The sequence below is a fragment of the Arachis stenosperma genome, chromosome 7 (genome assembly GCF_014773155.1).
Source record: "Arachis stenosperma cultivar V10309 chromosome 7, arast.V10309.gnm1.PFL2, whole genome shotgun sequence".
In the NCBI taxonomy this organism is placed as follows: domain Eukaryota; kingdom Viridiplantae; phylum Streptophyta; class Magnoliopsida; order Fabales; family Fabaceae; genus Arachis; species Arachis stenosperma.
In genome coordinates this window covers 73919234-73991322 of record NC_080383.1, presented here as the reverse complement: position 1 = coordinate 73991322, position 72089 = coordinate 73919234, and the positions used below count along the sequence as shown (strand labels likewise).

Here is a 72089-nt window from a genome sequence, read left to right as displayed (position 1 = left end):
AACTTACTCCTTAGGTTCAGTTTAACTTGTCACCGTATACAAATAAAAGACAACAGAGGAAGTATTAATTTCATTTTCATTGATCCTTCTCGATTGTCTACAGGATATATCAAAACCCTGTTATTGTTAAGGTTGCTACTAAAATTTTCTGGACTTCTTGCCAAGTCATATATTGATTAGTGTTAGATAGGTGTTTTCTTGTGGTCAGATTCTAGTTAAGTCATGCCATTGTCCAAATTTGAAAACTGAAACTATCATGCGTTATTTTGATTCTATTATTAGTCACATTCCAATATATACTATCCTCTCATACTTTTATATGATGAAATTCATAAACAAAATTTATTTACATGCATGACTCAATCTACACAATATTTGTTCCTTACATGTTTTCAGAAATTATTTATAGCCCTCAATAGAGGCTGCAATTCTTTTTGGTCACTGTTTTAATTCAAAATTTTAGGTAAAGAAAACTCGTTTAGTTGACCAACTTGTTTGTCATAGTGATGCATGTACATTGAATTATTGTAATGTCAACAAACTTTGGATTCAAACAAGTGTACCACCAAATTATGTGAATTGGTAATTTTCTTACTTCTTATTGGCTATTTATTTAGAGGTAAGGAAGTACATTGATAACACAAAAGACCATGTCAATGTCCAACTTTCAAAATTTTATATTTATAGAAACTAAATCTAAATGAAAGTATTCAGCAATTTAAGAATTCAGCTAAAGATGACAACTTGACATTGACCATTGCATTAATTTATTATAACCACTAGAGCTTTAATTTCTATTATATTTAGTATGAATCTTCAGTGCCCATTATTATATGCATAAATGGACTGAAGACACATTCTGGGCCTAAATTGTAATCCTCTTTGTTCATCTTTGTCCACGAGAAATATAATTTCCTTTTCTTTACAAAAAAATAATATAATTTCCTTTTTTTACTTTTTATAATAATATTCATGCTCTTCTTATTCATACTTAACAAAACAAAACTATGATGAGAATGAGGATATGCTTGCGTAAAAGACATTGAAGTTTTGTGTAAATAATGACAAAATAGTTTCTTAATGCTCATATATCAACTTCTAATAGTACCCAATTCTTAAAGTGTGACCCTATACATTATTGTTATTGTTTGATATAAGTAATATAGTTTTCTCTTATTTCTTTGATAAACTGCACAATGTGCACCATTTATTAACATGGAACTCTTTAATTATATTTCTTACTATGTTTTTACAGATATGAAGAGAAAAAGGCCAATAAAAAAGTATCAAAGTCCTAAAAAATCCATCAAAGATTTTGAATATGCTAAATTAGTGTCATCTCCTATACAAGAGAAAATGGTCATATCTCAATTTTTAATTTTACCAAATTCTTAAAGTGTGAACTTATACATGATTATTATTCTTTCATTTAAGTAATATAGCTTTCTCTTATTTCTTTTATATTTTTACAGGGATGGAGAGAAGAAGGCTAATAAAGAAGTATCAGAGTCCTAAAAAATCCCTCAAAGATGTTGAAAATGCTAGACTAGTGTCATCCCCCAATGCAAGAAGAAATGATCATATCTCAATTTTTAGTTTTACCCAATTCTTAAAGTGTCATCCCGTAATATTGTTTTTCCTTATTTTTTTTATATTATTGCTGGTATTAAAAGGAGAAGGCTTGTACAATTCGAGGAAGAAGATGATGAATATATTGAACCAAATATTGTATATGCTAGAGAAAATGTTCATCTCTCAAATGATGAAAATGATTACTATCTCCTCTTTTAGCATACTATGATAAAAATATTGTGAAGTTTCTAATTTCTTTAATTAGGTTTTTTATTCTTTTACTTTGAAGTTATTTTGGCACAAAAAAAGACATCTTTCAAGTCATTCTAGGTTAATATCTTCTAAAGGCACCAGTCAACAAGAATATATAGCTCAAAGTTCATCCATTCAAAATAATTGTAAGAGATTTGCAGTTTATTATTGCAATTTTTAGTAACAATTAGGGTAAAGTAACTCTATATATATGGAAAGAGTAAAGTGCATGCAATTATTGTGTTTTCTTAAAGAAGGTACCTGTTCAAAGGATCATAAAGGAAATTAAGAATATGATATGATCCAGTCAAAATTAAAGTTACTCACCACAGGAAAAATTAAGTTCATCTAGGAGTCTGTTGACATTGTTGAATGCTGAAACTTAAATCAGTTCATATATTTATATTATAGTACTCATTAATAACACTGTTGGAAATATATATATAGTTGGCTTAGAGATTTTATGTTTTTATAATTTAATTCAATTTATTTTCCAGAATAATTATATATGTAAAAAGGTTTTAAAAATATTTCTTATTAAGAAAAATTATTTTAAAAAGAATATTGATTAAACACAGTACAAAATAATAAGTAGAAAAGATTAACAAATGAAATGTGAACTAACATGGTGCATATTAAGGATAATATCTGATCGGCCAATAAATACATATTTTTGTTTTTTCTTAAAGTGTCATTCTCTAATATTGTTTTTTCTTATTTTTTTATATTATTGTAGGTATTAAAAGGAGAAGGCTTGTACAATTCAAAGAGGAAGAAGATGAACATATTGAACCGAATATTGTATATGCTAAAAAAATATTCATCTCTCAAATGATAAAAATGGTAACTATCTCCTCTTTTAGCATACTATGATAAAAATATTGTGAAGTTTCTAATTCCTTTAATTAGGTTTCTAATTCTTTTACTTTGAAATTATCTTGGCACGAGAAAAAAAGACATCTTCCAAATCATTCTAGGTCAACATCTTCTAAAGGCACAAGTCAACAAGAGAATATAGCTCAAAGTTTATCGATTCAAAATGAAGTTCATAGTCATAGTGTAAAACCCGGTTAATTAACGGCTAATTAACCCATAAATGAGAATTTATTCTAGAAAGCCTAAAATGTGATTTTTATGGCTAAATGTGATAGAGGAGACTGAGACGAGAATTTCGGTACCAATTTTATAGAATTCGGACCAAGATTGGACCGAACGGGCCAAATCGGGCCAACCGGACCCAAAGTGGGCCCTTGGCCCAACATAACTAAACCAAAACCCTAGTTTTCAGCACTCTCTCTCTCCTCACACAACACACACACACGCTGAAAATTGAAGGGAGGGGAGGAAGAACACTCTCTCAACTTCTATCTCTCACTTGATCTTCAAACCACCATAACTTTTGATCTAGAGCTCCGATTATCGCTCCGTTTGCGGCCACGCGTTCACCGCGGAGAGCTCTACAAAACCCATACAATTAATCTTGAGGTAAGCTACGTGTTTCTGTTCGAAATTCCAGCCCTTATTTTCGAGTTTCATGGGTAAAATGTTGAGATTTTGGGTTCTTTGATGTTATAGGACCCAACTCTCTTGAAGGAGAAGGTTAATCTTGTCTCCTTGGATCTTGGGTGTGGTAAGACTCTCAACCCTAGTGTAATTTGTGATTTTATGATGTTTGGGTTTTGAGATGTTGTGTATGGGTATGATGGTTGTGGCTTAGGTTGTGTATGTGTGGATATTGGAGCTTGATTGGTGACTTTGAAAAGCTTGGAAAGGGTTTGGTGGTGAAAAATCTGTTCTTGGAGGTGTTGAGGCCTTGAGAGCTTGTGGATAAGTGGTTTGGAAGTGCTCCGGGGGAGCTTGGGAAAATCGGCTAAGGTATGGTTTCGGTTTCCCGTATCTAATATGTAATGTGGTAGGAAATACTTAGGATAGAGGCCCTAAGATAGGCATTGAATTGTTGATGTTGCTGAATGATTGAGATATATGATGTGGTCATATATGTGATGATGATTATTGATGCCTTGGTGGTATGATGTATGAGAAATATGCATGTTGTGATATATGCTTGATGATTGGTTATGGTTGAATTGTGGGTTGAACCATGTTGATGGTGAGTATGATGTTGATTATGTACAATAATGATTTATTGGAATTGGTGTTGTTGAGAATTGGCATGAGGAATAGTATATGATATGTCAATGTGTTTGAGTTTGAGCCACTTGGGTGAAGTGGGGTAAAATGATGAGATAGTGATTTTGGTAATTTGTGGTAATGTGTCAATGTGTGAGTTGAGGAGGCTTGATGTTGAATTTGATATATTTTGATTGATTTCAAAGAAAAGGGATGAACTTGGCATGTTTTGATTGGTTTTGAAAAGAGTTGGAAATGGCTTGTTTTGAAATTGGCACTTTGTGGTTTTGTATGAAAATATGGTTTTTGGGCACACTTTGGCAGGACATAACTTGGACTACGGATCTCCGTTTTGTACCAAATCTATTTAGAAATGAAATTAGATCCGGGATGTCCATGCCGTTCAAAGAACGGGTGAAAAACGATTTAAAATGAGGAAGTTATGTCCGTTGGAAGATTGGGGTTTAAATCTGTGAATTCTGCAGCTTTTAACTTAGAAAATTTTTAGCAGAATGACCCCTTGCGCGTGGGCGCACCTGGCGCGTACGCGCCGATCTTCCAGAAAGCGCCATCCATGCGTGCGCGTGATGTGCGCGGGCGCGCCGATTGTGCTGCACCCAATGCCCAGCCATTTTCCAGAGAGTTATGCCAGAACTGTGCCAGTGTTGTGCCTGGGGCACGAGAACACCCGCGCGTACGCGTGGTTGGCGCGTGCGCGTCGATTGGCAAATCTTTAATCCACGCGTTAGCGTGCATGACGCTTGCGCGTCGATGAGTTTTTGAGGCCATCCACGCGTGCGCGTGGAGTGCGCGTACGCGTGGCCCTGTTTTCATCCCAAAGTTGATTTTTGAGTTTTAAAAGCCAAATCTCATACTTCTAAGCCTCCGATCTCACCATTTATGTCTTAAATCATTATGACCTGCCTAGCTATTAAAAAGGGGCTAGTGAATGAGGTAACTTGCGAGTGAAGCAAGGGAAAAAATGAATGATCAATGAGGATCAAGATGATTATGTGAGATGCGGAGGATGGTGGTGGAAGTGCTTGTTATGCCATGGGCCGAAAGGCTATAATTGTTAATGAAACGGTTGGTTATGGATTTAACCGTGAGCCAAAAAGGCTGTGTATGATATGAATATTGGCTGGTTCTGGACTGAACCGTGAGCCGGATGGCTGATATGGATGTTGATCCATGGATGAGAATTCATGCATGTTTATGCTGAATTATTGATAATTGAGATTTGCACTTCCACTATCAGAGATACGAGTTTCCCTGGGTAGTAGCAGTGGCTAGCCACCACGTGCTCCAGGTTGAGACTTGATACTCTGTTGACCCTATGTCGTAAGTGTGGCCGGGCACTGTGAAAGACCCGGATGAGCTCACCCCCGAAATATTCACCAGTGAGGGTGATGGATATTGATCATGTTTATGATCAATTTTGTAACGAGTATAACTCGGGTTGGGGATGCGCGACAGAGGGACAGTCCAATGGTTAGCGACCAGGACTTGTCGGGTTGGCTCTATAACCGACAAGATGATATCACCGGCCACTAGGGACAGGCATTCATCATATGCATACTATGTGAACTGTTTGAGATTGCCTATTTGACTGCATATTACTTGCTAATTGTCTAAATGTCTTAACTGCTCCTATTTGTATATTCTTTGTTTGATATAATTGTGTTTGCTACATTATACTCCTGCTGGTGGTTGGGAGGTGAGAAGGAATTGGAAAGGGAAGTAATAGTTAGACTGAAGAATCTTTAGTCAGATGCCCTTATATGGTTTAGCTTGTTTATAAGCTTTGAATTATCTGGAGGAAGTTCTAGGATTGCCTTTGGCTTTCCTCTATTATTATGTATTATATATGTGGAAGCTGTTACCATGCTGGGGACCTCTGGTTTTCAAGATTTTGTGGTTTTCATATGCAGGACGTGAGGTTTCCCGCTGAAGCATGCTGTAGACTTTTAGATTCGCGAAGATTCCTTGTTCTTGGGGACTCTGTTTAGTTTATATGTTTTGCTTAGATACTTTTATCTCCATTAAATAATACAAACTGTGATGACTCCTCTTATGGGAGATTTTGGAGAATAGGTTTTATGTATTTGTGTCCCTTTGGGTTTCCTTTGGGGTTTTCCTTATTTTATCATATGTATATATTGCTATGCTCGGACCGGTTATCTTCGCAGCCGGATCTTGAGTCTTGATATTCCTGTTTTTGACACTCCTTTGTATATATATAATCTCGCGTTGGGTTATCCCTGTTCGTTACGTTAACGATCGGAGTGTTGCGCTTTGAGTTGCGTTTTTTTTTTGTTTACCCCTTTTTTTTCTACAAAGGCTCCTAGTTATAATCAATCATTCATACTACTATACGTACTAAATTTTTATTTTAGAGGTCGTAATACCTTGCCATCCCTGAATTATGACTTAAGCATAAGACTCTGTCTGGTAGGGTGTTACATTATGGTATCAGAGCAGTTCGTTCCTATAGAGCCTGAGGGATGGACTGACTATGCTTCTGTGCATTCTCTGTGTGTGTGTTATGTGCTATTAGTATATCTGCTTGATATAATTGGCATAAACGTTCATGAGCATGCATTGGGACTTTGAAGCACTAGACTTCCGATATTGAGACTGATCAACTTAATATCGATTGTTTGGTGTGTATAGGAACCAGATGGCGCCTCGTGGACGCGGTAGAGGTAGTGCGAGAGGTCGTACGAATGCTCGTGCACCGGAGAATAACCCTAATGACCCGGTGAACTTTATGGCTGCGTTGGAGAACATGGCTGCTGCGATGCAAGCCACTGCTGAGGCTCTTGGTCAACAGATGAACAACCATGGTAATGATGGAGGTGGAGTTCAGGGTCCGATGACCTTGGCAAACTTTTTGAAGGTTAATCCGCCTAAGTTCAAGGGAACTACTAGCCCGACTGAGGCTGATACATGGTTTCAGGCTATAGAGCGAGCACTGCAAGCACAAGTGGTACCTGAAGGACAGCGTGTCGAGTTTGCCACTTATATGCTCACCGGTGAAGCGTCGCATTGGTGGCAAGGCATCCGACGTCTTTTGCAGCAGGGTGATGACTATATCACCTGGAATGTCTTTCAAGAAGAGTTCTATAAGAAGTACTTTCCGACCTCTGCTAGGACGGCTAAGGAACTTGAATTGTTACAGCTGAAGCAGGGTACTATGTCCATATCAGAGTATACTGACAAGTTTGAGGAGCTGTTCAGGTTCTCTCGTATGTGCCAAGGGACTCCAGTGGAATATGAAGAATGGAAGTGTGTTAAGTATGAAGGAGGACTCCGGAGTGATATCTTCAGTTCAGTAGGGCCAATGGAGATTAGGACTTTCTCCGAATTAGTGAACAAGTGTAGGGTTGCTGAGGAGTGTGTGAAAAGGGCAACCGCTGAGAAAGGGAGTCACAAAGGTTCATTTCCACAGAACCGAGGGAAGGGCTTTGCACCTAGAGGTCCGTCTTTCAAGAGGGGAAGCTCTTTCAGGAGGCCCAACAACAACAACAATTTCCAAGGGAAGAAGTTTGGGAAGCAACCTCAGAATGATCAAGCTTGCACTAGGTGTGGGAATCACCATCCGGGAGCACCATGCAAGGCCGGATGGGGTTTGTGCTACAATTGTGGAAAAGCGGGGCATAAAGCCGCCAGTTGTCCGGAGAGGCAAAAACAAGGTGCTGGGAAGGCACAACAGACTGGTCGGGTGTTCACCACTTCAGCTGTAGGAGCTGAGGGATCCGAGACACTTATTCGAGGTAACTGTGAAATGGCTGGTCAAACTTTAAATGCTTTATTTGATTCTGGAGCATCGCATTCATTCATTGCATTTGAGAAAGCCCATGAGTTAGGCTTGAAGATTGTAACCTTAGGTTATGATCTAAGAGTGTACAATGCTACCCATGAAGCCACGGTAACTAGGCTAGGATGCCCGGAAGTTTCCTTTAGGTTCAAGCAGCGTGATTTTGTTCATAATTTAGTCTGCTTGCCGATGATCGGTCTTGATCTTATCTTGGGATTGGATTGGTTATCTAAGAACCATGTTCTGCTTGATTGTTCTACAAAGTCGGTGTACTTTATGCCGGAAGATACAGAAGGGCCGGTCGTGGTGAATAATTATTACTTGAATTCGATGATGGTGAACTGTTCTGGAATCGAATGTCAGGGTATCATGTTGTTAACCGCAGGCGTTTCAGGTGATGATCAAAGGTTGGAGCAGATTCCGGTTGTGTGTGAGTTTCCGGAAGTGTTTCCCGATGATATTGATGAGTTTCCACCTAACCGAGAGGTTGAGTTTGCTATTGAATTGGTGCCCGGGGCGGGACCAATCTCAAGTGCTCCTTATAGGATGTCACCGTTAGAGATGAACGAGCTAAAGTCTCAGTTAGAGGATTTGTTGGGAAAGAATTTTATACGGCCAAGTGTCTCTCCGTGGGGTGCTCCAGTGCTACTAGTGAAGAAGAAAGATGGGAGTATGCGGCTCTGTGTGGATTATAGGCAGCTGAACAAGGTTACAATAAAGAATAAGTACCCACTATCGAGAATTGATGATCTCATGGATCAGTTACAAGGAGCTGGAGTTTTCTCCAAGATTGATTTGCGATCCGGTTATCACCAGATAAGGGTGAGGGGTGAGGATATCCCTAAGACCGCTTTCAGGACTCGTTATGGTCATTACGAGTACACTGTAATGTCCTTTGGGTTGACGAACGCTCCTGCGGTATTCATGGATTACATGAACAGAGTTTTCCGTCCGCTTCTGGATAAATTTGTTGTTGTCTTCATTGATGACATACTAATTTATTCCAAGACTGAGGAAGAGCATGCGGAACACTTGAGGACCGTGTTGCAGATTCTAAAGGAAAAGAAACTTTATGCAAAACTGTCTAAGTGTGAGTTTTGGAAGAGTGAGGTGAAGTTTTTGGGCCATGTGGTGAGTAAGAAGGGAATAGCCGTAGATCCAACTAAGGTGGAGGCGGTGATGGATTGGAAACAACCAACCACCGTAACAGAGATAAGGAGTTTTCTAGGTTTAGCTGGCTATTACAGAAGGTTTATCAAGGGCTTTTCACAGATAGCGTTACCAATGACAAAGTTAACCCGCAAAGACACTCCGTTTGTTTGGACTCCTGAGTGCGAGGAGAGCTTTCAAACATTGAAGAAAAAGTTGACCACTGCACCTGTGTTAGTGTTACCTGAGCCGAACGAGCCTTTTGAGGTGTATTGTGATGCCTCATTGAAGGGTCTAGGGTGCGTGCTGATGCAGCACCATAATGTGGTGGCGTATGCCTCACGACAATTGAGACCTCATGAAGTTAGTTACCCTACGCACGATTTGGAACTCGCTGCGGTTGTGTTTGCCTTGAAGGTGTGGAGGCATTATCTCTATGGGGTTAAGTTCCAAGTTTTCTCTGATCATAAGAGCTTGAAGTATCTCTTTGATCAGAAAGAGCTTAATATGAGGCAGAGAAGGTGGATGGAATTGTTGAAGGACTACGACTTCGAGTTGCATTACCATCTGGAAAAGGCAAACGTAGTGGCGGATGCGTTGAGTCGGAAGTCATTATATGCGGCTTGGATGATGCTTCAAGAGGAGAAGTTGCTCAAGGGATTCGAGAGTCTTAAAATTGGTGCTCGAGAAGTATCCGGAACTTTGTGTTTGAGCCAACTAGAAATCTCAAGTGACTTTAAGTTCGAACTCCTAAAGGCTCATCAAAATGATGAAGCGTTATGGAAAGTGTTACCAGCCATTGAGCAAGGAAAACAGTGGAGAGTGTTGGAAGAAAAAGATGGGTTATGGAGATTCAAGGGTAGAATCATTGTGCCGAATGTTGGCACTTTGAGGCAAGATATCTTAAAGGAGGCACACAAAAGCGGATTCTCCATTCACCCGGGAAGTACTAAGATGTACCATGATTTGAAGGCGATGTTTTGGTGGCCGGGTATGAAGAATGATGTGGCAGAATATGTTTCGAAGTGCTTAACTTGTCAAAAAGTAAAGATTGAACATCAAAGACCTTCCGGGATGTTGCAACCTTTAGAGATTCCGCAATGGAAGTGGGAAAGTATTGCAATGGACTTTGTGTCAGGATTGCCAAGGACTAGGGCTGGTTTTGATGCTATCTGGGTGATTGTGGACCGACTGACGAAGTCAGCTCACTTTTTACCCATTCGTATGACTTACACCCTTGAGGAGCTAGCACGGTTATACATAAAGGAGATTGTGAGACTTCACGGTGTACCTGCTACTATAATCTCTGATAGAGATCCTCGTTTCACTTCAAGGTTTTGGGGTGCATTTCAGAAGGCTTTTGGAACCCGATTAAGCTTGAGCACGGCTTACCATCCTCAAACAGATGGTCAATCTGAGAGGACGATCCAAACACTAGAGGATATGTTGAGAGCTTGTGTTTTGGACCAACCGGCGAGTTGGGACCGGTATATGCCATTGGTGGAGTTTGCATACAATAATAGTTATCATGCGAGCATCGGAATGGCTTCGTATGAGGCCTTGTATGGGAGGAAATGTCAATCTCCGCTATGTTGGTATGAAGCTGGAGAGAAAAGCTTGTTGGGGCCAGAAATGATAGCTGAGACTACTGAACAAGTCAAGAAAATCCGTGATAGGATGCTTGACAAACCCCAATTTGACGGTTTATCTTGTATTGAATCTAGGGGATTTTATCACCTTTTACCCACATTTATTCAATGAAATAGCATGGTTTTGTATATTCTCCCTTATTTGTGCTTAGATGTGAAAACATGCTTTTTAGGACTTAAAATAGCTAAATTTAATTCTCCTTGATTCCATTAGATGCCTTGATATGTTTGCTAAGTGATTTCAGATTTAGAAGGCAAAGATTGGATCAAGGGAATGAAGAAAGAAGCATGAAAAGTTGGAGAATTCATGAAGAAATGAAAGAACCGGAAAGCTGTCAAGCCGACCTCTTCGCACTTAAATGACCTTAACTTGAGCTATAGAGGTCCAAATGATGCGGTTCCAGTTGGGTTAGAAAGCTAACATCCGGGGCTTCGAAACAATATAAGATTTTCCATAGTTGCTACACGTATGGTGGCGCGCACGTACAAAGTACGCGCACGCGCTGTTGCTGCCACCTAGTTCACTTAAAGCAACATGTGGCCAGCGATTTTAGAAGCCTTGTGGGCCCAATCCAACTCATTTCTGATGCTATTTAAGCCAAGGATTGAAGGGGAATCAACATACTTTTTATACTTTACAAGTTAGTTACCATTAGTTTAGTTTTAGTAGTTAGAGTTAGTTTCTAGAGAGAGAAGCTCTCACTTCTCTCTAGAATTAGGATTAGGATTAGGTTTAGTTCTTAGATCTAGGTTTTAATCTTTGCTTTCTTCTACTTCTATATTTCAATTCTTTGTTGTTAGATTCATCTTCTTCTACTCTTTTGTTGTAATTTCCTTTATGTTGTTCTTACATTTTGTTGTAGATCTACTTTTGTTCCCTCTACATTCTTTCAATTCCATAAGAGGTAATTCATAATAATTGTTCTTCTTTGCTTTTCCATTGTTGATCTCTTGTCTTTGTAGTTAGATCTCCCTTTAATTCTTGCAATTTATGTTGTTTACTTCTATTGCACTTTATGTGTTTGTTAAAATGTCTCTTTTAGTTTTAGTGTAGATTTTGTTCCTCTTGGCCTAGGTAGAGTAATTAGTGACTCTTGAGTTATCTAATTCCTTTGTTGATTGATAATTAGAAGTTGCTAATTGATTTGAATGCCTCTAAAGCTAGTCTTTCCTTTAGGAGTTGATTAGGACTTGAGGAATCAAATTGATTCATCCACTTGACTTTCCTCCATGGTTAGAGGTTAACTAAGTGGGAGCAATACACAATTCTCATCACAATTGAGAAGGATAACTAGGATAGGACTTCTAGTTCTCATATCTTGCCAAGAGCTTTGTTAGTTGTTAGTTTATTCTCTTTGCCATTTATGTTTCTTGTCCAAAAGCTCCAAAACCCCAAAACAACTCAAACCAATAACAAGACACTTTATTGTAATTCCTAGGGAGAACGACCCGATGTTTGAATACTTCGGTTTATAAATTTAGGGGTTTGTTTTAGTGACAAATAAATTTTTGTATGAAAGGATTAGCGATTGGTTTAGAGACTATACTTGCAACGAGAATTCATTTGTGAAATTCTAAACCGTCAAAAATCCAATCGTCAATGCTTACGGCGCAGAGTCGTCAAAAGAGTTACGCCGATCAAAGGCGAAAGCCCTTAGAATTTGAGGAAGGAGACCATGTTTTCCTTAAGGTCACTCCGACAACAGGAGTAGGTAGGGTGATTAAGGCAAAGAAGTTGAATCCTCGATATATTGGTCCATTTCAGATCCTAGAGAGGATTGGACCGTTGGCATATCGGATGGCTCTACCACCTCATCTTTCGAACCTGCACGACGTGTTTCACGTGTCGCAGCTTCGGAAGTACACTCCTGATGCTAGCCATGTGTTAGAACCTGAGTCGGTTCAGTTAAGGGAAGATTTGACGCTTCCAGTGGCTCCAGTCAGAATTGATGATACAAGTATCAAACGGTTGCGTGGAAAAGAGGTTTCTTTAGTGAAAGTGGCTTGGAGTCGAGGCGGTGTTGAGGAACACACTTGGGAACTTGAGTCGGAGATGCGAACGGATTATCCGCATTTATTCTCAGGTAATTGCATTTGAATTTTGTGGGCAAAATTCCCAATTAAGTGGGTAGAATGTAAAACCCGGTTAATTAACGGCTAATTAACCCATAAATGAAAATTTATTCTAGAAAGCCTAAAATGTGATTTTTATGGCTAAATGTGATAGAGGAGACTGAGACGAGAATTTCGGAACCAATTTTATAGAATTCAGACCAAGATTGGACCGAACGGGCCAAACCGGGCCAACCGGACCCAAAGTGGGCCCTTGGCCCAACATAACTAAACCAAAACCCTAGTTTTCAGCACTCTCTCTCTCCTCACACAACACACACACACGTTGAAAATTGAAGGGAGGGGAGGAAGAACACTCTCTCAACTTCTATCTCTCACTTGATCTTCAAACCACCATAACTTTTGATCTAGAGCTCCGATTGCCGCTCCGTTTGCGGCCACGCGTTCACCGCGGAGAGCTCTACAAAACCCATACAATTAATCTTGAGGTAAGCCACGTGTTTCTGTTCGAAATTCCAGCCCTTATTTTCGAGTTTCATGGGTAAAATGTTGAGATTTTGGGTTCTTTGATGTTATAGGACCCAACTCTCTTGAAGGAGAAGGTTAATCTTGTCTCCTTGGACCTTGGGTGTGGTAAGACTCTCAACCCTAGTGTAATTTGTGATTTTATGATGTTTGGGTTTTGAGATGTTGTGTATGGGTATGATGGTTGTGGCTTAGGTTGTGTATGTGTGGATATTGGAGCTTGATTGGTGACTTTGAAAAGCTTGGAAAGGGTTTGGTGGTGAAAAATCTGTTCTTGGAGGTGTTGAGGCCTTGAGAGCTTGTGGATAAGTGGTTTGGAAGTGCTCCGGGGGAGCTTGGAAAAATCGGCTAAGGTATGGTTTCGGTTTCCCGTATCTAATATGTAATGTGGTAGGAAATACTTAGGATAGAGGCCCTAAGATAGGCATTGAATTGTTGATGTTGCTGAATGATTGAGATATATGATGTGGTCATATATGTGATGATGATTATTGATGCCTTGGTGGTATGATGTATGAGAAATATGCATGTTGTGATATATGCTTGATGATTGGTTATGGTTGAATTGTGGGTTGAACCATGTTGATGGTGAGTATGATGTTGATTATGTACAATAATGATTTATTGGAATTGGTGTTGTTGAGAATTGGCATGAGGAATAGTATATGATATGTCAATGTGTTTGAGTTTGAGCCACTTGGGTGAAGTGGGGTAAAATGATGAGATAGTGATTTTGGTAATTTGTGGTAATGTGTCAATGTGTGAGTTGAGGAGGCTTGATGTTGAATTTGATATATTTTGATTGATTTCAAAGAAAAGGGATGAACTTGGCATGTTTTGATTGGTTTTGAAAAGAGTTGGAAATGACTTGTTTTGAAATTGGCACTTTGTGGTTTTGTATGAAAATATGGTTTTTAGGCACACTTTGGCAGGACATAACTTGGACTACGGATCTCCGTTTTGTACCAAATCTATTTAGAAATGAAATTAGATCCGGGATGTCCATGCCGTTCAAAGAACGGGTGAAAAACGATTTAAAATGAGGAAGTTATGTCCGTTGGAAGATTGGGGTTTAAATCTATGAATTCTGCAGCTTTTAACTTAGAAAATTTTTAGCAGAATGACCCCTTGCGCGTGGGCGCACCTGGCGCGTACGCGCCGATCTTCCAGAAAGCGCCATCCACGCGTGCGCGTGATGTGCGCGGGCGCGCCGATTGTGCTGCACCCAATGCCCAGCCATTTTCCAGAGAGTTATGCCAGAACTGTGCCAGTGTTGTGCCTGGGGCACGAGAACACCCGCGCGTACGCGTGGTTGGCGTGTGCGCGTCGATTGGCAAATCTTTAATCCACGAGTTAGCGTGCAGGACGCTTGCGCGTCGATGAGTTTTTGAGGCCATCCACGCGTGCGCGTGGAGTGCGCGTACGCGTGGCCCTGTTTTCATCCCAAAGTTGATTTTTGAGTTTTAAAAGCCAAATCTCATACTTCTAAGCCTCCGATCTCACCATTTATGTCTTAAATCATTATGACCTGCCTAGCTATTAAAAAGGGGCTAGTGAATGAGGTAACTTGCGAGTGAAGCAAGGGAAAAAATGAATGATCAATGAGGATCAAGATGATTATGTGAGATGCGGAGGATGGTGGTGGAAGTGCTTGTTATGCCATGGGCCGAAAGGCTATAATTGTTAATGAAACGGCTGGTTATGGATTTAACCGTGAGCCGAAAAGGCTGTGTATGATATGAATATTGGCTGGTTCTGGACTGAACAGTGAGCCGGATGGCTGATATGGATGTTGATCCATGGATGAGAATTCATGCATGTTTATGCTGAATTATTGATAATTGAGATGTGCACTTCCACTATCAGAGATACGAGTTTTCCTGGGTAGTAGCAGTGGCTAGCCACCACGTGCTCCAGGTTGAGACTTGATACTCTGTTGACCCTATGTCGTAAGTGTGGCCGGGCACTGTGAAAGACCCGGATGAGCTCGCCCCCGAAATATTCACCAGTGAGGGTGATGGATATTGATCATGTTTATGATCAATTTTGTAACGAGTATAACTCGGGTTGGGGATGCGCGACAGAGGGACAGTCCAATGGCTAGCGACCAGGACTTGTCGGGTTGGCTCTATAACCGACAAGATGATATCATCGGCCACTAGGGACAGGCATTCATCATATGCATACTATGTGAACTGTTTGAGATTGCCTATTTGACTGCATATTACTTGCTAATTGTCTAAATGTCTTAACTGCTCCTATTTGTATATTCTTTGTTTGATATAATTGTGTTTGCTACATTATACTCCTGCTGGTGGTTGGGAGGTGAGAAGGAATTGGAAAGGGAAGTAATAGTTAGACTGAAGAATCTTTAGTCAGATGCCCTTATATGGTTTAGCTTGTTTATAAGCTTTGAATTATCTGGAGGAAGTTCTAGGATTGCCTTTGGCTTTCCTCTATTATTATGTATTATATATGTGGAAGCTGTTACCATGCTGGGGACCTCTGGTTCTCAAGATTTTGTGGTTTTCAGATGCAGGACGTGAGGTTTCCCGCTGAAGCATGCTGGAGACTTTTAGATTCGCGAAGATTCCTTGTTCTTGGGGACTCTGTTTAGTTTATATGTTTTGCTTAGATACTTTTATCTCCATTAAATAATACAAACTGTGATGACTCCTCTTATGGGAGATTTTGGAGAATAGGTTTTATGTATTTGTGTCCCTTTGGGTTTTCTTTGGGGTTTTCCTTATTTTATCATATGTATATATTGCTATGCTCGGACCGGTTATCTTCGCAGCCGGATCTTGAGTCTTGATATTCCTGTTTTTGACACTCCTTTGTATATATATAATCTCGCATTGGGTTATCCCTGTTCGTTACGTTAACGATCGGAGTGTTGCGCTTTGAGTTGCGTTTTTTTTTGTTTACCCCTTTTTTTCTACAAAGGCTCCTAGTTATAATCAATCATTCATACTACTATACGTACTAAATTTTTATTTTAGAGGTCGTAATACCTTGCCATCCCTGAATTATGACTTAAGCATAAGACTCTGTATGGTAGGGTGTTACACATAGTCTATCAGATGCTGATTTTCTTAATAATGAAGAGGTAGATGGAGTTGCTATTTCTAGAAAGACGTGAAACATCACATGGTCTGTTATTGTTGTAGGTATGTTATTTTTTTTATTAATTTACTAGTTCAAATAATTTGTTGTCAATTACTAGTTGTCTTAAATAATAGATCTTTTATTTTCTTTTTAGATGAACAAGGGGTTGAAAAGAGTATGCATCTTAAGGTAAACATTTTTCCTTCATCATAGTAGGAAACGAGTTCTTATAGAATAGAATGGAAGTGGTCAGCCAATTGGAGAATTCGGTGGACTCTTGGAAGGTGTTTTGTGGCTCATTGCAAGTAATTTTAATAATTTTTCTATAATGTACAAAACTTGGCATAAAGTTCCAATAAAATACAAAGATGCCATTTTTGAGAATACTATTAAGGTATGATATTTTTTATTATATTTTTGTTTTAAAAAATATTATTTGTTGTGCTTTCCTTAAATTTTGTATACTAACTACATATTTATGTTTTTTTTTTAAGAAAATATTTGTTGTTAATGATGATGAACACAAAAAGTATATCTTGTCAAATCTTGGAAATAAGTTGAAGAATAATAGATGCAAGCTATTCAATGAGCATTATAAATCGGAACTTAGTTGGGATGCAAATGTTACTTTAACAGTATATAATTACAACTAACTCTCATTCATCATGGTAATTAGATGCTATATAAACACAAATATTTTTGGATCAATTAATAACTAATCAGTATGTATAAGTTCATGGTGCTATTATTTGACAATCAGGTTCAAATGGCTTTAAATATTTGTCTATCTAACCAAGAGGCCAATCAAACAACCTCTTCACTATAACAAAATACTACACAATAGACAACAACTAATGCTGACTTTTGAGTTTTGATATAGCTCTAGTAAAATGTTAGGGTATTCTAGAACACTTTTGCTTTCATTTTTAGCAATCTTTTAGATAAATTCTGTTAAGTTTTATCATCAATGCCTCATTTACAAGTTCTCAATGCCTTGTTGTTGTTCTTTGCAAAATTATTGATAAATTCTGTTGGACTAATATTGCATATGTAACATTATTATTTGTCTATGAATCACTCCAGAAAGACTTACAAAAGGAAATTGGTGAGGGTGCTTCTGAAAATGAAGCATATATTAAAGTATTTTGCAAAGAGATTTCAAGCTATGTTAGAGGTATGAGATTTGGTATTTGTCCATCTCAAGTGATTGGATTCTCATCCCGCTCAAGAGAGTCTATGCAATCTACTACAACTAGTGGATCATCAAGAACTGAATATCAAAACTTGAAGTTACAAGTACAATTGCTACAGGAGCAAGTAAATTTTCTTGTGAATTGTCAAGAGGGTCAATTGCCACCTGGTTTTCCTACTAAGGTAAGATAAGGATATATGTTATACTTAATTTTATAGACTTGCATACTTAATTTTCGTCATCAACTTCTTCTAAAATGATTGTAGTTTGTAATCATAGCCTCTTGTATAACACTTGTTGATTTGTTAAGTATCCTTCTAAAATATTCTCTAAATTTTTTTTCCAATTGTAGGTTGCAGATTTTGAATCACCGACACATACAAGACCATATTCTTCTGCCAGTCATGAACCTCAACAACATAGGCCATCCAACGTTTAAAAGAGTTTTATGATTGAATTGTTAAGTTTACAAGTTTGGATTAAGTTGAAATTTTTTGAATTTACATATGGATTATGACTATGCAATTAAAACTTGTAAAATTCAACTTTTGAAATACATTTTTGCTATTTTTGTAAAATTTGTGGGAATGAATTTGGATTTGTTGAAAAACAATGTCATTTATGGAGAATTCAACTTTTGATAATAGAAATTTTGATGTTTGAGAGATTATGACAGTTTAAAATAGTCACTAAATATAGGAAAAAACTGTCACAGGAATAAATAACTTAGTAACGGTTTTAAATCAAAAAATTGTCACTAAAAATATTGTGACGGTTTAAATAGTCACTAAATATGTCTAAAATTGTCATAAGAACTATTAACTTAGTGACGGTTTAAATAGTCAACAAATATGCCTAAAAACTGTCACAGAAGTTAGTAATTTAACGACAATTTCAAAACATCGCGAAATACAGTATAAAAAACACCTTTACAAGTGTTATAAATTAGTGACGATTTTATACTTTAAAAACCATCACAAATAATTTAGCGACACTCTTTACCAACGGTGGTCCAAAACCGTCACTATGACAGCTAGCGACACTCAAATCTGTGACTTTTTTTTTGCCGTTGCAAAACCATTTAGTGATAGTTAAAATCGTCACCAAGCATTAAAAAAAACGTCGTCAAAATGCTATTTTATTATCATGACATTATCAATAATAAAAATAATTTAAATATATTTTTTGTAGTTTTTTCTTACTATAATAGTTAATAATCCATTGCTAATTGATATATATGAAGGGTAACGAATCCTTATTCATTTATCTATAGAAGAATTACAAAAGAACGAGAGAAGTAGGGGTGTGCATGGTTCAGTTTTTCCCTAAACTGAACTGAAACTGCACTAAACCATTTTAAATGGTTTAGAAACTGAACCAAACTGCTTTGTCACATAAGAAACTGGTTTTAAACCAGTTTATAATACAGTGCACCAGTTTAAACCAGTTCATAAAAAAAAAAACTGGTTTTAATTTAAAAAACCAGTTTAAACTGGTTTATAGGCTAAAACTAGTTTTCTCACCCTCTCTCTCCTCAAAAAAATCAGTTTAAACTGGTTTATCTCTAGTTCTCTCACACCCTCTCTCTCTCTCTCTCTCTCCTCCCCTTTCCTCTCTCTCTCTCTCTCTCTCTCTCTCCCCTCTCTCTCTCTCCCTTTCTCTCTCTCTCCCCTCTCTCTCTCTCCCCTCCTCCCTCCTCTTCTCTCTCTCTCTCTCTCCCCTTCCTTTCTCTCTCTCTCTCCCCCTTTCCACTCTCTCTCCTCTCCTCTCTCTCTCTCTCTCTTCTCCTCCTCTCTCTATCTCTCTCTCTCCTTCTCTCTCTCTCCTTCCCCTCTCTCTCTCTCTCCCATTTTCTCTCCCTTCCCTCTCTCTCTCTCTCCCCTACCCTCCCCCTCTATCTCTCTCTCTCTCTCCTCTCTCTCCCCCTTTCTCACTCTCTCTCTCTCTCCCTCTCCTCCCTCCTCTTTCTCTCCTCTTCCCCTCTCTCTCCCCTTCCTTTCTCTCTCTCCCCCCCTTCCCCACTCTCTCTCCCTTCTCCTCTCTCTCTCTCTCTCTCCTTTCTCTCTCTTTATCTCTCTCTCCCTTTCCTCTCTCTCTCCTCTCTCTCTCTCTCCCCTTTTCTCTCCCTTCCCCTCTCTCTCTCTCCCCTACCCTCCCCCTCTCTCTCTCTCTCTCCTCTCTCTCCTCTCTCTCCCCCTTCTCCACTCTCTCTCCTCTCTCTCTCTCCCCCCTTCCCCTCTCTCATCTTCCCCTCTCTCTCTCCCCCTCTTTCTCCCCTTCCTTTCTCTCTCTCCCCCCTTTCCCCCTCTCTCTCCCCCTTCTACTTTTTCTCTCCTCCTTCTCTCTTTCTCTCTCTCTCTCCTCTCTCTTTCTCTCTCTCTAAATTAAAAGTTGAAAGAATCATAAAATATTTACATACTAGTAAACTAAAGCATAGTCTTACTTTTTGTTCAATGACAACATTCAAAATATCATATAATATGACACTAACCTAAATGAAGTTAAAAAAACTAATTCAAATCTAACACAATACACAATTTGGCCCATTACAATATTCTAATCATCTTCAAGAGAATCAAGCGTGCCGACATTTCTTAAAGAATTTCTCCCTACATAGAAAAAAAATATCTCATTAATTATAGAAAACTAACAATTAGTAACAAACAAGCAATAAGAAAAAAAAGTATATTACCTTGTTCATCTTTTTCAATCTCTTCAAAATTTTCAATTAGTCCAAAAGGGTCATCTATTACCCAATCTTGAGTGCATACAAGAGCTTCCACCATATATGGTGTCAAGGAGCTCCGATAAGGGTCAAATCCTTCCTCCTGTACTAAACGCACTCTCAGAAGCAACTGTAGAAACCGGTATGGCTAAAACTTCTCGAGCCATACGTGCAAGAATAGGAAATCGGGTTGAATTTCCCTTCCACCAACCCAAAATATCCAACTCTGCCGACTTGTTTCTAGGCTCACAATCTTCTTTCAGATATCTGTCAAGTTCAGATTTAGCATCTGAATCACGTCCAGTTGATTGCAAATAAATATTCAGGATATCATCTTCATCCTCTTCATTGATCATTGCATCTTGATTACTTTGAGATTCATCTTCTTTGCCTTGGTAGTGATTATAAAGGGAATTCAAGCAAGTAAACAATTTTGACTTGAGTTCTCCTCCCTTTTCAACACCAAATGACTCATCCAAAATCCAATTTACAAAATCCAACTTGTGACATGGATCAAGCACAATTGCAATTAACAACAACATGTTAATGACATTTGGAGTTCCCCAATACTTATCATATTTTTTGCATCTTGGACGCCATTAATCTTATGCTCAAATCAGTATTTTCACAATGCAACTTGATTTTTTCCGATGCTAAAGACTTCTTTCATATTTATACTAGTGACATACAAACTCCCAGAAATGCGCAATGTAGCATCATAGAATATTTTCAAGAATGGTAAAACTGACTCTGCATAAGTCCAATCATCATCTGTAGGCACACCATAAGATTTGCTCATCCCATTAATATATTTATCATCTTGCAACTCAAGCAAATCAAACGCTGCTCGAAGCTTCAATGCTGCCTCCAACATTAAATATGTCGAATTCCACCGAGTTTCAACATCCAAAGAAACAAGCCCTTTATAATTGATGCTCTCCCGCTCAATGCACGCTTTGAAGCTTTCACATCTCATAGGAGATGACTTGACATATTTGACTGCATTACGAATTCTTGTAATTGAATCATCAATCTCTTTCAAGCCATCTTTTACTATCAAATTTAGGATATGAGCACAACAACGCATATGAAGATAGTCCCCCTTTAAAACAAGACTATTCCATGCATTTAATCTCTTTTTCAAGTATAAAATTGCACCATCATTAGAAGTTGCGTTATCAACCGTTACAGTAAAAACTTGATGCAATTTCCAAGCATCCAAACAACCTTCAATAGCTCTACCAAGTACCTCTCCTGAATGACCCTCAACTCGACAAAAATTCAATATCTTCTTTTGCAACTTCCAATCATTATCAATAAAGTGTGCCGTTAGAGACATATAAGTCAAATTTTGACTCGATGTCGTCCAAGTGTCAGTTGTAAGGCACACTTTTTGACAATGATGAGAGAGATAACTTTGTAACTTCATTTTCTCTGTTTCATAAAAAGAAAATGTAGTACGCGAAGGGATTTTAAACTTAGGTTGCATGCTATGCAAGAGCCTTCGAAACACATTTCTTTCTACAAATCGGAAAGGTAGCTCTTCAGTCACAAACATCTCAGTAAGGATACTTCGAGTTACTGCTTGGTCAAACTTTGTAACACTCGGTGAGGATATAAGACCACTTGTTCCCCCTTCTATCCTTTGTCTCTTGCTCTGTTCGTTGTTCGATTCAAAACATCGCTTCCAATGTTGCCGCATAGCACTTGTTCCCCCCGCATATTTTATTTGACCGTTGTAGTTTTTACATCTTGCATACTTCTCTATCCCTTCGATTGGAATGAAATGTTCCCATATCTCTGATCGATTCTTACGCCCAAAAGATCCACTAGGTTGAGGAGGTAATGAGAGATGAGCAAGAGGAATAGCAGGATTTGAATACTCCTCTCTCTCAGACATTTTTAATATGAGCAACAAACCTAATTGTAAATTAAATAACTAATTAGACCAAGTTTAAAAAGCAGGGAGCAACAACACTTTAAAAAGGAAAATAAATAAATAAAATGACACAAACTATGAAGTAATAAATACATCAGTACATGCTAACACTAACAGGGTTACTTAGACCAAGTTTGGAACTTACCTTTTCTTCAGCAATGCTCTCTTTAGAAATCTGAGAAACGCCTCAAAAAAGGAAGCCGCAGGAACCAGTTTGCAAGTCAATAATGCAAGGGTATTCTAGAGCTCTCTGAGCTTTCACCTCATCTAGTCTACAACAACATCAACAATAAGCAAACGTAAGAGTACTGGAAAGCAAACAGAAGAAATAGCGCAGTTAAGACTAACAGTGAACTGGAATGAAATTATATAGACCAGAATTATAAAACAAAGTTTATAAGATTTGACAGAAAGCTTTTCTACAAATTGCATACCAACACATTAATTGGGCAGAAAGAGAACTATTATGTCTATGTGTATAGCACAAAGCAGAATGCCACAAACACACTCAGGAGTTAGCAATAGGGACAAACAATCCTAAGAACTTCACTACTTATATATACTCATTCACACACAAATGTTTTGGCTTTAAAATTGTAAAGTGGTGGTGATGATGAAACTTTAGCTACAAATGCATCAGAGCCTGCCAAGTGGACAAACCCAAAAGCAACTTGATGAGCATTTATTTATCATCATATCATATCATATCATGTAAAAATAAGGGCCATTAAATGGTTCTACATTTAATTCAAACTTTTTTATAAAGACACATTGACATATACTATTATTTTTGTATTCAACTTTCAATAAATGTTCACTAAGGCGATTATTAACCACGTGAGCCCAAATTATTTTAATCCATATAAAAATATTTAAAGTCTTAAACAAATCTTTGAAAAACTAGTAAGTGAGCTGTATAAATAGACTATAATGACATTACCTATTTCTCACAATCTCGCCTTATAATATCTTATATCCATTTTTTCATTCTATGGTGGTACAGATTTGCATAATTTATACTGTTTTCTTATTCTTCCTTCTTTAAACATCATCTCTACTACAATTGAGAGAAATAACCTGATTCATACACAAAGCAGGAAGATACCAAATACTATTTCTTCTTATAAAAGAATATTCCAAATACAGAGTATTTTTAATGTACTTTGTTTGAACTCAAGGAAAAGAGAAAAAAGAAATTAATCACACACACAAACAACAAACATAACAATTCAATTAATCTAAAAAAAGTGAAAATCTTTTTTTCCTTTTTGTTTTTACCCAATTTTTTAGTGCCTCAACAAAGTAAAATTGTAAATTCAGACCCTACATACTATTATGAATGGCACATATTATAGTCCAATAGTATGTCACCAACGCTATATTTAACAGCATTTTAACTGAAGCAAAAAGCACATCAATAATGGAAAACTTTCTACTTCAAAAAAGGTAAACCATGAAAAACCAGAGAAACAGAGAGGGAGGGAAGGAGAGATTGAGAAATCTTTTACACAACCAAGCTAGTTCAAACTGCATTCCCATCAACATCTGATCAAACAGGTTGACCAGAGATTTCTTCAACAATCCAAAACTTTCTCTAACATCCTTAATGTAAAAAACACCAAATCCATTCAACTCACACTAACAAAAACACAATTCAGCACAGCAAATCACAAAAAATACACAAACCATACCAACCAAATTTCAGGTTTTGGATCTAGCAGGCTAAAACAAGTAAACATCAACAATTCAAAGCTTCCGAATCAGAAAAGAGAAATGGGTAACTGTAGAAATGGCTTACTAATTGACTATGTAAAAAAGTATTGTCTCCCCTACTTCCAATCATAGTAAAACATAAGAGAAAAGATATTACCTACTGTGTTAGATGGCAGCAGCAGGGGTTGGTAGCGACGGTGATGATGGCGGTGGTGGGTTGGTAGCGGCGGCAGCAAGGGAGAGACGAGAGAGGAATGGTAGCGACGGCAGCAACCAGCAAGGGAGAGAGGATACTGTGTCAGATGATGGTGAACGACAGTGAGCGACGGCGGCGAATAGTTCGACGACGGCGGCTCTGACGGTGGCAGCGGTCGGTTGGTTGCGGCGGCAGAAGGGGAGAGACGAGAGAGGATGTTGAAACGCGATTAGGGTTTTTGCGTTTTCAGTTTTCACATTTTCAATTTTTGAGTTTGGAAGATTGAATTGAAGTTACTGATGTGAATAAACCAGTTTTGATTTGGTTTAAAACTAAACTGAACCATAAAAACTGGTTTTTAATAAACTGGTTTTTATAAAAAACTATGATTTCAGTTCAGTTTTTTATTTAAAAAAACTGGTTTATTTAAAACAGTTTCAATTCAGTTTCAGTTTAGTTCAGTTAAACCAGTTTTTTTGCACACCCCTAAAGAGAAGTGCGGTTTTATTAAAAAAATATTAAAATAAAACACACATTAACTTGAGCATTAGAAAATCTTTTATAGGTATTTCTATTCTAAACTTTTGGCGGTCCGAATTATATCTCATCCACGTCTGAGAAGTCGAGGAGAGTAAATAAAGGTTGGACTAGCTAGTTATACCACGCAAAGATAAACCAACCAAGAACATGAGACAAATCATTTTCTTTATTTTATAAGTTTTGAAAGTTTGGAGTGCGATTAAAATGTCCTTTTTCACAAATTTAAAGACTAATTGTCTCAATTTAAAATTTAGAAACTAACCACTAATAACCAAAATTAAAGAATAAAGTAGTCACTCAAAATTTTAATAACAACCAATTTGGACTTTACCCAATAATCATAGGAAAAAAAATGTGGAGCTATACGTATCATACAGATGAAAACGAATTTGAGCTTTACAAATTGTGGATAAATCCGGATGCACAACGTCATTAATGACCATTCATTTTGATACTATAAATCCTAAATCCTCCTTCTTTTAAATGATAATTTGTGTATTCATTTCATATTTTTTATAACTAATTATAGTATACATACATTTAGAGAATCTAAACTAAAGTAATTATGTGATTCAGTTCATCATTAACAACACAAATACTGGGTGCAAACTTTACTCATTTATTGAAAGATATTTGATATGAATTTGAATAAATAGTAAATATAGGGTTCGGTATTAATGTTTTTTTCTACTTTTGTCTTGGAAATTGAAATATTTGAGGTATTTTTGTTATAATTTTTCATTTTATTTAACTTCAATGTAATTTGGATTTTTGTGTTGTTCCGAGACATAATTCCTCCCTTGGAAAAAATTTAAAAAAATAAAAAAGACTCAATTATAAATTCCAAAATAAATAAGACATTCTAGTAATAAGATTTAGTTATATATCAAAATTTTAATTTTGAGACATTGATAATATAAAATATTTTATATAAACATATAATTATATCTATCTTTTTGAATAATTATTCACACAATTAATAAAAATAATAATTATTTTTTAATGATTTAGTGTTACGTAATGATTGAATATACGTATAAAATTATTTTACACTAATAATATATTAAAATTAAATTTATATATCAATACATAGTTTTCAAACATTAATATCTTTTGATGAGAATCAAACCAAATCAACCCGTCTTTGAGAACTAGTAATTTTATTTGCTAAGTTTGTTGATATATTTATACAAAAATATTATGTATAGACTAAAAATTAGTCACTAACATAAAATATATATTAAAATATAAAATATATATTAAAAGTAAATTAAATAATATATATTTCTACACAAATATATAACACTTAATTTAGTGGTTATTTTTAATGTGTACTTAATTGCTTACCGAAAATTCGGTTGAAAGTTTTTTTTAATAAATAGTTAGATTATTATGGTGTAAAAATATTTAATTATTCTGCTATGAAAAGTTTTATTATTTTAATAATTGATTATTCTCGTTGGAAAATATGTATAAAAATATATAACTATACACAAAAGGTAATGATTTTTTGTATTTATAAAATATTTTTATTTTACTATATCTAATTTAATTTCAATTAATTTAGGTTGAACCTTAAAATTTGATACAATGATTTTTATAATTATTTTATCCTTAAAAAGTATTTATTTTTAGGATGTTTATAAAAATGTTGTTTTGATTTTGATTAGTAAAATCTAAAAAAAATTATTTTATCTTTTTTTTTTATTAATTTATTCTATTAAATACTAACCTAATAAACTAAAATGCTAATGAAGCAATAGCAACGAGTATTATATCTATGTTTAGTTTGTCCCACCAACACTTAAAAGAATAGTTAATGATAACAATTAGAGTAAAACATTAAAACTTTTTAAATTTACTCTACAAAAAAAGGTCTATAACCGTGATCATAGCTAGTGAAAAGGGTGACCATAGGTCTATGATCACGGTTTTTGACCTATGGTTACGGTTTTTTTTTTCATGGCTTATTCTCTCGTGGTCATAGATCTATGGTCACGGTTTTTTTATCTATGGTCACGGTTGTAATGTTCAAATTCTGGCACTTTAGGCCACGTTTTTTTACCGTGACTATAGGTTAATCTATGGTCACGCGATAAAACCGTGACCATAGCCTATCTATGGTCACGGTTTTGGCCGTGACCATAGCCTTTATAGTCACCCCTTCTCAAAACCGTGACCATAGATAAGGCTATGCTCACGATTTTGACCGTGACCATAGCCTCTATGGTCACCCCTTCCCAAAACCGTGACAATAACCTTATCTATAGTCACGATTTTGGCCGTGACCATAGCCTCTATGGTCACTCCACCAAAAATCGTGACCATAGCCTCTATAATCACCCTTTCCCAAAACCCTGACCATAGCCTTATCTATGATCACGGTTTTGGCCGTGACCATAGCCTCTATGGTCACCCCTTCCCAAAACCGTGACCATAGCCTTATCTAAGCCGTGACCATAGCCTCTATGGTCATCCCACCAAAAACCGTGACCATAGCCATATCTATGGTAACGGTTTTTACCATGACCGTAGCCTCTATGGTCACCCCACCTAAAAATCGTGACCATAGCCTTATCTATGGTCACAGTTTTAGCTGTGACCATAGCCCCTATGGTCACCCCTCCTTAAACCGTGACCATAGCCTTATCTATGGTCACGGTTTTTCGCCGTGACCATAGCGTCTATGGTCACCCCGCCATAAAACCATGACCATAGACTTATCTATAGTCACTGTTTTCACCGTGGCCATAGCTTATCTATGGTCACCCGTCTTTAAAACCGTGACCATAGCCTTATCTATGGTCACGGTTTTCACCGTGGCAATAACTTTTCTATGGTAACCTGTTTTATTTTATGAAATTTTTTAAAGCATAATCACATTCCAAAATGATGATAATCACAAAATAAATCTAAGAATGAGAAATTCAATAAAGGTAAATCATAAAAGTTTCATTAAAAAGTTGATATCCATTACAACACTAATCAAAATAGGGTGTAATTTATCCATTACATATAATATCGGATAAAGTCTCTTATCAAAATGTAAAGAACACATCAAAATAATACATTTAGATAATCAAAATCATTATAAGACCAATCCCATCTTATATTTGTATAGAACATATTTTCTTCACATCATGTCCTCCTCCTAGCAAAAGAAATAAAGAAGTTAGAACAGAACAAAAATGTTTTTGATGATGCATGCAGTGCAGTTGAGTAATGAATATGGAGCACAAGTTAAGTAAGTCAATCAATATGAAAATTTCAACCACTAAATAACAAGGAGCATTTGCTAAGGTTTTGAGCCATTTGGTAATGTTTATATGTTTTTAATCTATCTTTGAGTGGAACTTCAACTTCCCTGTTGAAGTCGCTTAAAACTAAAAAACAAATTCAGCATAAAGAAACAACCACAACCAAAATAGAAGCTTAAAAAACAAAGTAATACCGAAAATACTATTATTAGCTTCCAACCCATCAAACAAATCAAGTAATCAACATCAGCAAAACAGAAAAACCAAATCGAGTGTGAAATCAATAGACAAAGTCAAATTTAAAATTATAATAATGTTGATTGCTATATATTACTGAGTACTGATTTAATGCTGATTGCTACCCCTTTACCTTCATGTATTATTATTGCTTTATCTATTTTTCTATAACTTCTGAAAAGAATCAATGGTAGGTTATGCATCTTAGTTCGTAATTAGTTTCTTACTCTTCTATTCAATACGTACTCATGGAGCCAATTAGAAGCTTTTTTATAAAAAATTAACAATATTTTGTAAAGATACAAAAGAATAAATAACCATTTTTGATCACGAAAGATTTAGATGTTAACAAAATTAGTCATAAAAAATTGAAACTAAAGTTATACCCATATAAAATAAGTTTTGTTTGACAAAAGTAACTAATTGTTAATTTTTTTGTTTATAATTCCATAAATATCCTCCTCTACCCTAAATCAATTCATCCTTTTTCTCTACCTATAATCGTCGTTGCCTACCATACCTCCTCCAAGAAGTCTCTGAGTTCCGCTACAATGGCTCAAACTCCAACAATAGTTGCAGTAACAACAAGCACTACTCATCATCCTCAACTAAGTCACTGAGTTATAACTCACCAAATATGTCGACGGTGCAGCATTCCCTCAGGTTTGGGACAAGAGAAGCTAAACTGAAGAAGCCATTAATGGTTGGGGAGCTCATGAAGACCAAGATGAAGATTTAGAAGCCATGGATTCCTGCGCGGCATTCGCCGTTCAGGATCTCCACTGGCCAGGTTCCTAATTATTATAAACAAATGTTGATCTTAAGCCTTTTCAAACCCATATTGTTCTTCCTCTATTCCCAGAGTTTTGACGAGGCAGCAATCCCAAAGGCACCATGCTAGAACTCTGTCCGGTCGCTGTTGGCTTTCAGAGATTCGTGACGACAACTATATGGTGCGACGTAGTGATCCTCTTCCTCTCTCTTTTGTGACTCCCCCTGCTACTCAACCATCTTCTTTCCCTTTATCTCTCCCTTCTCCTCTTATACGCGACTCCACCACCACCTGCAATCACTTCTAATTGACAAAGCATTCACCAGGTATTCCCCTCTCCTCTCTCTCTCTCTTTCTCTCTCTCTTTCTCTCTCTCTCTCTCTCTCTCTCTTTCCCTCCCTCCCTGCCTCTCTCTCTCTGAGATTTTACAATGATTTGATTACTATCTCTACTTTTGTTCATTTCAAATAGGATACGATCTGCTTACATTTTAGAGATGTTTCTTTTCCGAATTTGTTTATGCTTTTTTCTTCTTGATTGAATGTGTGCTTATTACAATGCATGTTGAGTAATGGAGTTTGATCTGGCTATTAAAGCTATCTTTTATTAATTTTTGCTTGTTTACTGGTTTATGTTAGCCATTAGGAAATTATTATTTTATAATCTATTTATGGACAATACATATATTAATTATAATCGCAAACTAAGTTATTTCACATTAAATGACTTATATAATGATGATCTCATTTATTGTTATAAATGTTGAATTGAATAAGTCATTATTATTTTTTATTTGAAATTAAATGAGAATAAACTAAAGATACTATTTTAAAAGTTTCAGGATTTAATGAGTGTCACCCTCAAATATAAATAGTAACTTCAGGATTTTGGTCTCCAACGCATCAAAGTCACTTCCATAGCTATTTTTCCATCAGAGGAGTTATGATTCAACCATATTAGAAATACAGAAGGCTATGGTTGAAGAAGATTAAAGAATCAAACTCTCTCAATTATGCTTACAAATTCAGGTATATTTTTACACTCTCAAGTATTTTTTTCCTTAATGATTTAACATAAATGGTCTTAGGATTAAGTAAACTAAGAATTTTTAGCAAGTGGTATCAGAGACATCTATTATTGAATTATTAAAAGAATCAATTTTATTATTTGGTAATTGAATCATTCTTTTGTGATTAAAAAAATAATATCTTTTTGTTTCTATTCACATTTTAAAATTTAGTTCACTACTAGAAAACTAGTTATTATAGACGGATATTTCCAACAGATTTTATCCTATGAAAATGTAGACGGAATTTGCAAGGGATTTTTTGTCGGAAACCAAAAAAATGAATTAGCATAAATTACAGACGGAAAAAAGAATCTGTTGATAATTTTGTCAGAAAAATTAATTTTTTTTTCCGTAAAAAATGGTAACCGACGAAAAATCCATCTGTAATTAAATGAATAAAAATGCTACATTTTATTAAATTATTACAGACAAAAAATCTGTCTGTAACTAAAAATATTCTATCGAAAATATTGAGTTTACCCTAATTTTATCCTCATCCTATCAAGCTCCATTCACACTCACATAAATCAAATGAGCTTATTCCTCTCTTCGTCACCGAGTTCCTTCTTCTCTCCGTCGCACCAGCTTCTTTCACCGCTGTCGCTGCCGCTCGCTTTGCAGGATCTCTCTCTGTCATCCCTTGCATCACACGGGCTTCCTCCGCCGCCGCTCTCGTCCGTCTGCAACGATTCATGAAAATCAGCTCAACTCGGTGGAAACTCGGTTGTTATTATTGAATGGCAAAGCTTAAAGTGAAGCTTGAAATGATAGTTGACTTCGATGGTAACTTCTTCTCCAGCAAAGACCAGCTTCCCTGGTTGTTTCGAGGGTACCTGAAACTGTAGGTCGATCTCGGACGAGATCTGTGGTGGTGGCCGGAGCTGTCGTGTCTGACTTGTTGGAGTTGGTGATGTTGCTGATCCTTCGTCACTGGAGGGTGGTGGTACCTGCAAGAGACTCCGATGTCTAAGTTCGCACGTGCTTTTGGTAGGTTTTTTATAGATTCAGAGTATGAGTTATACCTAGGTGTTCTAGTGAATTTATAGTAGTGTGGAGTGATCTTTCTGGAGATAAGTTAGTTATCTTATCTTATCTTTGAGTGAAGTCATCTTATCTCTAAGAGGAACCGCATTATCCGTCTTTAGGCTTTGCCGCCTTTAGATTTGGGCTGCGTCCCTTTATTTAGGCCCGCTTGGGCCCCTTATGGCAATTTGGCCGAGCTCTTTGTGTAGAGGTCGGGGAGCCTGACCTAAAGAGGTCGGTCATTTTGTCTTCAATCAACCTGGGTCGCACAGCTCGACCCAGGGTATGAACAGTGCCCCTGCTTGAGCTCGGTCTTTCTTTTTGAGGTTGTATTTTTTAGACTTTGACCCCCTTTTTTTGGGGAAGCCGGGCTCGAGCATTTTGGCCCTTTGTCGATTTCTTTGTAGAAGTCCTGCTAGGTTTTCTGCTTTAAAATGCGAAGCATTTCTTTTCCTTTTACTAGTAGCGCGCATTTTTTGTTTCCTTGGAAATGTGCGAGGGTTTTAAAGCCCACTTTACTCCTTTTCGCCATTTCTTTTCATTCCCTCTTCACGATTCATTTTTGAATTTTCTAAAGATTTGCTTCAGTTTCTTCTTCACCTTTTTCTTCGTTCTCTTTGCTGGTGCCCCATTCTCTTGCTCTCAAGCCTCTCCATTTCCTTTCCTTTTGAAAAAGTTTGTTCGGCGCGTTATTTCTTTTGCCTTCGAGTAGTTATCACCTTTCTCCTCTGCAGGTTGGCTCTTCTTCTTATCTCTTTTTTACTTTCCGCACCATCCTTTCTGCATTACTGTGTATAAAAGTTTTTATCTTGTTTTGAATTTGTTTTTAGCAACGATCAAGCCCGACAAATACGAAAAGACTCAAAACAAATTCAAAACAAGATCAAAACTTTTGCACACAACAATGCAGAAAGGACGGTGCGGAAAGTAAAAAGAGAGAAGAAGAAGAGCCAACCTGCAGAGGAGAAAGGTGATAATTGCTCGAAGGCAAAAGAAACAACACACCAAACAAACATTTTCGAAAGGAAACGAAATGGAGAGGCTTGAGAGCAAGAGATCCAGGCACCAGCAAAGAGAACGAAGAGAAAGGTGAAGAAGAAACTGAAGCGAATCTTTAGAAAATTCAAAAATGAAACGTGATGAGGAAATGAAAGGAAATGGAGAAAAGGAGTAAAGTGGGCTTTAAAACCCTCGCACGTTTCGAAGAAAACAAAAAACATGCACTACTAGTAAAGGAAAAGAAACGCTTCACATTTTAAAGCAGAAAACCTAGCAGGACTTCTACAAAAAAAAATCGACAAAGGGCCAAAATGCTCGAGCCCGGCTTCCCCAACAAAAGGGGATCGAAGTCTAAAAAACACGACCTCAAAAAGAAAGACTGAGCTCAAGCAGGGGCACTGTTCATACCCTGGGTCGAGCTATGCGACCCGGGTTGATTAAAGACAAAACTACTGACCTCTTTAGGTCAGGCTCCCCGACATCTACACAAAGAGCTCGGCCAAATCGCCATAAGAGGCCCAAGTGGGCCCAAACAAAAGGACCCAGCCTAAATCTAAAGGCGGCAAAGCCTAAAGAAGGATAAGGCGGTTCCTCTTAGAGATAAGATGACTTCACTCAAAGATAAGAAAAGATAACTATCTTATCTCCAGAAAGGTCACTCTACACTACTATAAGTATATTGGAACACCCAGGTATAACTCATACACTGAATCTATAAAAAATCTGCCAAAAGCACATGCTAACTTAGACATCGGAGTCTCTTGTAAGTACCACCACCCTCCAGTGACGAAGGATCAGCAACATCACCAAGTCCAACAAGTCGAACACGACAGCTCCGGCCACCACCATAGATCTCGTCCGAGATTGACCTACAGTTTCAGGTAACCCTCGGAACACTGGTGTCACCCTGACATCGTCGCTGTAAGCCTTTTCTTTTTCTAGATTCCATTTTCTTCATTCAGAATTGATATCAACTTGTGATTTTTTGTTATCTATTGGTTGTGAATTCAGTCTTGATGTTTAGGTCAAAATCAAGTAAGCTCTTGCAATAGGTTTAGGGTTTAGATATAAATCAATCACATATCTTTTGTTACTTTAGTTAAGGAGGAGGAATTGCAACTTCTATGAAATAATTCTCTATTGTGATGGATCATTGTGTAATCAGTTAAAGCTATAGCTTAGAGCATGATATGTTTCATTCACAAAAGAAATTGTTGATAACAATTAAAACCTCCTTGTCTTTTTATTATTTCCTTGTTGCTTTTTATAACTCGAGTTTTTGTGCAGGGGTGTGAGAGAGAGGTTGCTTAGGCTGGGAAGCAATCCGATGGGTTCTTGCAGGAGTGTCTCCTGCAATTATCGTGGGCTCTTGTTCACTCAAAATGATCGCAAGATGTACAACATGGGATAGCAATGCTTGAAGGTGGCTCCAAATTTCCCTACCTTTTGAGTTAAGTTTTCTTCTCTCTAACATTCTTCTCTCCAAATTTTGTTGCTTTATTCTAATTATTTGAATGTGTTCTTGTTTGACAGTTGACTGAACAAAAATTGACAAGAAGGGAATGTATAAGCTTTTCTTGTTTAAGGTTACTTGCTTGTTAGAGTTACTTGCTTATTTAAAGTTACTTGCTAAGATTAAAGCCTCGCTATCTTTCACTTAAAATTTCTGAAGGTTTTGATAAATTTTACCACCAATAGAAGCAGGAGGCTAATCTGATTCAATCTGCTCTTATTGTCAATTATCTCTATTTCCATCTCAATGTGTTCCTGTCTTAAATAACATTGTTCATCTTTTGTTGTTTAGGAAGCTTGCAGACAAGATTGCAGCTTCTGGTTACTATGTGGTTGTTCCAGACTTCTTTTATGGTGAACCTTATGATCCTCAGAATACTAATAGACCTTTAGGAGAGTGGCTAAAAGATCATGGAACAGTTTGTTCTTTTTAATGATTCAACATTATTTCTTTGTTCATAATTTTCTTTATTATTATTATTACAATTATTGTTATTACACTTGCATGATGGATGATAAATTTGGGATAATGTGCTTGGTTATTATTACAATGATTGTTATTTTGATGAGTGGCTAAGATTACACACTATATTTAGTAATGTAGTGAGGTTACTAGGATCTTACACAGAAGGTGTTTGTGGATTTGATGAGATGCTGGCAGGGAAGGAGAGGAAGTATTACATGCTTAGTGGGAAAGGGGGTATGGGAAAAACAAGCTGTGCTACCTCCCTTGAAGTGAGATTTGCAAATTATAGGCACCCCACTATGGTGGTTTTAACTGACACTGCTCACTCCTTAAGAGACTCTTTTGCTCAGGTACCTAAAGAGAACAAGAAAAATCTCTTGATTGTTTAGTTTAGTAGTTCTTCAATATGGATAAAACTTCCGAAGTGTAATGCTACAATCTCGTTAGAATTTGACAGGTGGTAGGCTTGTTCCGGTTGAAGGAGTGGTGTCACCATTATATGCTCTCGAGGTACTCATTTTTATTGAAACAGAATTGAATATTAAACTAATAGTGCTCATATGTTTCTATTTGTGAAACCGTTTCTCATGTTCTATTGAATCTTTTTTGGGGAAGATAAACCCTGAGAAATCTATGGAAGAGTTCCGAGCAGCTAGTCAAAAACATGATGATGGCGTGGGCATAAAGTCTTTAATGCAAAGCACGGGACTTGGAATGATTGCTGACCAGGTAGTTTCTGCTTTTAATTATGAGTGTTTCTTAATCTAGTGTTAAGTTCTAAGCATTTTTAGGGGCTAATAGTTTCTTCTATTTATGTCCATATAGAACAATTCAATGGATCAAATCTCCAAAGTCAATGACTCATTTATAATTGAATTTGGTATAATAAAGCTAATTCACTTCTAACATTATATGATGTCTTAGTTTTTTGATAATTTTTTACCTCTCCTCTGGCTAATGCTTATCTTGTTTCTCTATTGAAAATTAAGTATAAAATGCATGGCTGAGTTTGAGTAGTAACATATGTAAGGAAACCTGTGATTTCTGGAATTTGAGTTTGTTTTGTTTGCAGCTCATCTCAGCTCCTGGAAACTCTTCCACTTCCAAATGTAAGAATATATATTCCTTCACTCCATTTGAGACTTTCTTATATGCTTCTCTAGTATAATACTCTCCTAGCTAGGTGCCTATAATATTTAGATAAGTAATATAATATAGTATCATAAAATGTTTCTTAATCTTATAATATGATATGGTGCAGATAAATTGGATTTGCCCAACTGCTCCTACCCGTCTTGTGGCCATACTTGGTGGCTTTCCTTGCACTGCATGTAATCACAAATCCTTATCTACTACACACTAAATAAAGTCAAGACACTATAACATTGCAAAAGTTGTTCTTGCCTTAGACACTTCATACAGATGGGCGCTTAGTGGCACTCCCCTGCAAAACCGTGTTGGAGAGTGTATTCTCTGGTAACACTAGAATCTTTTTGGGCTACCATCTATTTTGATTTTTTTATATAATTTATCAAGGACAAACTCCTTCTATAAGCTGTTTGGTAGAAGACTGAAAGCTAAGTTTTATATCTCATCATGGACATAATTCACGTAGAATGCCATTATGCAGGTTCGGTTTCTGCAAATAGTTCCTTATTCCTATTATTTCTGCAAGGACTGTGATTGCCGGGCTCTTGATCACAAGTATGGCTTAGATTCAAAAATGATATGTGGATTTGATAAGCATTGTCATATGTTGTTTTCACACTTTTTAAATACTTGCCTCATTATGTTAATATATATGGTGTTGGGTGCATGTGCTGCCTTCATAGACATATGTATATTGTACATTCTTCAATACTAGATATTCTAGAGCAAGACTATTATGTCATATTCTTTATCTCATCATAAAGTATGGTAAAGTTGTTGTCTGTGAAAAAACAAAAATAAAATTTATTCCATAAGAATGAAGTGCTATTTAATTTACTATTTGCTAGGAAATTACTTTCTCATATCACCTTATTGTGAATGAATTTGACCTGGAGGGCAATTTCTTGTCCTGAACAGTTCCTTTTGTCAACTACGATTGAGGTTAATCTAGTGGGTCAAAACATAAGCCAAAAACTCTTTATCAGAAACTTCCATCTGACATTTGATTAACTAGGTCTAGCATGCCTTGCCTTGCCTCAACTTCAGATGATTGGTTTCCAAATTGCTATCAATACGCACATAGAAGTTTGATCATGTCAAAAAAGTTTAGTTTAACCATATTAGTGGATTAATATTAGATTATACCTAAACTAATATTAGCTATTAGCTTTGCTAAATTGAGAATGAGAAAGAAGTAGATGAGAGATTGGCAGAAATTCAGCAGGCTGCTGGAGTTCCTTCCAAGGAGGACAAACCGGTGTGGCGTGAATTGATCTTCCCTTCTCCTTTGCTTCGCCGGATGATAATCACAGGATGTGGTATTCAATGTTTTCAGCAGATTACTGGAATTGATGCAACAGTGTATTACAGTACTGAGATATTCAAAGCTGCTGGGATCAAGGACAATTCAAAGCTTCTAGCAGCAACAGTTGCTGTTGGAATATCAAAAACTATTTTCATATTGGTTGCCATAGTTCTTGTTGATAAACTAGGTAGGAAGCCTCTTCTTTACATAAGCACAACTGGGATGACAATTTGTTTGTTTAGCATAGGAGCTACTCTTTCTATGTTTGGACAAGGATCCTTTGTGATTATGGAATAATATATTCATTTTGTTATGTTATAAATAATTTTTAATATGATTTCATTGGCAGGTATTACTCGCTATACGAATATGCAAAGAGACTAGCAGAAGAAATAAAGAAAGGTGCTGATTCTGTAGATGGTGTTGAGGCCACTCTATGGTACCGGAGACTTTTTCGGAAGAGGTGCTTGGCAAAATAGGAGCACCACCGAAGAGCGATGTACCGCTCATTACCCGAAAGAGCTACTGGAGGGTGACGATTTCGTGTTTGGCTTCCCAACAAGATTCGGAATGATGACTACTCAGTTCAAATCTTTTCTAGATGCAACTGGAAGCCTATGGTAGACACAACAGCTCGCTGGGAAGCCCACTGGAATCTTCTATAGTACCGGTTCTCAAGGTGGTGGACAGGAGACTACAACGTAAGAATTTTACTCTCAACTATTACAACCATGTTACGTGTCTATCAAAAATCAGTTATTAAATAAACTATATATATAAAATATTTGTCTAAATATAAAATACAAATTTGACTAATTTGATAAATGATTTTGACGTGCACCTAGCATTTTTGAAATTATTATCAGTTGGTAATTAATAGGACTCATGAATGAAGTTCCAATAATAATAAGAAAATTGTGGAATCAATGGCAGGCTCACTGCTATCACTCAGTTGGTTCACCATGGAATGCTGTTTGTCCCAATTAGATGTACATTTAGCGGCGGCATGTTCGAGATGAATGAAGTAAAGGGTGGCAGTCCGTACAGTGCCGGAACTTATGCTGGTGGTGATGGATCAAGACAACAACTAAACTTGAGTTGGAGCAAGCATTCCACCAAGGCAAGTATATTACCACCATCACTAAGAAGTTCAAGAAAGAATGAAGCTATCCATAAATTAGGATATTGAAACCTGATGAGTCCCCTAATAGTTACTTGTCATCTAATGTATTCACTTTGTATTATTGCATGGAAATAATTGCTTCTTATTATAAAGAAAGCGTTTTGTACTCACTGGTGTGTTTTTCTATTTGTACCATCAATAAAAATTTGTATTTATTAAATTTATATTTATTTTGTATAAAAATAGGTTTATTTTGCAATGAAAAAATCTAAAAAAATTATTTTACCGTACTGACGGATTTTTGAATCGGTCTATATTCAGAATGTTGAATAGTTTTTCAAGGTTTCAATTACCGACGGAAAATCCGTCGAAAAATCTGTCTCTAATTACCGACGAAAAATTTATCGAAAAATCTGTCTCTAATTACCAACAAAAAATCCGTCGAAAAGTCTGACGTTCCAGGAAAATGAAGGGGAGAATTTATAGAGAAAAAATCTGTCGGTAACTGATAAAAATTTACCGACGAAAAAATTTCAGTCGATAAATAATTTCTGACAGCTTTTACAGAAAAATAAAATCCGTTGGTACTTTTGTTGGTAACCAAAAATTTATCTGTAATTAATACCAAATTTTTTTGTAAATTTATCTGTATTAAATAATTTTCTAATTGTGGTTTAATTTTTATTAGTGATGACTATATGGCCAAAGTGATGTATTTATATATGTGCATCATTCACGTTTTATATATTCAATCATATAAAATCATTGGTTCTTTGTTGGTTCTGGTTGTACGAATAAGGATTAGTATTGCTTAATCAACGTTGGATACATACATATTTGCAGCTTTTTTTAAAAAAGAAAAAGAAAAAAAAAAGGTCATTGCTCTTGTATGCTTTACATAGGAGAATACATAATGTGGTTTGCATTGATTATAAAGCTTTATATAGTATGTTGATTCCTTTTGTGGTATGATTTTTCTTTGGATCTATAAGCATTTTTGTTTCGCTACATAAAAAAATAGTAATAATTTAAATTATATTATATTTATATTTTATAAAATTTAATTTTAAAATAAATTAATTGAATATAACGTTGTTAAAGTAATTTTTTGTAAAAATTGATTTATTTTAGAATACTAAAAATATTGTGATATATAATTTATACGAATATTAGTAGGACAATAGAAATATCTATATTTAACAGAGTTACATATGCATATTATTGATATTTTTATATTTGAGTAGTTAATTAAGAATAAATCAATTATTATAATTTATGCGAATAATAATTAGTCTAAAGAATTTTTTTGTTTGGCCAAATAATAAATATTGAACCTTGTGTTTATTTTCTATTTAATCATGCAACCACTAATTGGTCCAAAGAAAGATTGGTGTTTTGCCAATTCATAGAAAATATATATGGTAATAAATTGGTATAATTCTCAAGTTTTCATGTGAACAATGAGTCAATCAAAAGATAAGTTTATTGTTTGACAGAATTTTATTGAGAATATTTGGTAAACTGCACTAAATAAATTCATGTGTACGTAGTTTATGCGAGTATGGATCGGTGCAAAGAAAGTTCTGTACTTGGCTAAATTACCTGCACATTTGTGGTAATTAACATGTAATACTTATTTGGTTCTATGTGAACAATATGTTTATCCAAAGATAAACTTATTGTTTGAGATGATTTATTATCAATGTTTAATTATTGTATTAAAAATATCACTTATAAATTAATATTTCTGTCCAAAGACTAAATGTTAATGTTGTACTAGGTATTTATGATAGGACCACCATTATATGAATTTTATTCATATGATATGTAACTTGTGTGAATATATTATTTTACTTTAAAGTTATATATGTCAATGTTAATCAAAAATAGATTTTTTTAATCAAAAAAAAAGAAAAAAAATTTTGTTATTAGTAAGTTATATTTTATCAAATTAATTATTATCTCACATGGCATTTTGAGATAAATGCGATTGATGATTTATATCAGTTCAATGGGAGTAAGTATATCTTAACTATTCTTGTATGTCAGCGTTATAGAATATTGTAAATAAAGTTATATATTCAATTCTAAAGGAGACAGTTAGGTAGCATTTGGTGGAAAGATAGAGATGAAAAGACTGAGACTGAGAAACAAAGATTAAGAGACAGAGATTGAAATAAATCTCAATATTTTGTTTGGTGCAAAGTGGGAGACAGAAATTGAAACAAGAATGAAATTCTAATTTAATTTTCACAGAGGGTAAAATTGGAATTAATTAATTGAAATGAGAATATTTTAGGTATAAAATGTTATTAAAATTTCAATCTCCATCTCTAAAAATTTTAGTCCCCTAAGTTCTTACTTTTTGGAGGTCCTAAAATACTAAAATTTTGGGGACAGAGACAGAAATTTTAGTACCAGTCTCTGAATCAACAAACATAATACTAAGTCTCAGTCTCCCAGCCTCTGTCTCAGTACCTCAAAACAAACGCTACCTTATAGTCTCATTAGGTGCCTCAAGAAAGTTATAAAGCTCAAAATGTATAAGATTTATTATGTTTCATCAGTAGTCTGATGGATAACAAATTTATACACTTACAATTATTGTGTACTTTATTAGTATCTTTGACAAATGTTTGATTCAGTTAAGAATGAATCATCAAATAGTAGACAAACAAATTTTGTTATAGCAAAACATTATATGTTCAGATATATGAAGTCAGAAAATAAAGTTAGAGATAATTTGATATTCAGGTTTTGACTTTATTAGATGTCTAAGTCATTTTGATCCACTGCAGATATATTCATATGTTCATTGAAAGACTTCTTTAGAAAGATATTGAGAAGACACTTATTACTCTTTCTACTAAATCACTTGAATATAAAACATTTTTTGAAGGCATCCATTTTGGTAACTACAAATACTTGAAAGACCACTTGAGCTATTTTGTGACAATGTGTTAGTAGTTTAATATTTGAATTTTTTTTATTAAATAAGAAAGTTTAGAGTGCTTAAGTATCTTGTGAGTAACATAGCACAAGCTCCACAAATGCATGCATATTTAGTTAGTATGAAACAAACACCCAAGGTCTTTCATGTGGATACTATTCATATGGGTGTCATATCATTTTATGATATATTATTTCAGGGAGAGTGTGAATTTAGATGCTCATATGGTTTAAACAAATTTACGAATATAGATATTTCTGCAAAAATAAAGTATTTAATTTTATTTTCACTCTAACTCGTGATCTCATAAAGTTTATTAAAGTTGGACCGGTTAAAAATAGGCATGCATGAGATCGTTTCGCATATCATTACTGAATTTTCGCATCCAAATTTGATCTGTGTCGTTGAGTATCTTAGTATAATGATCATCGTTGTTTCGTCTCTACATTAATGTGATAAAAGATGTGGTAATTTCATAATTGATATATGAGACAGACCAGGTTGTTAAAGTAATAAGAGAAATAATATTTTGATGCACACATAAAGTTTATAAGATGTGATTATCTCAAGAAAATATATATGTATATCGCAAGTGAGAGATTGTTAGAAAATTATCATTTCCTAATCTATTTACACAACAAGAAAAATGATGAGTACTGTTGGATTCAGCGTCTGATGTTAACGACGAGTTTGCCATTGGATTTATCATAGGATTTGGCTATAAATTCATAACTATCAAATACTATCATTAGAATTGATGTTCTGACAGTAACGTCGATGGTAATATTTGGCGAGAAAGAAAGAGATTATGACACGCCCCACTACTGTCGGATTTATCGGCGGGTAAATCCAATGGTAACCTTGTTTAGTGAAACGTTGCATTTTGGGCACACAGAAAATATAACCGGCAAATTTTTTTGACGTAAATTTGACAGTAATCGTGCCCTAAATGATAGCGTGAACCTTTGTCTCCCTGATAAATCCACATTTTATGGTATTTATTTGCTTTAATTTGGTGGATTTTATTGACTTTTCCTACATTTATTCACTAAAATAGCATGGTTTTACTTTTATGAATTCTCCCTAAATTGTGCTTAAGAGTATAAACATGTTTTTTAGGTCTTTAAATTGCTAGATTTAATATACTTTAATTCCATTCGATGCCTTGATGTGTTTGATGAAGTGATTTCAGGTTTACTCCCCTATTTCGAATTTTCCCTTATCTTTCTTTATCACCACCCTATCTCTCTCTCATCACTGCCACCACCTTCACCGCTGGTTCTTTGACCCCTCAAGTTGCCACCGTTGTTGCTCCACTATTCTCGGTGAGCCAGAACCTCTGCTGCCGGCCGCGCTCAATTCTCTATGTGGAGTTGGGAAAGAAGAATCTCCATCGCGAACCAAGCATCCACCGCCGCGATGTTCACCGCTCTCTCCACCGAGGCGCGCTTCGGCGAGCCACCCCCATCGCTGCAACGTCCACCTCCACCGTTGCTCCACTCTTCTTGCTCTGAGGTTGGTTTTGAGATTTTGTCAATTTTCAATTTAATCTTCTTTATTTTAAATTCATTATGGTTTAATTATATTTTAATTTTTCATTAGTAATTTGTTTTAGTTAAACTACCTTTTGCTATTAGCTTAATTTAGAGTAAAATTAGAATTTTTTTTATTAGGATTTCTCTTGGTTTATAGGTAATTAAATATGCTATTGTGATTCTTGGGTTTGTAATTTGAATTTGTTTAGGGTTTATGATTTTGGTTGATTAATTTAGGTTAGATCAATACATTATGTTTTGAATTGTTAAAGTGTTTGAAATTTACTAATGTTGTTATTTCATGTGTTGATAACTGTTTTACTGAGAAATTGTTGTTGAGATTGTTTGCTAATTGTTTAATTTTAGTTTAATTTGGTTTAGGTTTGATTAGAATTTCAATTTCAATTTTGAATCTGTTCCAAAGTTAGTTCATAGTTAGTTTTCTAATCTTAGTGATTTAGGTTGATTAAGTTAGGTTATATTCGATACATTAGGTCTTGAATTGTTTAAGTGTTTGGAATTTTCTATTCCTGTTAATTGCTACATTAATGACTATTTTGTAGAGCAATTATTGCTAAGATTGTTTGATAATTTGATATTTGCAGACTTGTCGACAGGCAGAGGTGCTACAGGTCAGGCTGCTGGTCGTGGTCGGGGTAGAGGAAAGATTTCTTCTAGTACCCCCGAAACTTCTGGGTCCTCTCTCTCTACTCTGACCACGCCGGTGACGCCACAGATTGTGGGTTTAGCGGATCAGTCATTCATCATGGTCCCTAACCCCAACTACGTGCCTCCGTCCACGGCGACGATGCTGCCTCTTAACGCTCATCAGCCTGCATCCACGGCGACGCCACCTCTAGGAGTAGATGTCACAGCCCCAGAGTCTAGCCATGGAAGTTAAGCAGTAGCTGGTGCCCCTTCACGTCCTCCTACCACACAGTTGCGCATTTGGTCTGATGGCAGCACGTGAAGTATCACGTTCAATGCTCACGTGAAGTACTAATTGCTCATTATTGTTTTCTAGTTTTAATGATTATGATTCCTATTAATGCTAAAAGTTCCTAAAACCAGATTCTTTTTTAGTGGATTTAGGTTGATGTGGATTACTCGTTATTATTTTCTAGTTTTAATGATTATAATACCTGTTAATGCTGAAAGTTCCTGAAACCTGATTCCTGTTTAGTGAATTTAGGTTGATGTGGATTGCTGGTCATTGTTTTCTAGTTTTAATGATTATAATTCTTGTTAATTGCTAAAATTTCCTAAAACCTAATTCATGTTCAGTGGATTTAAGTTGATTTGGATTACTGGTTATTATTTTCTAGGTTTAATGATTATGATTCCTGTTAATGCTGAAAGTTTCTAAAATCTAATTCATATTTAGTGGATTTAGGTTGATTTGGATTGTTGCTTATTGTTTTCTAGTTTTCATGCCTATGATTTTTAATTCCTGTTTTCTAGATTTAATGATTAGGGTTGATGCTTGCTTGTGAGTTGTTGTTAGGTTTTTATCGAACCCAAACGCGTGTACTCAGGAGATGATGAATGTCATCAAGCTAATGTACGACCAGCCCGACCCAACTACACGAAGATCCCTATTGAGACCAGGAATTACTGGTTTAAGAAATGGGCAGTAATTACTTTCATTGTTTCTGTTTTAAACCTTTTTAGCTAGTTTATATCCTATATATTTTTTAACTAAATTCAAAGCTTATTTGTTGCAGTTGCACTTCATTTGGGATGCTGAGCATGACCTGGCCATCCAGAAGATATTCGGCCATAGGATGGGTCAGCAGCTCTAGTAGATGTTGGTTGATGCTCGTCATGGGTGGGACTAGCGAACGGGCTGGCTCCAACCAGAGGTAAAGAAGGACCTATTAGCTCATTGGGAGACCGATGCGGGGTTCAAGCATCGGCCTCTCACCAACCAAGCTATTACAACCTCTAAAATGGAAATTACATACATATATTTAAAAGATAGTAATATAGCTAGGAGCCTATGAAGAGAGATGATAGAACAAAAATCGCATCACACTCGAAACACACACACACACACGTGATTCAAAAGAAGATACATAGTAAATACTCGTCTTGACTTGCGAAGACTAAGCCAGCTATAAAGTATAATACATCCCAGAAGTACACAAAATACAGCCTGTTTTTCCAAAATCAACTTTTAAGAGGCATAGGCAAAAACATATGCAAAAGTGGAGAATGTAAATAAACTAAACACAAAATACAAAGTTGTCTTCGTATTCCAAAGAGAGTCAGGCATGCTCAACGAGCTGTGTTAGGTCTTGCATCTGAAAACAACATCGGTCAGGTCGTCCAAGTACATCGGCGACTCAATGACCTTCATGAAGACGAAGGCTAGATTGGTATGTAGTTCCTTTAATATTGTTAATAACTTCATTATATCATCTATTTTGCATATTATTTCTAGGCATTCTAATAATTTTGTATTTCAATGCAACTTGTGTAGTCGAAGCCATTAGACCGCGAGGCCACATTGGCGGAGACATTCAATATGGGTAAACATACATTTGAATATCTTCTGCTATAAAATTGCTCGAGATTAACTCTAGGAGCCAATGTTGAGAAGCATACTTGCGAACTTGAGTCGGAGATACGAACTGACTACCCGCACTTATTCTCAAGTAATTGAATTCGAATTTTGTGGGAAAAATTCCCAATTAGATAGGTAGAATGTAAATCCAATTAATTAATGACTAATTAACTCATAAATTAAAATTTATTCTAGAAAGCTAAAAATGTGATTTTTATCATTTAATATGATAAAGGAGATTGAAACAAGAATTTCGATACCAATTTTATAGAAATTGGCCCAAGATTGGACCGAACGGGCAAACCGGACCAACCGGATCCATATTGGGCCCTTGGCCCAACCAAAATAAACCTAAAACCCTAAAAACAGCACTCTCTCTCCTCTCTAAACCTCACTCATGCTGAAAAAAGGAAAATGAAAAGGGGAAGAACACTCTCCCAAAGTTCTACCCTTGTTTGATCTTCAAACCACCATAACTTTTGATCTGGAGCTCCGATTGCCACACCGTTTGCGACCACGCGTTCACCACGACGAGCTCTACAAAACCCACTACTTTATTCTTGAGGTAAGCCACGATTTTAGTCCAGTTTTCTCAGCCTTAAATTCGAATTTTATGGAGAAAAAGTGTTGAGATTTTAGGCTCATTGTGTTATAGGACCCAACTATCTTGAAGAAGAGGGTTAATCTTGTCTCATTGATCATTGGGTGTGGTAAGATTCTCAACTCTAGTGGAATTTGTTGGTTTATGATGTTTGAGTATTGAGTTGTTGTGCTTGGATGTGATAATTGTGGCTTAGGTAGTGTGTATGTGAATGTTGAAGTTTGATTGAGATTTTGGAAAGCTTGGAAAAGGGCTTTAGTGTGTTAAAAATCTGTTCTTGGAGGTGTTGAAGCCTTGAGAGCTTGTGGAAAGGTAATTTGGAAGTGCTCCAGGTTGAGCGGGGAAATCAACTAAGGTATGGTCTCGGTTTTCTGTATCTAAAATGTAATATGGTGTGAAAACTTAGGCTAGAGGCCCTAAAATAGAAATTGAATTGTTGATGTTGTTGAATGATTGAGATAAATTATGTGGTCATATATGTGATTATGAATATTGATGTTTTGATGGTATGATGCATGAGAGATATGCATGTTTTGATATATGCTTGATGATTGATTGAGGTTGAGTTTTGGGTGAAACCATGTTAATGGTGAGAATGATATTGATTATATGTAATGATGGTTGATTGGAAATGGTGTTGTTGGGAATTGGGATGAGGAAGAATATATGACATGATTATGTGTTTGAAATTGGGTTATTTGAGTGAGATGGGTTAAAATGATGGGATGTTGGTTTGTGATTTTAATAAAAATATTAATGTATGAGTTGAGGAGGCTTGAGGTTAATTTTTGGTATGTTTTGGTTGATTTTAAAAAGGGCTAGAATTGGTTTGTTTTGAAAACGGCACTTTGTGGTTTTGTATGAAAATGTGGTTTTTGGGGATACTTTGACGGAGAAAAACATGGACTCCGAATCCCCGATTTGTGCCAAACTTGTTTAGAAATAAAATTGGATCCGATATATTTATGCCATTCGAAGAACGGGTGAAAAATAATTTAAAATGGAGAAGTTATGCCCGTCAGAAGTTTGGGATTTGAAACTGTGAATTCTGCAGCTTTTAACTTTGTAAAATTTCTTGGCAGAACGCACTTCCACGCGTAAGCGTGGCCGACGCGCACATGTCGTTTTCAAATGTTCAATACCTACGCGTGCGCCTGACCGACGCGTACGCGTTGATGTGTAGATTCAATTGCCCAGCCAATTCCCGAAAGTTGTGCGAGAATTGCGCTGGCTTTGTGCGTGGGGCACAAAATGCACTCACGCATATGCATGGCTGACGCGCGGGTGTGATAAACCCCATTTTTAAGGTTTATCCTATGCTTAATCTAGTGGATTTTATCCATTATTCTCACACTTATTCATACAATTTGCATGTTTTACGTCTTCCTTCCTGATTTTGTGCTATGATTGAAGACATGCTTCTTTGACCTTATATTTGCTAATATTAATCCTCTCTTATTACCATTCGATGCCGTGATATGTGTGTTAAGTGTTTTAGGCTTTATAGGGAAGGAATGGCTTAGAGAATGGAGAGGAAAGCTTGCAAAAATAGAAGGAACACAAGAAACTAAGGAGATAACCAGCGAGCATCGACACGCATGCATGGCTCACGCGTGCGCACGACATGAAGAAATTTGCATCGACGCGTGCGCGTGACTGACACATACGCGTGACATGCGCGATCTGTAGAATTAACAAAAATTGCTGGCACTACAACAAATAAGGGTTTTTGAAACGGTCAAAAACCGTTGCCGTAGATTGAAAAACCGTTCCTAAAACTTTAGGCAACACTTTGGCAACGGTTTTTGACCTGTGGTATATGCGGCCGTTGCCAATGCTCAAAGGAACCGGTTTTTTACCATAGGCAATGGTAACAAAAAAACCATTGCCAAAGTTACTAACATAGACAATGGTTTTGAAAGAAAATTTTAAACAACGGTTTCGAACCGTTACTCGATAAGCAACGGTTTTAAACCGTTCTCTTTCATGATCCAACAGTTTAAAACCATAACTGGATAGGCAACGGTTTTAAACTGTTGTAGTTTTATTATTCACAAAGCCAACAGTTTTAAAACGTTGCTGTTGGTGTCATTTTTTGGCAACGATTTTAATACCATTGCCCTTTTGTAGTCGTCTAAGACAACGATTTTAAAGCGTTACCGTTAGTGTTGTTTTTTGACAACGGTTTTAATACCATTACCATTTTGTAATCATCTTTGACAACGGTTTTAACACCATTGCCTTATGTGACTTTTGACAACGGTTTTTTGTAATATATAATTCTTTAATTATAATAATTTTCTCATTAATGAAATTAGTTCCAACTTTTTTTTAATTTAGTGTCAATAAATAATCTAAACTATTAGAATCAAATTACTAAGATCCACAATCACATTATATCATTACTGCAAAATAACACACACACTAGTCTAGGTCTTGTACTTATATCATCACCATTTTTCAAAATACAACAAATGTTTTCCTGCTTATACTTTTCAGTTTTTACAACCTAAGCAGGACTAATTAAGTTATGCAGTGTTATCTGTATGCTAATTCTCTAAATAATAACTAACTCTAGCCCATATGTTGAAATTGACATGGTTAATATTCTTGTATCTTAACATATTACAAAATCATTCAAGCCAAAATTGAAGTTAATAAGGGATGAAACTTTCATGAAAAGAACCATCATATCAATTTTCTACCATGTCCTTCCAAGGAACATAAAAGTCAGATACTGCAACAGCCAGATAGAGCATTGCATGTGGGCCAATATCCTTCATTGGCTTTGAAATTATTTGCAACATCTACAAAATAAAAAACATATTTATCAATGATCAATTTGTGCCAAGATATATAATTATTAAGCACTTATAGTTAAGCTAAAAAATAACAAGTGGCTCTAGCAATCTGATGAACCCATGGAAATGAAAAATAAACAAATAAACAAATTATTGCTGGCAAACACCAAGAGAGGAAGAAACTATATACACCACATAACAGATTGCGCTACATTTTTACATGAAATTAATACAAAGAAATTACAGTGGAGTGAAGCTAACCTGAAGATACTCAAATATAGTGCTAAAAGGAAGCTTTAACAGAAGACTACTATCCATACTGCCTGCAATAGTATGATATCGTAGTAAGGCTATACTTATTAACAAAGACAAAATGGAATTACATGAAAAAAAAAAGACAATGAAATGACAAAATCTTAGCTACAGATCATACATCATGATGATCCACAATAGCGGTCTTCACTGCTTTAGAATAAGCCTCATGGACTGAAGTATATAACAGCATTAAGCAAAATGCAGAAAACCCATATGTTTGAATAAAACAGCAAAATAAGAAGAAATGAAGTGGGCATGCAAAATAACACCATTACAAAATATCCAATTAAGTATCATTTTGAATGGTCTTCATCTAAAGACAAGATTAAGAAGCAAAGAAAATTGCATTATATGATGGAATCTTGTTAGCATTTAGTAAATCAAGATAAAAATTAAGAATCTTCTAGAAGAAGAAGAGGGAAAAAAAATCTTACAAGGCACTTAACATCATTGTTTCATGCAACTAACGACCTACATGATCAAGTCTTTTATTTCAGTTTATCACAATTTTAAGTGCAAATTCTAATGTGAAGATCACTTATATAACTTTTACAAGCAACAAGTTTTAGAAACCAACAAGCTTAGTATCTTTCAACTTATATAACTTTTACTACAAAACTTCAATTAGGCTAAAGTTTGGTTTGGAGACTCCTAATTTATCAAGCAACAAATGTGTCTTGGTTGCAACCTGACGTTAAGATTTTTGCTAGTAAAGAATTTTGTAAAAATATAGTCGCGTTGTGAGTATAGATTCTAAACCAACAGAAAATCCCTTCGTACAAACGTTTTGGTTGTCACAAGTAACAAAACCCAATAAATTTATAAACCGAAGTATTCAAACATCGGGTCGTCTTCTCAAGGAATTGTAGGGAGGTATGTTCTTATTATTGGTTATGAGTCTTGTAAATTGGGGGTTTTGAAAGTAAGGAAGAAGTATGTTAATTGACAGGTAAAATAAATAAATAACTGTAAAATAAACTCTTGGCAAGATATGAGAAATTGGAAGTCCTATCCTAGTTATCCTTATCGATGGTGATGAGAATTGAGTTTTAATCCCACTTAGTTAACCTTTACTAAAGCAAAGGAAAGTCAAGTGGACTAATTAGTTTGATCCTCAGGTCCTAGTCAATTCCTAAGAAAGGACTAGAGTTATTGGAATTCAATTCAATTAGCAAAAATAGCAATTATCAATCACGATGAGTTTGATAACTCAAGAGTCACCAATTAATCAACTAGAGCCAAGAATATAAAAAACTAAATTAAAATCATAAATATCTAGAATACCTCAAATTGCATGGAGATGTCAATTCTAACATGGAAAAGTTCATAAGCCAATTGGGCAACATATATCAAATACAAATAAAAGCTTCAGAATAAACAAAAATAGAAGAGAAACATAAATTATTGAACCTGATATGAAGAAACAATCCTAATCCTAATAGAAATCCTAATCCTAAATCCTAAGAGAGAGGAGAGAACCTCTCTCTCTGAAAACTACATCTAAAATTATGAAAAGTGTGTCATGAATGAATCTCCATTGTATGGATGGACTCCCCCACTTTATGGCCTCTAATCTGTGTTCTCTGGGCCAAAAACTGGATCAGAAACAGCCCAGAAATCGCTGATTGTGAAATCTGGTCCGTATAGGTCGTGGCAAAGTGACGCGGAGGTGTCATCCACGCGTTTGCGTGGAATGAGATTCGCAGATGCGACGCATCCGCATGGAGCGCGCGTTCTCGTTACCTATTTATACGAACACTATGGTGAATTATATATCAAATCGAAGCCCCGAACGTTAGCTTTCCAACGCAACTGAAACTGCATCATTTGGATCTCTGTAGCTCAAGTTATGATCGTTTTAGTGCGAGAGGGTCAGGCTGACAGCTTTGCAGTTCCTTCAACTTCTTGTATTCCTTCCACTTTTGCATGCTTCCTTTCCATCCTCTGAGCCATTCCTGCCTTGTAATCTCTGAAATCACTTAACACACATATCAAGGTATCTAATGGTAATAATAGAGGATTAATATTAGCAAATATAAGGCCAAAAAAGCGTATTTTCAATCATAGCACAAAATCAGGAAGGAGAATGTAAACCCATGCATTTAGTATGAATAAGTGTATGAAAGATCGATAAAATCCACTCAATTAAGCACAAGATAAACCATAAAATAGTGGTTTATCAACCTCCCCACACTTAAACATTAGCATGTCCTCATGCTAAGCTCAAGAGAAGCTATAAAGGAGTGAAGAGGAATGATAGAGAGTATGCAATGCAACCTATCTATGTGAATGCAACTACATGCAAAATGTTTCTACCTACTTGGTTAAAAGTAAATAAGTTCTTCAAGACAAATATGAATCAAATTCCACTAATTCAAATTATACAATAAAAAGCAAGTAAACTTGTAAGAAGATAGCTAATGAAAGCAGGGAACATAGAATCAAGCATTGAACCCTCACTGGTAATGTATATCACTCTAGTCTCTCTAGTGTATAGGGTAATCACTCTACTCTTCCCTAATCATGTTTTCTAAACCTTGTTCTTCATCCAACCAATCAACAAATATTTAATGTATACAACAAACATCATGAGGTCTTTTTCAAGGTTGTAATGGGGCTAAGGTAAGGATAAGGGTATATATATAAGGCTAAGTGAGCTAATAATTGAACCCTTGATTAGTCTAAGATGTCACCTAACATATACATACTCTATATAATCTAGAAATCTTGCCTAGCTGCCCAATTTTCCCACTTGTGTGTTACATACTCATGCACCAATTTTATTTTTGATTTTATCCCATGTGCATTAATTCTTTAATTTTTGCATTGGGGTAATTTTTGTCCCCTTATTTAATTACTTAATAAATTTTTTTCTTTTTTTCTTTTTTTTCTTATTTTTTTTTTGAAATATAAGAATAATATATCAATGCACATAGTGTTTTAATTATTTTTATTTCACATGAGCATGCTCCCAAATTTCAAATAACTTATTCAATTCAATTTTCTACTTTTTTCTATCATCCCATGTTCCCATAAAATTTCTCACACTTAAATTATACACAATATCTATCTTAAGCTAACCAAGAATTCAACTTGGGAATTTTTATTTTGTTTTTCTGCTTAAGGCTGGTAATGTGGTTATAAAACAAGAGGAGAGTAAAATGCTCAAGGTGGCTAACAAGGGTGACATAAAAGGGTAGGCTTTATTTGGGATAAGTGAGTTAATAATCAAAAATGGCCTCAATCATATGCAAGCATGTACATACACTAAATATTGGACATATAGATTGGAACAAAATAAAGATTACAATCATAGAGAAGAAAACATACAAGAATAAAATATTTATGGTTAAATAATGTAACCATGTAAATAAGCTCAAATTCTCAAAGGGTGTGTGTTCTTTAGCTCAAAAACTATGTTCCAATTTACAATCTTCAAACAAATTTAACATATAGAAAATTTTAATAATTTTTTTATAATTTAAATTAGTGAAATACTATAAAAATTCCTTGAAAAAAAAATATTACTTCAACCAAGTAGTGACTAAATGCATAAAATCAAACAAACATGCAATCAAATATGCAAATGCAACAATGAACAAACAAAGAAAATTAAACATTGGTGTTGAGATAGAAATAGCTAACCTATGGAGATCGGTATCGACCTCCCCACACTTAAAGATTGTACCGTCTTCGATGCAAACTAAGATGTACAAGTGGACGGGCTGCTCCAACTGATGTCTTTCTCTATAGATTGTGCAGATTGACTTGCCTGTCTCTCCAGTTAGAAGCTCTTTCTCTCTCTTCGTGGTGGCCATCCTGAAAGAAGAGAAAAAGGAAGGAAAATAACCCAAAAAGAAAGATAAGAACATAAAAATATGGGTGTTAATGCCAAATAATAAAGGTCTCAATTACATGGTAGCTACAACATGCAAGTGAGAAAATAACAAAAGCACATGGCATATCAATAGTGCAAAAAGTTGCAACAATGGAAAAGAGAGTGTGGGTAATGCAAGATGGAGTAAGTGCATATCAATGCAAAAAGGAATATCAGTATTATAAAAATTAGCATTGACATATGAATAATACCCAATCAGAATAAAACAAGTCATGAAGCATCAGAATAATTCAAGAAAAGATGCAATAGTTGAAAAAGAGAATTTTAACACCAATGGAAAAGAAAAAGAAAGTAAGAAAGGAGGAAGAAAGAAATAAGAAGGGAAAGAAGAATTAGGATTTGGGAAAGAAAAGATAAGATATTTGGCTGATTTGGATAAGCTGTGCGGCGCAGGCGACGCGAAAGCGTGAGTGACGCGCTCGCATGGTGTGCGGTAAGTTCAGGTGACGCGGACGCGTGGGTCACGCGATCGCGTGACCTGATATGTGCTTTTGGCGCGAGTGCAGCCTCGAGCACGCACAACTCTCTGTTTTATATGCATATTGGCAAAAATCAGAGGTGACGCGGTCGCGTGGTTGACGCGATCGCGTGGATGGCCTAAATTTGAAAACGGCGTGGAGGCATGGGGCACATGTACGCGTGGCAGGGCTTGTGCTTCTAGCACGAGTCCAGCTCAATTCTAGCTCAACTTTCGAACATACACCCTTTTTACGTCAATTTCAGGGCACGCATTCGCGTGGGTGACACAGACGCGTGGAGGCATTTTTACCACATGACGCGGACGCGTCAGCGACGCGGTCATGTGGATTAATTTGTGCCAAAGACACGCCTTCAGCCACGCTCTCGCGTGACTCTCTGTTCAATTTTGTTTTCTTCTCAATGCACCTATGACGCAGACGCGTCGGCGACGCTGGCGCGTCGCGTGCGATTTCTTCTTTTTTTTTCTTTTTTTTATGCAGTATGTAGAATGCAGTGAATGTTATGCAAAATTCCAGGTTCAATCAAAACTCAAAAATAGACTAAAATTTAAACTAAAAAAGGAACGGTCATACCACGGTGGGTTGTCTCCCACCTAGCACTTTTAGTTAAAGTCCTTAAGTTGGACATTCTGGTGAGCTCCTTGTTATGGTGGCTTGTGCTTGTATTCATCCAAGAATCTCCACCAGTGTTTGGAATTCCCACAGCCTCCGGGATACCAAACTAGGCGCAGAAAGCCTTCGAGCAAGCTAAAGCAATTGACAAGGCCCCAAAAGTATTGATTTCTAGATCGAATTACGGGGTCCTAAACCTTGCTTTTGCACACGTCTTCTTGTTGAGCAATATTGTTCCATCCGGATGGCAAGCATTCTGAATTCTCACTGAAGCAGCCAAACAACTTCCTAGACCCATTCAGTTGAGCTCTACACCAACTTTTGCGTTTAAACTTAAAGCTTCCAACCATAATGAACCTTACAGGACAATTCTTACCACTGACCATCTTCCTCTTACTCTTAATACCATAAAGAGCTCTGAGTTGACCATCCGTTTCCAGTAGTCCGTATTCAAGTGGAATTAGAAAGCTAAGGAATATGAATTTTACCCACTTGAATGTTGTGAAGGATGATGGCAACTTAGGGGGAGGTGTTTCTAATGAACGTGCAAGCTCCACTCCCTTGTGCTCTTCTTTGACATCTTCCACCTCCTTGCAAGCTTCTTCAATATCAACCTCTTCCTCTTGGTGGCTTTCTTCCAATTCAATCTCTTCTTCATTGCTCACCAAGGGTATAGGAGGTTGTTCTTCTTCTTCTTTAATATCCATGTCAAGTCCAATGGAAGAGGATTCAAATGTAGATAAGAATTCATCAATGATTGAATCCATCTCTTGATCATCCCCTTCAAAGTCTTCAACCATGAGATGCCTTGGAGGTTGTACACCCTCCTCATCATCAGTTTCAAACGTCTTTAAAGGAGGCTCTATAACTTGACTTTCCCATGGAGGTTCAGCATCTCCTAAGTCTTCAACCACTTCGTCCTCTTCAATGGCAGGCGTAGCTTCTTCCAATTGTTCCAATATAAAATCGTGCTGCTCACTATCCACCAGAGTGCCTAACTTCTCCTCCATGCTACGTTCTTCATTAGATTCTTCACATGAAGCCATGGGGGTTTCCTGAGTGTCCGAACGTCTGGAAGATAATTGATTTATTGCTTGCTCCAGTTGATGAAGGGTTGCATGAAATTGATCTACTGATTCTTCGAAGCGAGCCTGTGATTCTTGGGTTGATGAATATGGACATGGTGAATATGGAGGTGGTGGTTCCTGGGAGTAATTGGGTTGAAATTGGGGTGGTTCTAGATATGGTTCATAAGGTAGTTGGTATGGTGGATAAGGTTTAGGATCATGTGGAGGTGAATGGCAGAAAGGGGCTTGTGAGTGTGGTGGTTCAAAGCTATGTTGAGGAGGTGGTTCATTGGCATATGATGGGGCTTGTTGGTAACTACAAGGGGGCCCACCATATCTATCATCTTAGTATGCATTGTAGAATGGTCTTCGTCCATAATATCTTGGAAGGTGTTGTTGCCTAAAGGGTTGATCAGATCCTCTTGGCTCTATCCATCTTTGATTGCTTTGACCTTGATGCATATTCCTGTTATAGCTTCCTTTTCCTGCAACATAGTTGTAACCAGACTCATAGCCAAAGGGGTGAGAGTTCATAGTAGTAGGAGAAAATAAAAACAAAAACTAACAAAAAGAGAATATTTTGAAAAAGATTTGATTTTTTATTTTTTTGAAAAAAATAAGATAAGATATTTTTGAAAAAAAAATAAGATAAGATATATTTTTTTTGAAAAATATTTACAATAACCAATAATAAGGCACACGTTTGCAATTCCCCGGCAACGGCGCCATTTTGACGTTAGGATTTTTGCTAGTAAAGAATTTTCTAAAAATATAGTTGTAACACCCTCACTACCAAAGCTCACGCTTCCGGCTGCGTAACTCTGATAGCTCGGACATTACGACGATACTTATACTATTTAATACTAAAATATGAGTCTGTTTAAAACTTTAAACTGCAAAACCACTCCCAAGATACTTTCGTTCGATAATGTACATCCATAGATATCATACAACTTACAAAACTCATAAAGAGTACATCCATATATATATATATAAATATATATATATATATATATATATATATATATATATATATAATATTACAAGCATTAACCAATACAATTCCTATCCCTCTTACAGAATATATCAAGATAAAGGCGAGGGTACAATAAATAAGCTAAAGCAATACAGAGCATTTCAACAACAACTAAATAAACTCTTCGTGACTTCAGCGCCCATATCCTGAAAGGGGAAAAAATGTAGGGGGTGAGAACATCATCCTCGAAAGGGTTCTTAGTAGAGAGTTTTTGGAAATTACTGTAATAGGATACATGAAGATAAATCGTACCAGTGATTAATAACCGTCTTATACCTCTTTTCAAAAACAACAGTTTACAATAAAAGTAAAGTCGGAAATCTTTTCTAAAAGAGGAACCGTTCAATTCTCAAAAACTCAAAGCCTTTCAAAATGGTTTATCTATGCTGAACCAAAATAGCCTTTCATATATTTCATAACTATAACCACAAAGCCGAAACCAACCATCGGTCCATCTCAATTCAACCACGGCCCTAGGCCCAAACGATCTAACCATCAACCAATCACCACAGTCCAACAGAGTCTCAGTAGCAAACACAAATAGGAAGATGCAAGCACAACAAACAGTTATTTGCAAGTAGAACAATTAGCAATTAATCACATAGGCAAACCAAGTATAATATGCACACTCAAATAATGTCACATAGATGCATATGATGCATGCCTGTCCCTAGTGGCTGATGATATCATCTGTCGGTTATATAGCCAACCCGACACGTCCTCGTAGCTAACCATGGACATAAACACCCATTGCGGAGCAAGTAGGTTTGAGCTACAACCCCATTGCTACTACCGCTCAACCCAGAGCCAGTGGAATAACCACTACTGCGGCTACTACCCAGGCGGGTGTTTAAAAGCTCAACCTGGAGTGAGTGGAATCACCACTACTACCGCTACTACCCAGGCGTCACAGTCTCTGACCTGGAGTAAGTGGGATGAACCACAACCCTTGCTACTACCCAGGTATCTCAAGCATATATTCATTCAAGCCCAGCCATGGATCAACATCCATCTCAGCCATCCGGCTTAAATTCATAATTCATAGTCAGCCATACGGCCCATAACTCATTCGGCAATCAGCCATAATTCAATATCATACACAGCCATTCCGGCTCATAACAAAATAGCACCTCCACCATTCAATATCATCAAATTCATAAATCAGCATTCAAGCCATAAATCACTTTTCTCGATTCATTCACTTTGAAATCAAGTTTCAACTCTTTTCAGCCTTGGCTTTAAATATCTCATTTCTCAAATCATCTCAGGCTCATAAGCCACTTTTTCTCAAAGTAAGTTCCCCTTTTAAAAAAACAATGCCACTCTCGGCATCTTCTTTCCACAACTTCCATAACCATGGCAAGTTAAAAATTCATTTTGAAACATTCAAAATCAATCATCCAATAAGGGGATTTTATAACAAAAGTTTCTCGGCAGAGTCCCAAGTCTTTAGGGGACAATAACATAACTCTTTTCGCCAAATTCATTTAAAATCATCAAAACCTTGGCTTTTCGATTTGAGTATTAAAATAGGATCTAAGCCAAACCGAGTCACGTAATCATTTACTTCTTTAAAAACCATTTCCTTTACTTAGGCAAAACCAACTCCAACCCCCATGATAAATTCTAAAGCATTTCAACTGTTCAAAATTGTTTTAGTCTTGCAAGAATTCAGAATTCAAAGAGTACTTAAAACCTTTCTCAAAACATTTCAAAATGAAACATGTCAAGAGACATTCAAGTTCTTTCAAAGTCATTGAAACTCCTCTAATTGAAACTCTCAAGTCAAATTCAAAGGCATTGCCCTTGTCACATTTAAAGCAGCTTTAAAACATAAGTTTCGCATAAATAACTTTCTCCTGAAAGAGATACAATGCCTTTCTTAAGAAGCAAGACTAAATCACAATTTCCTCTTTAATAATTCATTTCAAAAGCATGAATCATCCTCTTCTTGATAATTCAAATAAAATAGTCGAAGTCTTTAACTCATCATTTTTCCAAACAACATTTCAATAAAGACTCAGATTTTATAGAAATTTTGGCAGCACCTCCCCTAAGACTTGGACTTTGCCACCCGGTTTGGGTCCCAACTAAACTGTTTCTCATTCCTTTCCAACAGCTCAAAACCAGAAATCAATTCAAAAGTAAGCTAAATCCAACAGTCGCCTCAGTGGCATATCTCAAGGAAACCATTTCAAAATCAACTCAATATCAACTGATTTAACTCATTTCCAAAGCTTAAAAGAATCGGTTCAGCAATAAATCATTTGTCCAAAACCAAGTCAATTAAAGTAAACCAGGCTGAATTCAAAAGTGCATTTAACTTTTCATATCATCAAAACAATTAACTCAATTCAACTCAATACTCAATGGATTAAACTCAGATTTCAAATCTTTAAAGAATCAACTTCAAAACATTACATATCACAAAGCCGCACAACAATTCAACCAAACCAACATCCATAATCATTCGAGTCAATCAAATAATACATAAGGCAGATACAATCACCAAATACACAGTGTCTCATCTCAGTATCCATATGTAATAATTCTAATAGATAAAACATAGTTTTTGGAAAGCGCACCTACCTCAAAACGCAAATTCCATAACCCAAATGTCTCATAGAGTCCTTTCCGCCTCAACCCGAACTGACGGCAACCAAAACCTCAGCTCCCAGCCACTTTTGCAATGACCAAAGCATCACTAACCGCAACATATAATAACTGAAACTCAATCTTATAGCAATTAACGCCATAAACCTCAGCGTGAGATTACAGAACAGTAACGAAAGGGCTTTCAAATCGAAACGCTTACCGAACCGAAGAAGGAACGGCTGAACCGAAACAGCGGTGGTCTCCGGGCTAGCTCGGCGGTAGCCCGACAGCCACCTCAAGCGGCAGCGGAGACAAATTTTGATCACGACATCTGAAACTAACATGCGGCAACTATAGTATTCCCGGAATTCAAAAACGACAGAAACCACAATTAAAACCCTTACCGGCAACCTTTTCCGGGGACGACAGCAGGGTCTCAAGCAGCAGAGGTTCATCCCAGAGCTCTGGAGGTGATCCCGGAAGTCACAGAACCACTCCCGGCAGTCAAAACACAGGGGCACAGCTTCCTCCTCTGACTGCGACACCTGCGCCGGCCTAAATCCTTTTTCGGTGACGGTGAGAACCCTTTTCTGACGGTGCCAGTTCCGACGGTGGCGGCATCGGCGACACAAATGGCGGCTGGACGCGGTGGTTGGACTCCCAGTCCAGCCTCATATCTCTCTTGCCTGCTCTGCTCCCGAACTCTCTCTCTTTCTGGCTCTGCCATACATGACAGCGGCTGACCCTGTGGCAAGGACGACGGCGGCGCAGAGAGGACGACGGCGGCGCCCAAACACGGCGTCTTCTCCCCTCCGGCCATGGCTCACATCTCCTCCCTCTCCAGAACGTGATTCGAACGGCGGCGGCAAGGAGGATTTGACGCGAAATACTGGCGAAGTTGGCGGCGCTGTGTCTCCCCTCACCCGCAAGCTTGATGGTGGCTCCAAGGTGGACAAGCAGCGGCACGGGCAGCAGCGCGGCTAATGGATGACAGCGATGCGGTGAGTTCCCCTTCTCGCCTCCAGCAGGACGTCTCCTCCCTCCTCCTCTTAGTGACAAGGCGCGACTCATGGCTCCGTGGGCGGGACGACCATGGCGGCGCGGATTGGTAGTAGCAGCAGCAACGTGGCCTCCTTCTCTTTTTCTTTTCCGGTCTCCTCTATTCTCCCTCAGATCTCTCTTCCGGTGGACCCCTTTCCCCTGTTTCCCTTTCTATTTCTTTCTTTCTTTCATCTTTGCAATCGTTGCTGCTGCTGGTTGTTAGGGAAGGGTTTTGGTGGCTGTTGGGTTAGAGGGAATAGGTAACCGGATTAGGGTTTTTAGGGTTAGGGGTAGTTTCGTACTTTCAAATAAAAATAGGACCAAAACAGTAATTAAAAATATATTTTAACCCAACAATGATAAAGCATAAAAATACTATTGGCTCATCAATTTACAAATTATTTTCGATAAAAAGTCCAAATCCAATAATCAGAAATAATATACTTAATTTCTCTATTTTTCAAAATAGCAATATTAATATTTAAAATATTAATTATTTATTCCAAATCATCTAAAATCCTTATTATTTCATAACTATCAACTTTATAATTCAAATATAGAAAATAATCCAAGAATTATAAAATTGGATAATAATCATAACTCATCTCAAATTCAATAAATCAAAATTTGCCTTAATTATCTTTAATAAGATAATTTCTGAAATTAAGGCTATAAATAACTATATGATTTGAGACTTGATCAAAATAACATTTTTCAAAAGTTTCAGGTCTTACAATAGTCGCGTTGTGAGTATAGATTCTAAACCAACAGAAAATTCTTTCGTACAAACGTTTTGGTTTTCACAAGTAACAAAATCTAATAAATTTATAAACCGAAGTATTCAAACCTCGGGTCATCTTCTCAAGGAATTGCAGGGAGGTATATTCTTATTATTGGTTATGAGTCTTGTAAATTGGGGGTTTTGAAAGTATGGAAGAAGTATGTTAATTGACAGGTAAAATAAATAAATAACTGTAAAATAAACTCTTCGCAAGATATGAGAAATTGGAAGTCCTATCCTAGTTATCCTTATCGATGGTGATGAGAATTGAGTTTTAATCTCACTTAGTTAACCTTTACTAAAGCAAAGGAAAGTCAAGTGGACTAATTAGTTTGATCCTCAGGTCCTAGTCAAAAATAGCAATTAGCAATTAGCAAAAATAGCAATTATCAATCACGATGAGTTTGATAACTCAAGAGTCACCAATTAATCAACCAGAGCCAAGAATATAAAAAACTAAATTAAAATCATAAATATCTGAAATACCTCAAATTGCATGGAGATGTCAATTCTAACATGGAAAAGTTCATAAGCCAATTGGTCAACATAAATCAAATATAAATAAAAGATTCAGAATAAACAAAAATAGAAGAGAAACATAAATTATTGAACCTGGTATGAAGAAACAATCCTAATCCTAATAGAAATCCTAATCCTAAATCCTAAGAGAGATGAGAGAACATCTCTCTCTGAAAACTACATCTAAAATTATGAAAAGTGTGTTATGAATGAATCTCCGTTGTATGGATGGACTCTCCCACTTTATGGCCTCTAATCTGTGTTCTCTGGACCGAAAACTGGGTCAGAAATAGCCCAGAAATCGCTGATTGTGAAATCTGGTCCGTACAGGTCGCGGCAAAGTGACGCGGAGGCGTCATCCACGCGTTTGCGTGGAATGAGATTTGCAGATGCGATGCGTCCGCGTGGAGCGCGCGTTCGCGTCGCCTATCTATATGGCCACTATAGTAAATTATATATCAAATTGAAGCCCTAGACGTTAGCTTTCTAACGCAACTGGAACCGCATCATTTGGACCTCTGTAGCTCAAATTATTATCATTTTAGTGCGAAAGGGTCAGGCTGACAGCTTTGTAGTTCCTTCAACTTCTTGTATTCCTTCTACTTTTGCATGCTTCTTTTCCATCCTCTGAGCTATTCCTGCCCTGTAATCTCTAAAATCACTTAACACACATATCAAAGCATCTAATGGTAATAAGAGAGGATTAATATTAGCAAATATAAGGCCAAAGAAGCATATTTTCAATCATAGCACAAAATCAGGAAGGAGAATGTAAACTCATGCATTTAGTATGAATAAGTGTATGAAAGATCGATAAAATCCACTCAATTAAGTACAAGATAAACCATAAAATAGCGGGTTATCACAACCCAATTGCTATTCAATGCTAAGAATTACAAGCATTGGAAGCTGATGCATAACTTGTTGAAAACTGATTCTTTCCAGCCTTAATCATTAACTTTCAAAAATTCACAACTCCCAATCCTTAACTCCTAAAATTCTGAAGTTTTAGAGAAATTAACCAAGTCAATCAAATTTTAAAACAAAATTGGTTTCACTCTAGAACTCAGTTCATAGGAATCGCAGCAAGAGAAACAAGTTGCTATCCTGTTTGAACTCTTCTGCTGCAGGACAGATTTAATGACTTAACTTTAAAAATTTGCCATAAATTTTCTATTTAACAAAAAGTCCTCAAATTTTCCAGTTCAGCTCCACACATTCCCAAGTTTAATCCAGACTTGGTCCCATGGAATTCCGATAATCACAGAATTAGTTATAGCTTTTCAAAGTTTCTGACTTCGTTTAAAAGTAATGCAGAAAATCAGATTTTGCAATTTAACTTTGAGAAATTGATAAACCACTATTTTATGGTTTATAATGTATTTAATTGTGTGGTTTTATCATGGTCTTTACCCACTTATTCATATAATTAGCATGCATTTATATTTCCTTCCTAAAATAATTACATGATTGAAAACATGCTTCTTTGGTCTTAATTTAGCTAATCTTAATCCTCTCTTATTACCATTCGATGCCTTGATCTGTGTGTTAAGTATTTCAGGCTTTATAAGGTATGAATGAGTTAGAGATTGGGAAGGAAGCTTGCGAAAATGGAAGGAACACAAGAAGTTGAGGAGATGACCAGCGAGAAGTGACGCGTACGCGTCAGCGACGTGACCGCGCGGAAGAAAGGAATCCGCAGTGACGCGGCCGCATTGCTCATGCGACCGCGCGGATTGGAAAAGTACAAGTGACGCGGAAGCGTGGACGACGCGAATGCGTGGCAGGGAAAAACGCGAATGACGCGTCCGCATGGATGACGCGATCGCGTGGCGTGCGCGATCTGTAGAATTACAAAAGTCGCTGGCAGAGATTCTGGGCTGCATTTCAACCCAGTTTTCGGCCCAGAAACACAGATTAAAGTCAGGAAACTTGCAGAGACTCATCATGCTCTGATAATTCATAATTTTAGTTTTAGATGTAGTTTTTAGTGAGAAAGGTTCTCTCCTCTCTCTTAGGATTAGGATTTAGGACTTCTCTTAGTTTTAGGAGTGACTCTCAATCCCAGGTTCAATGTTCTTTGTATTTATTTATTTTCAATGTTCCATGTTTAGATTGATTTTCTTAATTAATGTTATTTGAGATATTTCAGTTTATGATTGTTTTATTTATGAATGCTTTTTATTTAATTTAGATAGTTTCCCTTTTTGGCTTTGGTTAAATAATTGGTGACTCTTGAGTTATCAAACTCATTGTTGATTGAAAATTGGATTTCTTCATTTCATTAATTCAAGTTCCAATAACTCTGACTTTTCCCAAGGAAAGACTAGGACCTGAGGAATCAAAATTAATTCATCCACTTAACTTACCTTCATAGTTAGAGGTTAACAAAGTGGGAGAAAAATCCAATTCTCATTACAATTGATAAGGGTAATTAGGATAAGACTTCCAGTTCTTATACCTTGCCAAAGGTTTATTTTACAGCTATTATTATTTTATTTTACTTGTCATTCAACTAACCTTTTACCTTAATCCAAAACCCCAAAACACACTTTTTCATAACCGATAATAAGAACATACCTCCCTGCAATTCCTTGAGAAGACGACCCGAGGTTTAAATACTTGGTTATCAATTTTAAAGGGGTTTGTTACTTGTGACAACCAAAACTTTTGTACGAAGGGATTTCTGTTAGTTTAGAAGCTATATCTACAACGCGAATATTTTTATAAAATTCTTTACTAGCAAAAATCCTAACGTCAAAATGGCGCCATTGCCAGGGAATTGCAAACGTGTGCCTTATTATTGGTTATTGTAAATATTTTTCAAAAAAAATTTCTTTTTTGTTAGTTTTTGTTTTTATTATCTCTCACTACTATGAACTCTCACCCCTTTGGCTATGATTCTGGTTATAATTATGTTGCAGGAAGATGAGATTATAATGACAACATGCACCATGGTTGGAACAATCAAAGATGGGAGGAGCCACAAGGATTTGATCAACCCTCATGGCAACAACCACCTCCAATGGACTATCAACAACTATTCTGTTATGCATATCAAGGCAATGGCTATGGTGAGCACTCTTTGGACTACCAACAAGACCCACCATATGCCTATGAACCCCCTCCTCCTCAATATAATTTTGAACCACCATACTCACAAGCCCCTTTTCACCATTCACTTCCATATGACCCTAACCCTCAACCACCATACCAACCACCTTATGAGCCATATGAACCATATATAGAACCACCCCAATTCCAACCCAATTACTCCCAAGAACCACCACCTCAATATTTGCCATCTCCATATCCATCAATACAAGAGCACTATGATCCTACTTATGATAGCCGAGCACAGCAAGATTCAACGGATCGTCTCACGGAAACATGTGCAAAACTTCAAGCAACTCTTCGCCAACTAGATCAAGCGATAAATCAATTAGCTTCTCGACGTTCGAACACTCAAGAAACCCCCATGGCTTCATGTGGACAATCTAATGAAGAACGTAGCATGAAGGAGATACTAGAAACTCCAGTGAACAGACAGAGCATGACTTTGTACTGGAACAAGTGGAGGAAGCCGGAATTATTGAAGAAGAAGAAGTGGTTGAAAACTTAGGAGATGCAGAACCTCCATGGGAAAGTCCAGTCATAGAACCCCCTTCCAAAACGTTTGAAATTGATGCTGAGGAGGGTGTACAACCTCCAAGGCATATCACAGTTGAAGACTTGGAAGAGGTTGATCAAGAGATGGAGATTCAAGAAGAAGAAGCACAACCTCATATGCCCTTGGTAAGCAATGAAGAAGAGAAGATTGAATTGGAAGACAGCTACCAAGAGGAAGAGGTTGAAATTGAAGAAGCTTACAAGGAGGTGGAAGTCGTCAAAGAGCATAAGGGAGTGGAGCTCGAAATCACCTTGCCAAAGTTATTGGAGACTCCTTCCCCTAAGTTGCCATCACCCTTCACAACATTCAAGTGGGTAAAATTCATATCCCTTAGTTTTCTAATTCCACTTGAATATGGGCTACTGGAGACGGATGGTCAACTTAGAGCTCTTTGTGGCATAAAGAGTAAGAAGAAGATGGTCAGTGGTAAGAATTGTCCTGTAAGGTTCATTATGGTTGGAAGCTCAAAGTTTAAACGCAAAGATTGGTATAGAGCTCAGCTGAATGGGTCTAGGAAGATGTTTGGCTGCTTCAGTGAGAATTTAGACTGCTTGCCACCCGGCTGGAACACTAATGATCGACAAGAAGATGGGTGCAAAAGCAAGATTTGGGACCCCGAAATTCAATCTAGAAATCAACACTCTTGGGGCCTTGTCACTTGCTTTAACTTGCTTGAAGGCTTTCTGCACCTTGTTTGGGACCCCGGAGGCTACTGGAACTCCAAACATTGATGGAGATTTCTGGATGAGTTCAAGCACAAGCCGCCATAACAGGAAGCTCCTCGATTGTCCAACTTAAGGACTTTAACTAAAAGTGCTAGGTGGGAGACAACCCACCATGGTATGATCGTTCCTTTTTCATTTTTATTTAGTTTTATTTGTTTTCAAGTTTTATTTTATTCTTCATTGAACCTGGCATTACTCATAAAATTCATATAATTTTGCATTCTGCATACTGCATAAAAAAAAGGGGGGAACACGCACGCGACGCGGCACCGTCGCTGACGCGTCCGCGTCACTAGTGCGTTGGGTAGAAAAGAAAACAAACAGAAAGTCACGTGAGAGCATGGCTGGAGGCGCGCCTTTAGCATAATTTGACCCCACGCGACCACGTCATGTGGAACTTTGGCCTCCCACGCGACCGCGTCACCCATGCGGCCGCGTGCCATGAAAATCGACGTCAAAAAGGTGCATGGCCGAAAGTTGTGCTGGAATTGGGCTGGACTCGTGCTAGAAGCCCAAGCCCTCCCACGCGAACGCATGCCACACGCGGCCGCGTCGTCTTTCAAAAATGGCCATGCATGCGATCGCGTCACCCACGCGACCGCGTCACCCAGATTTTTGGCAAAATACAATTCAAACAGAGAGTTGTGCGAATGCGAGGCTGCAGTCGCGCCACTAGCACAAATCAAGTGACGCGATCGCGTGACCTACGCGTCCGCGTCGCCTGACCTTATTGCGCACCACGCGGCTGCGTCACCCACGCGTCCGCGTTGCCAGCGTTGCACACCTTAACCTAATATGCCAAAATATTTTATCTTCTCTTCCCCAATCCTAATTTTTTCCTCCCTCCTTTCTTACTTACTTCTTCTTCCCTTCTTTCCCTTCTCATTCTTCTTATCTTTCATTTCCTTTTACTTAATTGCATACTTTCATTCATTGCATTATTTTCATTGGTGTTGGAATTTTATTTGGGTCATTGTTTTTCTATATTTTTGTGGATTATTTGACAATTATATATTACTTTTTAAAGGGATGCTTGCATGTTCAATTTAATACTTTCAAATAGCTTATTTACCATGCATGCTATGTGTTTGTGAAAACGCCCGTATGGCATTGTGCACTATTTTTTTAAGATTTCTTTTAATCTATTACTATAAATGCTTGCTTTTCACAAAATCCTTTTTATATTTTATTAATTAAATATAATTGTTATTACAAACATGATTGTTAGTTTGAAAGACTTGGCAATCTAACTTGGACATTGAATGCTTGATCTATGCTACTCATGCCTTTGCCAGCATGCCAATAAACATCTTGCATTTAACCGTCATCACATGCACTTACTATATTTCCATTGATGACTTTTCACATGTAGTCATGACCATGTGTTAACATCATTCTTCTTTACTGTAAATTGCTAACCACCTTTCCCACTCTCTTCCTTGCTGGATCCCCTAGCTTTACTTATTACTTTCCTTTTTTCCCTTTCAGGATGGCCACCAAGAAGGGTAAAGAGAGAAAGCTACTCCCAAACCACCGGCAAGGAAAGGAACACAAAAGAGCACTAGCTGAGGAACTACAATCCCCATCCACCTGCACATCTTAGCATGCACCGAGGACGGTGCAATCTTTAAGTGTGGGGAGGTCGATACCGATCTCCACGGGTTAGTTAGTCCCTTCTCAACACCAATTTTTGTCTTTCATTGTTGCATTTACATGTTTGATTGCATGTTTGTTTTTTGTGCATATTTTACCACTTGGTTAAAGTAATATTTTCTTTTTCAAGAAATTTTTATAGTATTTCACTAATTTGAATAAAACTTCTTGAAAAACTTGTTTGAAGAAATATTATTTTGGAACATAGCTTAGAGCTCGAACACACAAAACCAGTGAGATTTTGAGCCTATTTGATTGGTTGTATTCTATCAACCAATATTTTATTTTTGATGTGTGTTTCTCTCTCTAAAATTGTGATCTTTGTCTTGCTTAATTCTGTATTTCCATTGTTTGATGTATGCATGCACTGATATGATTGAGGCCTTTATTTCACTAAGCTTACATACCCATATGGCCTTATCCTTTCATTATCCTTTGCAAACCAATTTGAGCCTAATATACCTATTTGTTCTTTACTTTAGCTCATTACTAACTCTAAGTGAAAAACAATAATGTCCTTAATTTGAATCATTGGTTAGCTTAGACTAGTAAAAGTGCTCATGATTTAAGTGTGGAGAAGTTGGGTTTGAAATTATTTGGTTTGAATAATTGGGTGTTATATATTTTAGTGAAAATGTGCAAAATAATAGTTGAGCACATATTATTGCATTCAATACTTTAATCATATGTATTGAGAAAAAAAAAAGAAAAGAGCAATTAATAAAAGGGGACAAAATGCCCCAAAGTAAGTTTTGGTATTAATGCATATGTACTAAACTCAATGTTAGGATGCATGAATATATAGTAAACACAGTTGATGGGAAGTTAGATTTTGTATTTTAATTAAATGGATTGTCTTGAGTTAGGTGAAAAGTTTATGTTAATTAAGGATTCAGATTTTAGTACACTTGGCCAAATACAATCCTACCTTGACCCTAACCCCATTACAACCCTTAAAAGACCTCTTGATTTGTGTATTGGTGCATTGAATTTTTGTTGATTGTTAGATGAAGAGCAAGCTATAGAAAGAAATATTAGTAGAGAATTGAGAGAATTGACCCTAGACTCTTGAGAGTTAGAGTGATATACACTACCATAAGGATTCAGCGCTTAATTCTATGTTCCCTGCTTTCATAAGCTATTTTCTTCTTGCAAGTTATTTATATTGTATTTTGCGATTGGAATTAGTGAAATCCAGTTCATATTTATTCTTGAAAGATTTATTTACTTTTTCACCAAGTAGGTAGAATCATTTTAGCATGTAGTTGCATTCACATTCATAGGTTGCATTGCATGAATCTTGCCTTTCCCTACTCATTTATTTGGTCTCCCTGAGTTTAGCATGAGGACATGCTAATGTTCAAGTGTGGGGAGGTTGATAAACCACTATTTTATGGTTTATAATGTGTTTAATTGTGTGGTTTTATCATGGTCTTTACCCACTTATTCATATAATTAGCATGCATTTATATTTCCTTCCTAAAATTATTACATGATTGAAAACATGCTTCTTTGGTCTTAATTTAGCTGATCTTAATCCTCTCTTATTAGCATTCGATGCCTTGATCTGTGTGTTAAGAATTTCAAGCTTTATAGGGTATGAATGAGTGAGAGATTGGGAAGGAAGCTTGCAAAAATGGAAAGAACACAAGAAGTTGAGGAGATGACCAGCGAGAAGTGACGCGTACGCGTCAGCGACGCGACCGCGCGGAAGAAAGGAATCCGCAGTGACGCGGCCGCATGGCTCATGCGATCGCGCGGATTGGAAAAGCACAAGTGACGCGGAAGCGTGGACGACGCGAACGCGTGGCAGGGAAAAACGCGAATGACGCGTCCGCATGGATGACGCAATCACATGACGTGCGTGATCTGTAGAATTACAAAAGTCGCTGGCAGAGATTCTGGGCCGCATTTCAACCCAGTTTTCGGCCCAGAAACACAGATTAAAGTCAGGGAACTTGCAGAGACTCATCATGCTCTGATAATTCATAATTTTAGTTTTAGATGTAGTTTTTAGTGAGAGAGGTTCTCTCCTCTCTCTTAGGATTAGGATTTAGGACTTCTCTTAGTTTTAGGAGTGACTCTCAATCCCAGGTTCAATGTTCTTTGTATTTATTTATTTTCAATGTTCCATGTTTAGATTGATTTTCTTAATTAATGTTATTTGAGATATTTCAGTTTATGATTGTTTTATTTATGAATGCTTTTTATTTAATTTAGATAGTTTCCCTTTTTGGCTTTGGTTAAATAATTGGTGACTCTTGAGTTATCAAACTCATTGTTGATTGAAAATTGGATTTCTTCATTTCATTAATTCAAGTTCCAATAATTCTGACTTTTCCCAAGGAAAGACTAGGACCTGAGGAATCAAAATTAATTCATCCACTTAACTTACCTTCATAGTTAGAGGTTAACAAAGTGGGAGAAAAATCCAATTCTCATCACAATTGATAAGGGTAACTAGGATAGGACTTCCAGTTCTTATACCTTGCCAAAGGTTTATTTTACAGTTATTATTATTTTATTTTACTTGTCATTCAACTAACCTTTTACCTTAATCCAAAACCCCAAAACACACTTTTTCATAACCAATAATAAGAACATACCTCCCTGCAATTCCTTGAGAAGACAACCCGAGGTTTAAATACCCGGTTATCAATTTTAAAGGGGTTTGTTACTTGTGACAACCAAAACTTTTGTACGAATGGATTTCTGTTAGTTTAGAAGCTATATCTACAACGCGAATATTTTTATAAAATTCTTTACTAGCAAAAATCCTAACGTCAGAAATCATAACCAATTCTCTAGTTAATTCAAACTTCTCAAAATTGAATCCCGACAACAACTTTTATCATAGTTGCCTTTACTTTCATATCATTTTGATTATTGTTGAATAACTAATTTACTTCCAAAGTTATCTTTTAATTTCAAAAATCAGATTTTCAGCAATTGGTTCAACATTTCAAGATTCAGTCTTCCAATTATTCCTTAAACCCAGTTTCAATTAATCACCAACTAAGTCCGTTACAGTAAACCAACTCAACAGCAACAATTTCAATTTGATCAATCAAAATATATAAATCAAAATAATCTCTCATCAAACAATTCATAATTCAATTTCACAAAATTAATGAATTCAATCAAAGTCCCAATCAAAATCTCAATCATTCCAATCATAATTTCAGCCGCAATTCAACATTCATATAATTAATCAATTACTCACAGCTATTAAACATATTTGCAGTTATTCAATAAACCTTGTAGGCATTCTTAAATTAAAATAGTTTAAGTTAAACCCCCTACCTCGATGAAGTAATCGCATAATTTAACGCAAAAATCCCCTTTATTCCCAATTCGTGGCAGTAGCAGCGATAATTTCAATGTAACCCGGACAGAGATAGCGGCACCAACTATGATCACCAACTATGATCACACTCGCAGTAACCATTTCAACATTTCTGGCAGAACATAGTAGTGCTAAAACAAAGACATTGGCTACCGTAATTAAAATTAGAATATAACAGGGAAACAAAATGCTAAATAAAACAAGAGTGGAAGCGTTACAGGGTTACAAACAGGAGGTTTGGTGTTAGAACGAAGGGGATGGCGCAGCAGCTTGTCTTCTCCGGTGACAAGCTTCAACTATGACGATTCCAAAACGCAATAGAGCCAAGAACATCAGAAACAAATACAGGATTGTTACAAATTAAATAGGGTTCAAAGATAGTGGTTCTGGTAACTAGGACACGACTAACTTACCATGAACGATGGCAACAACCAAGATTTCTGGCAACAGTAGCGGCAGAGGAACGACTCCTCCTCTGCTGCGTCACTCTCTCATGCGCATCCGTTTCTCTCTTTCTGCGACCACATCGACGGCGACCTCATCTCCCTATTCGGCTCCCCCCAGCGGCGGCTCTCTCAATCACAGCAGCAGCAAACCCTTATGGCAATGGGAATAAGGTGCGACAGTGATGAAGTCTCAACGAAGATAGTGAGGCGCGATGGTGCAGGTCAGCATCTTCTCTTCCCGTCTCATCCTCAGCGAACGACAACGGCGATGCATGAACAACGGCGACGGGGCGTGGCTCGACGGCGGCTCCTCCCTCTCCTTCGTGGGTCATGTTCGCCTCTCTCTTCTCTGCGACGGCAGCTCACCAGCGGCACCAAGCTCCACGGCGTTGTTCCTTCCCCTCTCTTCTTCTCCCTTGTCCTCTGTCTCCCTTTCCTTCTTTCTTCTCTTCTGTCTCCCCCTCAAGCTTCCCGTTTCCTTTCTTTCCCTTTCTTATGCTCTATGTGCGTGCGTTTTTCATTAGGGGTGGCAAAACGGGTCGAGTCCGCCAGGCCGATCCGCTAAACTCGCTAAAAAAGACGGGTTGGGCTAGGATTTGTAACCCGCCAAATAAAAAAACCTGCCAAATCCGTACCGCCAAATTGGCGGGTTTTGGCGGGGCGGGCCAGTCCGTCGGGCCGAAGCTTTTGTTTTTCTTTTTTATTAAAAAAAAAGAATGATTACTATTATAAAATTAATAATTATAGAATTTTTAAACTTTTTTTTCATTTTTTGTTTTTATTCTTCTTTTAGTTATTAACTTTATTTATTTTATTTTACAATTTCGTATATATGCTCAAATTATGTGACTTATTTTTTAAAATAAAGATGATTTTATTGACAAATATTATTTTGAACAATTTTATTGAATTTAAAAATTAAAAAAAATAGTAAAAAAATTATATTATAATTTGACTATTTTATTTTACAATTTCGTATATATGTTCAAATTATGTGACTTATTTTTTAAAATAAAGATGATTTTATTGACAAATATTATTTTGAACAACTTTATTGAAGTTAAAAATTAAAAAAAATAGTAAAAGAATTATATTATAATTTGACTATTTTTTATTTGTATTTTATTTTTTAATTATTAATTTTTTGTTAATTTTAATGAATTTTATTTAAAAAAAAAGAGTCAAACGGGCTAGCCCGCCAACCCGCCAATCCGCCATAAAGCGGGGTGGGGTAGCATTTTAAACCCATTTTGGTTGGCAGGGTGGGCCGGTCCACCCGTTTATGAGGCGGGCCTAGGCGGGGCGGGGCGGGTTGGAGCGGGCCGGCCCGCTTTGCCACCCCTATTTTTCATTAGGTTAGTTGGTGCACGAAATTGCAATAACACTTTTGCAATCCCGCACAACTAACCAGCAAGTGCACTGGGTCGTCCAAGTAATACCTTGCGTGAGCAAGGGTCGATCCCACGGAGATTGTCGGCTTGAATCAAGCTATGGTTATCTTGTAAATCTTAGTCAGGATATCAGAAATTATCAGGATTGATTGTGAAAAGCAAAAGAACATGAAATGGTTACTTGTTTTGCAGTAATGGAGAATAGGTTGAGGTTTGGAGATGCTCCATCTTCTGAATCTCTGCTTTCCTACTGTCTTCTTCATCAAAACGCAAGTCTCCTTCCATGGCAAGCTGTGTGTAGGGTTTCACCGTTGTCAGTGGCTACTCCATACTCTCATTGGACGATTCCTAATGCCCTGTCACGGCACGGCATTCCATATGTCGGTTCTCAATCAGACCGGAGTAGAATCCAGTGATTCTTTTGGCGTCTGTCACTAACGCCCCGCCTTCAGGAGATTGAAGCACGTCACAGTCATTCAGTCATTGAATCCTACTCAGAATACCACAGACAAGGTTTAGACCTTCCGGATTCTCTGAATGCCGATCAGTCTAGCTTATTCCACGAA

At 36.7% G+C, this 72089-nt stretch overlaps 1 pseudogene; it reads left to right on the top strand.

Moving 5' to 3' along the window:
* The first annotated feature begins 24016 nt into the window (after positions 1-24016).
* Positions 24017-45660, top strand: LOC130939932 (uncharacterized; annotated as a pseudogene).
* The last annotated feature ends 26429 nt before the right edge of the window (positions 45661-72089 follow it).